Source organism: Opisthocomus hoazin, chromosome 17, assembly GCF_030867145.1.
Source record: "Opisthocomus hoazin isolate bOpiHoa1 chromosome 17, bOpiHoa1.hap1, whole genome shotgun sequence".
NCBI lineage: Eukaryota > Metazoa > Chordata > Aves > Opisthocomiformes > Opisthocomidae > Opisthocomus > Opisthocomus hoazin.
The window spans coordinates 3375672-3433670 of record NC_134430.1 but is presented as its reverse complement, the minus strand read 5'-3'; the positions used below and the strand labels follow the sequence as shown (position 1 = coordinate 3433670).

Below are 57999 nucleotides of genomic sequence, written 5' to 3'. Positions count from 1 at the left end.
TAGACCTGCACACAGCTTGGTATATCCAGCTTTTTCTGTCCTTGCCTCCTAGCTGTTTTCCTTCCCCTCCTCTTGCACTTCCCCAGAGAAGTCAGGAAAAGACCCTGAATATCTCTTGCCTCAAACGCTGCAGGTACATGGGGGAATCAGAGGGGCTGAGCAAATTATTTCAGCGAGTCAGAGGGTTAGGGTGGTTGTGAGATGTGGCCCAAGCAGCCAGAAGCAGAACACAAAACCCAGAGGGGAAGTGGGGGAGGAAAGAAAACCTGACACACGTTCACCAAAAGAATGCAAAAGAGAGCAAGAAACCAGAGGAAGGATTTGCACTGATGGATTTCCAGCCCAGGGGAGTAAAACAGAATGGTATGAGAAACCCAGATGAAACCAGAAGTGATGTGAAAGGAGAGGCGACGTCCGCAGCTGCACAGCCTGCCCTGAGAGCTGGAAGGATGGGAAGCCCCCAAGCACCCCCAGCCCACGACGCCGGCGAGAGGAGGTGAGCGGTTTGTGTTTGCTAACCCAGGGGGAGATCCTGCAGCCCAGGATCCTTTTTCTCGTGGTAAAACCCACCGTACCTCTGAGCCCACGGTGCTGACACGCACGCATGCAGACCCGGGAGACTCCGCCATGCAGGGTTTGTCACAGGGAGATTGCCGGTGTTATATGGAATAAACTGCAACACAGTGTGTAACAAAGGGTGGGAAATTTGCTTTTTAGGATGAATGCTTTCATAAGGAGAACGCGAAAGGTAAGTGTTTAAATAACAGACTGAGGGCTAACTCTTTACAGTTGGTTTTAGGAAATATGAATGTTAGGTGTCAGAGGTATTTCCAAATGTCTCGCAAGCATGAGTGTGGTACTGAGCCCTCCGGCTGAGCATTCTCCACGCGTGGTGGTTTTGGTGGAGGCAGAGGAGCTCTGTTTTGCCATGCTTTGTACCCGAACTGGCATTCGCAGTGCTGCTCTGCACCCCCACGCCGCTGTGCTCGGAATGCTGTCACCTGAGCCATCACACATGGGCAGAACTGGACTCTCAACAGGAATATTTGTACAGGGCAGTGCTTACATCAGGGAGGTAACTCCGCTCGGCATTATTTAATATGGCAGAGGGGCAAACTGGGATGAACAGCTGTTTCCCTAATAATGGCAAAACTTCTACAACTAAAACAAGAAACCATGTACAAACTAAAATATTTGTAAAGCAAAAGATACGTTGCTTTTCCAGCAAGCGAAAAGTCCAAGCATTAATGACAATTTTTACATAAATCACTTCCCGTGTTCATATTAGGTGATCACTTAAGACATTTTATTTTATTGTAAGATCAAATCTCTCAGAAATTCTGGCGATGAAATATTCAAGACCAGCGATTTCAGAGTGCTGCAGGCACATTGCACTGGCTGATTGCAACAGGAAAATTTAATTTTACATTTTCTAAGCAACCAATATGTTAACTTATTAATCACAAGGATTCCGAGATGTCTCTGTAAATGAAGAAACCATCCCAAGTGATATCAGAAACCACGCTGCTGCTGCATGCAAGGCAGTGTAATTCTGACAGCTGAAATCAATCGCAGCAATGCACTGAAATGGAAAAGGACTTTTTCATTTGTAGATTTAATTTCCACCGAAGCCAGCGGAGTTACTAGGCTGGAGTGAGTGGGCTCGCAAGCAGCTCTAACAGGGGGAAGGTTTCTCTGCTGCTTCTGGGCAGACTTTGCAGTCAGTGAGGCTGTATCAGAAATACATTGCATTCCCAAATGTCTTATCTGTATTTTGTTTCTAATAGCTGGGCTTCTTGTTCGTTCAGTGCGTTGCATGCATTTGCTGCCTCCTGGGGCTGTTGTTATTGGCGCTGTCTGGGGGTTTCTCCATTGCAAGGGATGGGGTTTCCATTGCTTTATTTTGGCAGAATGTTCCCCGCCCTGGGAGATCCTGCTGGCAGGAGACACTTTGCTGTGCTAGGAGGAGAGTTAATCCTGTGCAGAGGCCCAGGAAATCCCCGCTTGGCTCCTGCGGCTTCCAGGGAACCAGTCCCTCCGTGCCGCAGTCTCCTGGCTCTACATGAGGGCAAGAGGCCCCTTCACCCTTTCCTGCTGAGCTGAAATGTCAGCCCGTCGGGCAGGGACTCTCTGGGCTCGCTGGGCTGGTTGTGGCAGTGATGCACGGCCGTGCCCAGGGCTGCAGTTCCCAGGGAGGGGGAGATGCTGCCCCTCAGAAGGTGGGTTTCCACCCTGGAAGTGGGACTTGCCCCATGGAGGATGCTGCAGACCAGCTCTCCCCCAGGATCCAGATACGGGCTGGCTTGTTTCCCAGGAGCTGGAGCGTGCAGAAGGCAGGGGGTGTGAACAAACAAATGGTTGAATCCAGGAGCCCATCTGACAAGAGAAAAATGTCTCCCGGGCAGGAAAAAGCAGCCTTATGGCCAAAAAAAGAAGGGACAGGCAGTGCAAGGAGAGGGGGTCTTGGCATTGTCCATGTGTTCATGCTCTGGAGCCTCTACAGAAGGCATCTTGTGCTGGAGCAAAGCCCCGTGCTTTCCCTCACAGGCACGGGAGCTGGAAGGAAGATCTGGGGGAGCTCAGTCAAAACTGCAAAGAGGTTCGTCCTTGCCATTCAGCTTGAGACACAACAGATGTGGGAGGAGAAGGTCTGGGCTGGCTGACTGATTGCTACGAGCCCAGCACAGTACTCTGAACCTGAGGGCTTATCTGAATTATGTCAGCTTAATGGAGAGAGCTGTACCAGAACAGTCAGTGCAGGAGTTATTTTGCGTTATAACCAAATTCTCTCCCCAAGCAACATAACATGAGGGATAGCATTTTGCTGGCCTTCAGACTCTTGCCTAATGTTCAGTACAGTTTTCAAGCTCCTAAGTATGTTTGTTGGACATTGCACAACTGCAGATACTGAGAATTTAAGATGGTCCTGGGGATTCTGGGTCCAATTAATGTGCGTCAAGGTGATGCTGGACTCTGCTTATTAAGAGATGTCTTGGTTTGGATGCTGGAGTTTTGGCTGGGGAGTTTTGCATACTCAGAGAGGCAGTTGCTGCCCCAGTGGCCCCTGGTGAGCCCTGAGCTACATCCAAGTCCATCTGTCCGCTAAATCCATCTTCTCTGGAGAGAGAGATGTTGTCAGGTTTAATAGCAGCAGTAGCAATTACTGCTGCACACAGAGCGTTTCTGTGACGAGCTGCAGGAAACACGAGTGCTGAGATCAGAGTGCAACGTCTCCGGTCCTGTATGCTTACCCCACTCCAGAGCCTGATGTAAGAGCAGAGAGGCTTGCTGCAATGCTGAGCCACATTGCAGCCCAAAGTCCAGGCCTCCTCCAGCCTAGTACGCCAAGAAACGCAAACCAGGGTTCAACTGCTCTGGCTGTAATATGGACCGAATGCCCTGCAGTCACCCGTGTTTGAGCCCTGACAGGCGGGCAGGAGCAAAGTGCTGGGCTCAGACTCTGCTTTGCAAGCTCCTAGGCAGCATCTCAAGTGCTCGGGGGTATTTTGCACCTACTGCAAAACACAGAAATAGTGAGGAGTGTCTGGGGACGGGGGAATTGGTGGGGAAGGAAGTAGCGGAGACAGGTATAAAATACGTGTCACTGCTAAGATGTTGCGGACAGAGGTTTTGTAGTGTGTTGGTCACTGCTGGCTGTTGTTTCCTCTAAAGACAGCCGTTGCCTTTTCTGAATTTCAAAACACAGAGAAGCCACAGATGGTTGGCTACAGGTGCCTGGAGCCCGGCAGCGCTGAAGCCCGGGTAGCTGGAGCTGCCGCACGTCCCATCTGCTGCCTCTTGCATGTTTTGGGTGTTTCATCTTTCAAAAGAGAGCTGAGGGGAGGGAGAGACAGAGATTTGTTTGCTTTGGGGGAAAGGGAGCGCTATCAGCCCAGGGCTTTCCTCCAGCACTGGGGACTCACAGTCCCATCGCCGGGATACTCAAAGCCAGGCGGATGCTTTCAGGAAGGGGGGTCCTGTCCCACGGTCTCTGCAGCAGGGCGGTACGACCTGCCGGTGCGCAGCGCTCCGGGGACAGCATGTCTCTCTGCTAATCAGGCAGCTTTAGTGTATCCAACATCCGCCTCTTCATCTGCTCGACAGAGCCCGGTCCAGGATGACCTTCTTCCCCTGTTACATGAGGCAACACAAGGCAGGTGAGCCCTCAGGTAAAGTACATTTGGTTTAAAGCATGAGTATAATCACGACCAAGAATGGGAGAAGAATAACTTCTGAAGGACAAGCTCATCAGTGTAATGAAGATGAAGGGATTTAAATGCGTTAAGCTGCAGAAGTGTAGAGAAAAACATGACTTTGCTGCCACAGAGTGCACTGAGCATCTCGGCGTCCACCTAGGGAAAAATAAAGCATTGCTCTCTATCACATCTCTGCTGAAGCTAAAAATATTGATAAAATCAACCTAATCCTGGGCATGGACAGGGGTTCTTAGGTTCAAGTGGTCTAGCTCCTGCATGTCCCCATTTTTATGTCCAACCTGCACTCTAATATTGATATTGAACAATCACTTTTAATCACTCTGACCATGGGGCAGACTGACTCCTGACACAGGGATTAGGAGGGGAGAAACACAGCTTTAATGAGGCTGAACTTTATCAAACTGCAATGGGCAAGCTTAAATATAAAACCAGCCTGGTAATTTTATGTGTTGAGGAATAAATGCTTCAAAGTGCACTTTGTGTTCCCAGATGAGCTTCACCAAGTCCCTGGCAATGCAGCATCCCTCATCCTTCTCCATCCCAGCCACCTCCCGGGGCAGCTTCACCTAGACAGGCTGTTCTCCTGTCCTCCTGTCCCCGGCCACAGCACAATGTCACCATGAGCAGTACCTTCCACCACTGCTGGCCTGAGCAGTGAATCCCGGAGGACTGGTAAGAGCTGGCCCAGGATTTGTACAATTCTCAGCGTTGCTGCTTCCCTCTTGTGGTGAGGAAACACCCCGAGAGACGGACGTGGTACGGCCGTGGTACTCATGGGCTGTGATAGACGGGTCTCAGCCAAGTCACCGGTGGGTTAAAGCCTGGATGTCTGCTGGGAAAGGGTGGAAGTCGGCTACAGCATTTGGGCTGTGGACCTGAAGTAGGTCTCCCTGGGCTCTTTTTCTTTTGCATGCTTCCCTCTAAAGGGAGGGATGTGTCCAAGTGGGTTGAGTTTATTGCTAATTGTGCTCCTGTAAGTCCCCTTCCCCTTGGTCTTTTTCAGAGCATCTGAAGAAGTGCGAAGGAAGCAGAAAGGCTCTCTGCAAGATCCTAGCTCCAGTTAATCACAATGGATATTTGTGAGATGTATGAAAACGCCTCCAAATGCAGTGCGAACACCATGGAGTGCTTCATGGTCCTCAGCACGCAAGCGCAGAAGATAAGCATTGCCACACTGTGTGGCCTCTTTGGGACACTGTGCATGTTTGAGAACTCTTTGGTGCTGTACCTGATCTTCTCCTCCCCCGGGACCAGGAGAAAGCCTTCCTACCTCTTTATCAGCAGCCTGGCCTTGGCTGACATTCTGGCCAGCATCATCTTCGTCTGCAGTTTTGTGAACTTCCATGTCTTTAATGAAACCCGTTTCTCTAAAGAAATGTTCCTGCTGCAGCTGGGAGGGGTGAACACGTCCTTCTCTGCCTCCCTGAGCAGCTTGCTGCTGACAGCCCTGGACCGTTACATCTCCATCAGCCGACCATCTGAATACAAGCTCCTCATGACAAGGAAGAGAGCGTGGATAGTCCTGGGGCTGCTCTGGATGACATGTGTGACCATTGCTTCCCTGCCCCTCCTGGGCTGGAACTGCTGCACACTCAATTCAACCTGCTCTGAGCTGTTCCCGTTTGTGGACGACAACTATCTGTCGAGCTGGATCTGCTTCGTCATGGTCCTGCTGGGGTGTATCATCTATGCCTACGCACATGTGCTGTGGAGGGCTCACCAGCACGTGGCCTACATGGAGAAGAACCAAGTGCAGATGGGAAAGCAGAACACCAGGATGAGGATGGATGTCATGCTGGCCAAGACCCTTGTCATGGTGCTGACGGTCCTCGTGCTGTGCTGGTCTCCAGTCCTCATTCTCATGATCTACAGCATATTTGCCAGCCTGAGCAATCACCTGCGCAAGGTGTTTGCCTTCTGCAGCACCCTCTGCCTGCTCAATTCCATGGTGAACCCCATTATTTATGCCCTGCGGAGCAAGGAGCTGTATTCCTCCCTGAGGATGATCTTGTCTCGGTTCAGGAGGCAGCTGAAGGCCTCAGAGGACAGCCCCGAAGCAGACAGCACCCACAAGTCCTCCATCATAGAGACTGTCTGCGAGGACACGCGTGTAACGTAGGGCGGCAGCTGTGGGAAGTCGCACTTGCACTGGCAGAAAGAGTCTGGATCACTTTCCTTTTTTCTTTTCTCTTCTTATGGAGGTCCTAGGAGATGGGACATCAGATGCCTGCCATGCAGCCAGCTCCTGCTGATGTTATTCTTAGACACTGGGTCATAAAGTGCACAGATTTCCACAGGCAGACAGTCCCCAAGCTGCAGAGATACTGGTGCCACGTCAGCGTGCCAGCCCTGAGGCAGCAGGTAACGCCATGCCCCAGAACAGCAGATCCTAACATTTTATAACAATTCCTCCTGCCTGGCCTCCCACCTGTCCACCAGTAAGCTCCTAATCCATTTTTCTTACATTCAGTGGTGTCTTCCTTACACTCCATAAAATACAGCTAACCTCAAGTAAAACACTCTGCAGATCTTCAGTTTCTCTAGAAATCCCCAGGCGTCACATAACTCTCTCTAAACCCCGTAACCGGGCACGGGCAGAGTTGTACCAGCACCATCAGCAAAGTGCGACAGCACATCGCTACGTAGCAGAGGTACATCTGTTTATACCAGACTTGAATGCCGTCTCGGGGTGTTCTGTATTAGTGGCACGGTGAAAAAAGGCCTTCACGTCCTGGCAAAGGTGGCAGAGAACAACGCCGGGCTGTGACGAGCTCCTGCCGATGGTGAATGCCTCGCTGCACGGCGCAGGAGTGGGACCAGCAGCAGCAGGACATACCCCAGCCCTGGCTGGGAAACGTGCGGATGGTTTCTCTGGGCTTGCTTGCAGACAGTCCTGGCTAATCACATCTTACAGCATTTAGGGTCATTTTGATTTTATCATCTAATTCTTTATGGAAAACTGAAATGCTCTCACTGGGGCTTACGGACTCTGCCATAGTTGAGGTTTTCAGGGCGGACTGGACCCTGCAGGCAGCACATCTCTTTCAGCGGATTTAAGGAAAGCTAATTTGCGCCACGCAGGCATTTATTGGATGTTACGTGATTAAACATTAAAGCCATTTTTCAGCCTTTTCTTCCATTAACCTCTGGGGCACAAACTCCTCCAGGCGACAGGCTGAAGCCCAAGCTGGGGCAGATACTCTGAGTATGAGGAACTCTATAGATTTTTTTGTAAATTACAGAAAAGCAGCACCTTTAGCTGCAAAACCTGCAAGGAGGGCAGAGTGGGACGGGGCCCGTGGCTGGCACCCTGGGGAGAGCAGGGCTCCCAAACACCTGCGACAGGGACGAGCCCGGCACGGGGCCTGGCCACAAGGCCCTTGGACTCTGCCCTGTTTCCCCAGAGAAGGCACCCGGCCCTCACGTGCGGGTTTTGGAGCCAGACCCTGGGCCTGCTCTGGCTGCCCGGGCGGGCCAGGGGAGAGGGGTCTCACAGAGGCCGAGCTGCCATGGGGCCGGCCCCGTGGGCCCCTCAGGGGATGACCACAGAGGCTCCGACCTCAGGCGGGGGCATACGGGCGGCTGCAGCGGGGCAGGGCCGGGCTGGGAGGGAGGGAAGGAGGGAAGGGGGGAGGAAGGAGGCCCCAGCCCCGCTGCCAGGCGGAGCGCAGCCTCGAACCGGCGGCCCCTCGGTAGCCATGGCGGCGGCGGCGTGACGTCACGCGGCAGCATGGCGGCCGGCGGGCTGCTGTGGCTGGCGGCGGCGCTGGGCCCGGCGCTGGCCTCGCCGCGCTACCGCCCCGACTGGGCCAGCCTGGACGCCAGGCCGCTGCCGGCTTGGTTCGACCAGGCCAAGGTGGGGGTGTTCGTGCACTGGGGGGTGTTCTCCGTCCCGGCCTGGGGCTCCGAGTGGTTCTGGTGGCACTGGCAGGGCGAGCACCGCGCCGACTACGAGCGCTTCGTGCAGCGCCGGTACCCGCCCGGCACCACCTACGCGGACTTCGCGCCTCGCTTCACCGCTAGCGACTTCCAGCCCCGCGAGTGGGCCCAGCTCTTCCAGCGGGCTGGTGCCAGGTCAGCGTCGGGCACCGGCTGGGGCGGCGGGGGTCCCTGAGGGGATGGAGGGGTGGGGATGGGGGTCCCTGAGGGTTCGGCAGAGCCATTTCTGAGGGTCCCTGAGGAGATGGGGGTCCCTGAGGGGATGAGTGCCGTGCTCGGGGGTCCCTGAGGGCATGGGGTAGCCATTTCTGCGGGTCCCTGAGGGGATCAGTGCCATGCCTGGGGATCCCTGAAGGCACGGGGAGCCATTTCTGAGGATTCCTGAGGGGATGGGGGAGTCATTTCTGTGGGTCCCTGAGGGGATGGGGGTCCCTGAGGGGATGAGTGCCGTGCCCAGGGGTCCTTGATGCTATGGAGGAACATGTATGGGGGTCCCTGAGGGGAAGGAAGGGCCTGGAGAGGATGGGGGGGGCTGTGCCTGGGGTCCCCAGGAGGATGCAGGGGTCCTGGAGGGGCTGGAAGGGCCAAGTCTGGGGATCCCTAAGGGATTGGGGGTCCCACTGTAGATCCCTGAGGGGTCGTGCCCAGGGTGCTGAGGAGATAACAGGTCTTGCTACTTCCTAAGTCTTGATTGTTCGTTGTTTTCCAGCATTAAAATCCATTGAAAACCTCTGTTACTCTTGTAATTGCTTCTAAATTTAAAGGGTAATGAAAAAGGGCTCCTCACAGCATGGTTATTCAGTCCCTTGCTTTCTTAGGGACTGGGTTTGCCAGTGAGGCTGGGGAATATCTTGGGTAGTTCCTTTGTCATCCTGATCGAGGGCTTTTTTCCCCATCAGGTATGTGGTGCTGACCACGAAGCATCATGAAGGCTTCACCAACTGGGGGTCGCCCGTGTCCTGGAACTGGAATTCTCTGGATACGGGGCCCCACCGAGATCTTGTAGGAGAGCTGGGAGAGGCCCTCAGGGAGAGGTATGGCACTGCCAAACCCTGCGGTTCCATTCATCTGCGTGCACTGAATTCTCGTGGCTGTTCTTGTCAGAGAGCAGAAAACGAGGAGTTTAATATGAAAAAATTAGTGCTTGCAAAGTCATGAAATCTTCTGTAAAATAATAATGCCAGTAATCTAATCTGCCACTGGTTCTTAATCCCTGCTGCCAGCCTAACTCTTTCCTCTGTGTTTTCTGTCCTTCAGCCACATACGCTATGGACTGTATCACTCTCTGTTAGAGTGGTTTAATCCGCTCTATCTAGCTGACAAAGAAAGTGGCTTCCAGACCCAGAACTTCGTTTTAAAGAAGACCATGCCAGAACTTTATGATCTTGTCCTAAAGTAAGAGCTGCAACCAGTTAGGAATCAAGAGCATTTCCTGGTTTCAGTGCTATAGAGAAAGATGCAAAGTGGACGCAGAGAAGAGAGGTGACAAATGTTCATTTTTGCCAAGGCAAATCTGTTACTTATCAGTAATGATTTGCAGTAATTAGAAAAGGGGTTCACATTTGCCCTGTGGACAGCCTAACTTGTGGAATAAGGTAGAGATGCATTTTTCTTGCAGAGCGCCTTTGAAGGTGGAGCAAGCTGTTTAGTATGTAGGTAGAGTAGAAGAGCAGTTTCACTGTGAATTTACATCCTTGCCTTGCTCCCCCTTGTTGATAAAAGTACGAGGCTTGGACACATGTTGCTCAGAATTGCCGTTGTCCCAGGTCAAGAATGTGCCTCATAATTGCCTTTGAGATGCAGTCTTCTCTTTTTTTGAAGAATTGCATCCTCTCTTGAGCTGTGATCAACACGTCATTCTTTGCGGCTGCAAGAACCTTGCTTAAAGCTTTGTCTGAAGCAGAAACTGATAGCGTAAACCTCCTGGTGATGTCAGGCAATAGGAAGAGGAAGTGAAGCTAGACTCCAGATGCAAGAATCACAGTGCTTCCTTTGGGGTAGGATAGGATAAGCTATTTTGAAATAACGATCATCTTTCTGTTAGATATAAACCAGACTTGATTTGGTCGGATGGAGACTGGGAAGCTCCGGAGTCGTACTGGAATTCTACCTCTTTCCTTGCCTGGCTTTATAACGATAGTCCCGTCAAGGTACCGCTCTCAGCTGTCCCTCAGGGCCTCTAGCATTTTGTGGGTGTGGAAGATGTGGCAGCAGTGAGATGTGAATGTGATCAAATCAGAAACCCGCTTGACAGGTGCCAGATGTGCTTTGTGCTCTCACAAAAAATAAGAAGCTCACACTGTGCTGGTATGAGAAGGCTCTGGTGTCCTTCCCAGCACACGTGTGGGAGGATCGGAGGCCAGGAACCTTGTTGCCCCAACTTTTACCTGAGTGAGTAGAGAGAGGTTCTCGCAGAGAGGGCTTCAGCCTTCTCTGGAGGATCCTCTCTCTCTCCGTTGATTACCCAGGGGGGTTTAGGTATTTACCTCCTAAGTTAGATGCCTTTGCTGACTTAGGAGGGATGAATGCAAACTGAAACGTCCAAGACAAAACATTCTCCCTGCTGAGCTTTGTGTCTTCTTTCAGGACACTGTTGTTGTTAATGATCGCTGGTGTAATAACTGCTCTTGCCATCATGGAGGCTACTACAATTGTGCTGACAAATACAAGCCAGGGACCCTGCCAGCTCACAAGTGGGAGATGTGCTCCTCCATTGACAGGCTTTCCTGGGGCTATCGAAGCAACATGCACATTGCTGAGTTAATGGATGAGGAAAGTATCATTGAGGTAAGAAACTTTGAAATCAAGAGTAACCGGTGTGGGGGAGTTACTGAGAATTAGAGGTTTCCTTCATCCTCCTACTCGCAGAAAGAGCTGTCAGGTGTTTCATACAGCCAGGCTAGAGTTAAAGGAGCAATTGATGAGGACAAAGCCCACATTTCTTTGTTGTCAGAAGTGAAGATAATGCCATTTGTTACCTTGGTTTGTCTGTCACAGGAGCTAGTGCAGACTGTGAGTTTTGGAGGCAACTACCTTCTGAATGTGGGACCTACGAAAGAAGGGGTGATTGTCCCCATCTTCCAAGAAAGACTTCTGGCCCTTGGGAGGTGGCTGGACATGAATGGGGAGGCAATTTATGAGTCAAAGCCCTGGAGAGTACAGATGGAGAACAGCACAGACACGGTCTGGTAAGGACTCTGTTGCTCAGTACCTCTGTTGCTTTGTTGATCTGGGCTGGGACTTGCAGAGCTGAGGTTTCTTTTGTATTTGTTCTTAAATTTGGTCCACTCTGAAGTGTTGCCATCAGCTGCAGATGGCATTTAGGTAATATCCCACAGTTGGAGTGCTCAGATACAGCCCTATGGTATTATCTAAGGAATATCTTGCTTGAAAGAAGAGAATAAAAATCAGGACTTCATCCATCTTGGTTGATTTGGAAAAAAACAACTCTTCCATTACAAAAATTTCCATGCTGCTGCTGTCAGGACTGTGTGAGTAGTGGTCCTGGCTAGTATAAGTTGCACAAGTGTAGTTCATCTTCACACATAGTGTTTGTAAATGTAGTGATCTTTGCTTTTAAGCTGTTGTATAATGGTACTAATCACTGTCACCCAACTGTTAGATTTGTACTGACAGAAGAGCATAGTGAGTCAGGAGCCAGAAATGCTACAAAACGGAGTTGGCTTTTTTTTCCTCAAGTGGGTTCAGTCTAGAAATGCTAGATTGAGATCAGGATAAGGCAGCATATCCGCTCTGTTGACCACCAGCTAAGGCAAGGACAGATTGGCAAATGACATTTGCTTTTAGGAAGCACGCACGGACTTTGGGTTTCATCAGCCAATGCTGAAATGGTGGGTCCAAAGTGACAAATTTCGGAATGAGGGGAAAGTAGGTGACCCCTGTGCGGTGACAGCAGGTCAGTCGGTGTTGCCGTGCTGTCTGAAAAGGTCAAGCTCTTGTCTGATCCTCTCTCTTATGGGGTTCCTCACCTTGCTGAACTCTTGCTCTCTTAGGTACACTTCTAAGGGGCCAGTTGTCTACGCCATCTTCCTGACCTGGCCTCGGGGCAACGTCTTAGAGCTGTCCTCGCCCGCTCCATCCCCAGCCACACAAGTAAGGAGCTTGGGAAAAAAAAGATAATGCACTCTGAGAGCCCACCTTGGGCACGTGTGGGCTGGGAAGGTCCAGCCTGACTTTGTTTGGAAACTGGGGAGAGTGGGGAAGTTGTCATCCCATACTTCTTGTTCTGGGGTGCTGTGGCCTCCCTCCAGATCCTTGCGGCATCCCAAGTTATTCTCCAGGCTTCGGCTCACCGTTAACACAGAAGGTTGGGTAGGACTTGCCAGGACAGGCTCGCGGTCTGCCGTGGAACAGGCAGAGACGCTTCTCCCCCAGAGTCTTTTGACGCTGTTGGCACAGGGAGGTGAAGCCAGTAAGAAGCCTCACCCATGGAAGGAGTCACTGGTATTGGCATCTCAACTTCCAGTCAGGTGCACTGACCCGCTAGTTGTGAATGCAATTGTTAGTGACGCAAATGCTAGCGTGCCCTTTGCTCTAAATAAACAGAGGTAAAGCCTGCTCCGTAAAAAAAACCCAAAATCCCCAACAAACTACAGTCAAATGTATGCTCCCAGGATATCCCATACGTTACCTTCTGTGCACTGCGGAGATGTGCAGGGCTGCCCCGAATGCGTGGGCAGTGCTGCACAGAGACGGCAAACGTGTGTGGGGTGTGCTGGGGTGTTCCAGTGGAAGGTACCTGTGCGACCTACAACCGGGCGTTCCCCCTGCCCTCCTCTGCAGGTGACGATGTTGGGTTTTGCGGGGACTCTGAAGTGGCAGAAGGCCCCAGGCGAGGGACTGCTTGTGACTTTGCCGTGCCTGCTTCCGTCTCCTCTGCCTCCTCAGTCTGGCTGGGCCCTCAGGCTGGAGGGTGTGAAGTGACTGCTGCGAGGTGGAACCGGCAATCTCCCCCTGCCTTTCTTTCAAATTAAGTCATTTATTGTGGAATAAATTGTTTTTCTCTTACAAGAATCTCTCTTGTAATATCTTCTGCCTGCAAGCGGTCTGTTCATTAGTGGGCCTTGTTTGGCAGCAACGGACTGACCTCTGCTCAGCAGCGCGAGGCTGGGACGTCCTTTGCAGCATTCCGCTGGGGTGTGAGCGCCCGTGAGCCGAACATCCACGCTTGGAGCAAGAAGGTTTCTTGATGTAAAGCTGGGTTTCGCTGCTTCACTGCTGTGATCGCAGGGGATGGCGTTGGATGGGCTCGGAGTTGGTGGGAGACTGAAGAGGGTTGGTGTTAGCTGAGAGGACCCACGCTGGGGTGTGAGGCCAGGCCCCACCCGGGTGTAGAGCGTGAACAGGGGGATGCGTGTCTGCGAGGAGGAGGAGAGGCACGTGCTGGCGGTGAGGGTCTTCAGGCTGCTGGAGCAGCTCGCCGGAGGTGGAGCAGCGGGAGCTGTGTCCACGTCCACCTGCGTGTGGCCAGCGCCGGTGAGCCGGGCTGCGCACGGCAGCAGGGCCCGCACCTCCCGGGCAGGAGCAGGCCCTGCCGCTGCCCTGGCTTAATTACACGTCGAAATTAATTTTGATAACCAATGTGATACTCGTACATGTGGAATCCTGAAGGCTTGTGTGTGGTGGGCATCTTCTAGTGAAGACCAACAGCAGTGCCATCGCGGGTTCGTGCGTGTGATGTAGTTGCATGAAAAGAAGTGCTTGATAAGATGTGTTGTATTACTCTGGTATTGGCTGAAGCAATGACGATCACGTACTTTCATCACGAATAAAGATAATGGAAGCTGCTTGTTTGAAGAGTTCTGGAAGAAATCAGCTATAGGGAATCATAATCTAATACAAATCTGTTAACTAACTTCAAATCCATGAACTAACTTCAGTTTATATTGTGGTGGAGACAGCTGCGAGCAGAAGAGTTTTTGTTCTCAGGTGAATTTAACAGAGGAGCCACCAGTCTGAACCGAACCTCTGACTTCTGCTGACCTCTCCTGTGAGGACAGGCTGAGGGAGTTGGGCTTGTCCAGCCTGGAGAAGAGAAGGCTGCGGGGAGACCTGATTGCAGCATTTCAATACTTAAAGGGAGCCGATAGGAAAGACGGGGACAATCTGTTTAGCAGAGACAGCAGTGACAGGACGAGGGGTAATGGTTTTAAACTAAAACAGGGCAGGTTTAGGCTGGATATAAGGAAGAAATTCTTTACAATGAGGGTGGTGAAACACTGGAACGGGTTGCCCAGAGAGGTGGTGGAGGCCCCATGCCTGGAAACATTCCAGACCAGGTTGGACAGGGCTCTGAGCAACCTGATCTAGTTAGCGGTGTCCCTGCTCGCTGCGGGGGGGTTGGACTAGATGACCTCTAGGGGTCCCTTCCGACCCAAAACTTTCTATGATTCTGCTGATTCGGCAAAACAAGGTTTCCTGCGTTAGTGTTGAACTTCCCGAAAGGGGTTGAACAGGACGTACTTAAATGATGAAACACCGGGTGACAGCGCGTGCCTCTGCAGTGCAGACGTTGTTGTGAAGGCCCCACGCCGTTGCTTCAGTCACCGAACGACGCGCTGCGAGCGAAATTTGCCCAAACACCGAGGGTCTGGCGCAAGCGAAGCCCCGGGGGCCGGGACACGTGCCGGGCTGGCATCGCAGGCGCCGTTACTCAACCGACAAAAGAACGATCTGTGCTGACAAACCGCTTCGGAGAACTGACCCTGGCTTCCCAACCCCCCCGCGCTCCGGCGATGACGCCGGTACCGACACATGGGGGTGGGAAAAAAACCCCACACGGGAGGGGACAACGGGGCGACGGCCCCTTCCAACCCCGTCACGCCGGTAACCTCTGGAGCGGGGAAGGGGCCCACCCAAAGCAAACAGGGCCGCGTTTATTTAACGGGGCCGAACCGACGGAAAAGCCGTCGTGTGAGGGAGCGGAGGACGAGCGGTTGCCGGTGTCGGGAGGGAAAACATGCCCCGGTGCGCTACCGGGACGCTGCGGCGGGACGGGCAGGTACGAGGTGGGGGCTCCTCCGACGGGGACGGGGACGGGGACGGGGACGGGGCCTGAGGTCCCCGAGCGCTGACCCCGCTTCCACACCGGGAACGCAGCGGCGCTGCTGTCATGTGACCCTGAGGCCACACCCCCTCCCTCGGATCACGTGGGAGGGGTGAGCGCGGTCACGTGAAGCAGGGCAGGCATGGCGGCGGCGCGGCTGCTGCACCCGCGTCGGGCCTTGGCGTTGCGGCCGGTGAGCTGGGCCGGGGATGGAGGGGGGAGGACGGACACGGGACCGGGTTGACGCCGTTCTATGCCCGCAGGTGAGCGCCGCGGCCGGAGCCTTCCCGAGGCGTGTGAAGGTGGTGGAGGTGGGGCCGCGAGATGGGCTGCAGAACGAGAAGGTAGGGCCGGAGGCCTTCTCCTGCCGTTGTGCCCCACCGGCAGGGTGGTTTGTTTCTTAAATGCGGGTTTTGATGGTGAAAGATGGGGGGGGGTGTTTGTGGAGGTGGGGGGGTTTAGTAGAGGCGGGGGGGGTTTGTGGAGGCGAGGGGGGGGTTTGTGGAGGCGAGGGGGGGGTGTGGAGGCGGGGGGGGTGTGGAGGCGGGGGGGTTGTGGAGGCGGGGGGGTGTTAATAGAGTTAAGGGGCTTCAGTAGGGGTGGGGGGCTTCAGTAGGGGTGGAAAAGTTAGTAGGGGTAGGGGGGGTTTAGTAGGGGTGGGGGGGTTTAGTAGGGGTTGAAAAATTAGTAGGGGTGGGGGTTTTAGTAGGGGTGGAAAAGTTAGTAGAGGTGGGGGGGGTTGGTGGAGGTGGAGAAGTTTATCGTGGAAATAATAACTGAAGGTCTTTTTTTCTTGTTGTCTGCTTAGAACGTTGTGCCGACAGCGGTGAAAATCAATCTGATCAATATGCTGTCAGAGACGGGGCTTCAGGTCATAGAGGCCACCAGCTTTGTTTCTCCCAAATGGGTTCCTCAGGTCAGTTTTCAAACGAGGCTCACAACTGTGAGTTGTAGAAACACCGAATAATAGATACTAACCCAGAGAAAAGATTCTGCTTGCTCCAAAGTCCTTGTTACCGTGCTTTGTAACTGCACAAGAAGCAGCAAAGCCAAATGAAGGAGCTTGCGATATCCCAGACCTGCCCTTTGGACCCTGCGAAAGAGCAAACGTACGGCTCGGGTGCAAACAGCTGGTCGGGCGCGTGTTGGTGCTGGCTCTGCTGGGTGACTGAACTGTGATCCTTCGCAGCGTGCAATGCTCTTTGCTCTGCAGAGGGCCATTTCTCTTATTCCCAAGTATTTCTGTTCCCATTATAACAATAAATTTTAAAACTTATTTTATAATCTGCAGAAGTGGATGTTGTCACCTTAGAACCCTTTTCCTCCTTTACTTTGCAGATGGCTGACCATACTGAAGTCATGCAAGGGATTAATAAGTTGCCCGGTGTCAGTTATCCTGTGCTGACCCCTAATCTGAAAGGGTTTCAGGCCGCGGTAAGAGATGGCGACGTCTGGATGTTCTCGGTGCCTCGTGTGCAGGGTTGCCTGCAAAGGAACACTTCGGCTGTGGTTAGGCCTGGGAAACGCATCTTTCGTCCTGGCAGGCAGCAGCCTCGTCTTGTACTTCCTTTACAAGGGATCACTTTGCTGGGGAAATAGAAACCTGTTGTTTATAATAGAAAAAAACTTGATACTTAAAAGAAAAAAAAAAGTTGCTTTTAGTTGACAGTGATGCTTTCAGTCTTATCCGCGTGTCCCACAGCCCTCCCGAGTACCTCTGGCAGATGTAGCGTTACTGCTGCGTCTGTAACCTTACACTTCCATTTAAGACAAACCTGGATGTGTCGTCATATTTTTGCTGTAGAATGAACTGAGAAAACAACTGAGTTATTCGGGGAAGAACTGGGGAAAAAATATTTTTTGTAAAATGAGAGAACCGTAGTCATTGTCACGCTTGTCATTTCCCTTGCAAGAGAAATCAGCTCGCTTCGTGCCTTCTGTTGGCAGGTGGCAGCGGGAGCCAAAGAAGTGTCGATCTTTGGAGCAGCATCTGAGCTCTTCACTAAGAAGAACATCAACTGCTCCATAGCGGAGAGCCTGGAGAGATTCGGTGAAGTGATGACCGCGGCCAGAGCAGCCAGCATTCCTGTCCGGGGGTAAGACGTTCCTGCTGCCAACTGAGCGTCGAGCAGGTCGTGTGGAGAGGTGCAACTGCTTGAATTCATCTCTTTGGAGTCCAGCCCGTGCAGCGCCAGGGAGTGGGATTTCTTTTAAACTTCACCTTTTTTTGGGGTCTGTCTCTCTACCTGGGTGGGTCCAAGTCCGTGGGAGCTCAGCATGTTGAGAAGCATTAATTTGGACCCCCCCCAACACTAGCAGGGTTCCAGGTGCCTGTACCACTCGTGACAGTTTACACTCTTCCCGATGGATTCACCCTGCGTGTAATTGTTCTGTCTTCAGCTTTACCAAATGATCCAGGATCACACTAGCTGCCTGGCAGACATTCCACGTGGAAGCGCGTAGATCCACTAACCTAACTGTCCTGTGTACTCTTGTCTTGGCAAATTTTTCATGTCTGTGGAAGAAATAATTGTTGAATAGTTAATAGTGTAAGCTTTGTCCACTGGCTAATTATGAGCAGATGAAATTAATTCTTCCATTGTACAGAGCGTGCAAGATGCAGCACAAGCCCTGTCTAATTTGGCCGATATAATCTCACTTCAGTTCTGTAGCTAAAAGTGTGATTTTTTTTTTTTGTCACCGTAGATACGTTTCCTGTGTCCTTGGGTGTCCCTATGAAGGGAAGATTTCTGCAGCTAAAGTTGCAGAGGTGAGTTCCTCATAAATGTAACCAGAACTTCTCAGAGGTTTTTGGCTCCCTTTTGTGGATGTGCATTGGGCAGGGGGAGCTGGAGGATGTGTCCAACTGTTTAACCGAAGGCTGGGGAGGGGTACAGCTAGCTGCCACCGCAGGGAGGGGGGGCGGAGTCGGGCTGAAATGTGCGGGGGGGCTCGGGGAAGCGTGGGGGCCTGGAGAGTTTTGATCCCAGAGAAGCCTCCTGGCTGCGGTGCCACAGGGGGGCGTGCTCCGGTTCCTCTGTACAGCGCGTCTCCAGCTCTGGGGAGGGCAGTGACAAAGCCGCCTCCTCAGTAAGCGTCTTGGCTGTCGGGCAGGTCTCGAAGAAGATGTACTCGATGGGATGCTACGAGATTTCTCTGGGTGACACCATTGGCATTGGGACCCCGGGGAGCATGAAGGAGATGCTGACGGCTGTCATGAAGGAGGTGCCCGTTGGGGCTCTTGCCGTCCACTGCCATGACACCTACGGGCAAGCTCTTGCCAACATCTTGGTAGCGCTTCAGGTGAGATTCCTTGCAGTTTAGCGTCCTTCCTCGAGGATTTCCTTTGAGCTTGCTTGCGAACCGCAGATCTGAGGAGCAGGACTGTGGTTTGTCCTGCAAGAGGAGTTTACCGATGGTGGTTTTGTTTGCAGATGGGCGTGAGCGTGGTTGATGCTTCCGTCGCTGGCCTTGGAGGCTGCCCCTACGCCCAAGGGGCCTCTGGGAACGTGGCGACGGAGGATGTGGTGTACATGCTGAACGGCCTGGGGGTCCACACGGTGAGCGCCAGCCGCCTGCGCCTGCCCCAGCCGAGCCTCTCGCGCCATGGCTCTGTTCGGGCTGCAGCGAGGGTTCGGAGCTTGGCCCAGGGAGCCCGGGCGTAGTCGCTGAAGTACCCCACAGGCTCCCTCACCCCCTCCCAGCCTCCCCCAGTGATGCCAGTTGTTACTGGGCAGCTTTACGTGGCAGAACCGGTACCAAGGCGTGTCTTCTCTTTTTTTTTCCCCGTGAAGGGTGTGGATCTGCAGAAGCTGGTGGACGTGGGCACGTTTATTTGCAATGCTCTCAACAGACGAACCAATTCCAAAGTGTCCCAGGCGTCTTGCAGGCTGTGATACCGAATCGAGTTCCTCCTTGGGTCAAAAAGAAAGCAAGGATCCGGCGCTGGCCGGGATTCCCCTCCGTTCTGCTGCCTCGGATCTTCAGTGCTCCTTCCAGCCTCTGCGCAGGAGGGGAAGCGCATAACCCACCACAATCTATGAAGAAATGAAGAAGATGAGAATGCTGTACTCAACCTTGAAGACGTTCGCCATTTGCCTTGGAAAAGGGAGGACGCGGCTGGGCCGAGGGGGAGGTGGTGGACGCAGCGCTTGCCTCCCCGCAGAGGACGGAGCTGTGTTCTGCGGCACCGGCTCAGAGCAGCGTCAAGTAACGTCTACCTCAAGAGTGTGTTGCCGTAAGATAAACCACAGCTTTTCCGGTCAGAGCACTTCTCAGGGTCAGGCTTGACCCTTCGTCCCTTCTCTCTCCTCGCTCCAAACGTTGAGACCGAAATCGGAAGGCTCCCCATCGTCGTTCAGGTGTCAAGGGGCAGCCTTGGGCCTTCTGTCTTGGAGTTTAGGGGTTGTAATGACAGACTGTATCTGTTGTAAGATACTTCTAACTACTTGGAGTAATAAACACATTGTTTAATATTCTAAACTATTAGAAATTTGGTTTAACTAAACTGGTGCCTTTCTCTGCAGACAGGACCGTCCCTCCGCATTCCTTAAGCTGGAACGATTAAATAAACCGTAGCCCTGAAATGAGCCGGAATCGGTGAATAAATAGGGCGGGGCTTCAGCCCGGAACTCGGTGGAGTCCTCCCGCCAGCAGGGGGCGCTGCGGGACCGTGCCCGTGTCGCCCCTCCGGGCGGGGTCTGGTGTGGCCACGCCCTTCTCCGCGCTCGCCAATAGCCGCCGTCCCGCAGCGGTGCTCCCCGCCCTGTGGGGCGTGGCCGGCGCGTCCCGCGCATGCGCGCCCTGTGTTTTTTGTCCCTGCTGCCGCCCCGTCGCCGGAGCGGCGGTGACGCGTTTCCATGGGAGAGCGGGGCGCGTGGCACCGCGCGGGGCGGGGAGCGCGGCCGGGCCTTAAAGGGGCCGCACACGGCGCAGGGGCAGAGCGAGCGCGGCGGCGGGAGGCGACCGGAGCGACGGGTGAGCGGCCGACGGGGGCGGGAGCGAGAGGGAGCTGCTGCGGCCCGGGCCCCTGAGGTAACCCCCCTCAGCCCCTGAGGTAACCCCCGGGCCCCTGAGGTAAATCCAGGCCCTCGGCGCCCCCCCGGCCCCACAGGGCCCCCCGGTCCCGGCCCCACAGGCAGCCCTGGCCCCGGCTCCCCGGGTAGCTCCCGGGCCAGACCCGCGGGTAGCCCGGTCCCGCGGGCCGCTGCCCGGCTGAAGGCAGCGTTGGTTTGGCTCTGCGGCCCTTGCCTGCCCGGCTCAGGCCCCGGCCTGTCCTGGGGCTGGCAGCAGACACAGGGCAGCGCGGCTGAGGGGCTTCGGTTTGGTTTTTCAGCCTGAAATGCAGCTCTGAGAGTGCCTGTGGGTCCGGTGGAAACCTGCCCTGGGCTGCCCCCACATGGCTTGGGTATAAAGGGGATTCTCCCTCCTTCCCCCTGGGCGGGAGCCACTGCTCGCTTCCCGGGGATGGGAGCTTGCTTGCGGGTTCGCTGCCAGGATTCCGCTTTGTGGATGCCAGCAAATGCCCCTGTCGCCTGCAGTGACCCAGTGCCCACCTTCCTGGGAAGCAGGGGTGGGACAGGGCCAGCGCTGGGCAAGGGAGGGGAGGCTGGAGGGACTGCCGGGGCTGCTGCAGAGAAGGGATTGCAGAGCTGGAGCTAAAAAGGGGAATGGGAGGAAAAGGGCAGAGCTGATGCCCCCGTGGAGACCACCCAGGTTAATGCCATTAGGCGACTCCCTGCCCCTGTGCTTAGGGGTGAATTAGCCCGAGGGCTTTGCGCTGTGCGATATGGGTGACACCAGGATCTTGACTGGATTTGACAGGAAGAACAAGGGTTTTTTCCTGGCACGTGACAAGCGTCAGTTAAACCCTCCCTGTCCAGGAGCGGTGAACCACGTTGGCAGGGTGTGCTACAGCCCGCCCAGCCCGTTCCTGTCCGGATGTGGCCCTGGCACTGGCTGGGCCAAGCACAGGGAGTGCCTGAGGCAGTGCTGACGTGACAGTGTCCAGGTCCTGCCTGCCCCTTCCCTCCCGGAGCCCTGGCTGCCGTGCCCACCTCACACAGCGCTCTGCACTGAAGGGCCTTTCCTCCCCCAGGGAACCATGGCGGAGAAGATCCTGGTGACCGGTGGAGCTGGCTACATCGGCAGCCACTGTGTGCTGGAGCTGGTGGAGGCTGGCTACGTCCCCGTGGTCATAGACAACTTTCACAATGCCATCCGAGGTACGGCGAGCCTTCATCCCTTCCTGTGGAAGGGGCTTGGCCCTCTCGGCCGGTGCCAGGACCTCCAGCTATCCCAGTGCCCCACCCCCATCCATCTCCCCAGGGGCAGACGCGCTCCCCGAGAGCCTCCGGCGTGTGCAGCAGATCGTGCATCAGCCCATCCTCTTCCAGGAGCTGGATATCACTGACGAGGCAGCACTGCAGGAGCTCTTCAGTAAGGTGAGAGCAAGAGCTGTAGTGCCTCAGGGTGGCTTCATGGGCTCCAAGGGGCGAGAGGGGTTTGTGCTGGGGGTGGGAGCCAGGAGGGAGATGTGGACTGGGCAGGAGCTGAACAGGGAGGACAGGGGTGAGGAAATGCCATGACGAGCAAATGTTCCTCTGGACCATGGAGACCACACGGGCTGGCCGAGTGAGACTCCTGGGGAGACTTCTGGCCGGTTTCTGCCCGAAGCTTCTGTCTCCTGTTGCTGTGGCACTAACACCGAGCGCTTTCTCCCGCTGCAGCACTGTTTCTCAGCCGTGATGCACTTTGCGGGGCTGAAGGCAGTGGGGGAGTCTGTGCAGAAGCCCCTGGAGTACTACAGGGTGAACCTCACCGGGACCATCCGGCTGCTGGAGGTGAGCCGAGCTGGGAGGCAGCGTGTGGTGCTGGGGGCTGCACGGGCGCTGGGTGTGATCCTGCTCTGGGGTGGCTGTGCTGGCCGGCAGCTGGTCCCTGCGGTGCTGCCCAAGCCCTGTCCCAGGGGCGTAACGCTGCCTGCGTGGTGGGAGCTGCCGCCTGCGGAGGGCTGAGCCACGCGGCTGAGCTGGCGGACGCAGAGCTTGCTGGCTCAGCGGCGGCTGGTCCCTGCTCCCCAGACCATGAAAGCCCACGGCGTGAGGAACATCGTGTTCAGCAGCTCTGCCACCGTCTACGGAGACCCCAGGTACCTGCCCCTGGATGAGAACCACCCGGTCGGAGGCTGCACCAACCCCTACGGCAAATCCAAGTACTTCATCGAGGAGATGATTCAAGATCTCTGCAAAGCAGAGAGGGTGAGGAGCTGCCCCAAGGCGCGCGGGGCTGGGAACTGAGGTCTTTTCCCACTGGAGCATGCTGGGGTGACCAGGCAGTGCGGCACAGCGCTACACCCTCCCCAGGCAGCCACCTTTTGTGTGTGTCCAGGACTGGAATGCCGTTCTCCTGCGCTATTTCAATCCCATCGGTGCCCACGAGTCGGGCGTGATCGGAGAAGATCCTCAGGGGATCCCAAACAACCTCATGCCCTACGTGGCGCAGGTACTGCCCCGTTGCAGCCTTTGAGGACCCCTGGGCTCACGGTGCCTGTGTGGGGCACAGGCTGACGGGGCTCTCGTGGGCTTGTCCCTCTGTGCAGGTGGCCGTGGGACGCCGGGAATTCCTGAGCGTGTTTGGGAACGACTACAAGACGGACGATGGAACGGGTGCGTGGCAGAAGGGGTGGAGCAGAGACACCCTGTACCCCGGGGTGTCCGTCGCAGCCCCCCAGCCCAGCCGCGCCCTGGGCAGGAGGGATTTGTGCTCACCCTCTGTGTCCCCGCAGGTGTCCGGGATTACATCCACGTCGTGGACTTGGCCAAGGGCCATATCGCTGCTTTGAAGAAGCTCAAGGAGAACTGTGGCTGCAAGGTACCCAGAGGGCCATTGTCTGGGGTGCGGGCAGCCCTGCCGGGGCTGGGCTCTCGCAGCCGTAGGGGAGCTAAGGGGGGGCTGGCCCTTCTCCCCTTCTGAAAGAAGCTGACCCACGCCCCTTCTCCTCCTCACAGATCTACAATCTGGGCACAGGCACCGGCTACTCCGTCCTGCAGATGGTCCGGGCCATGGAGAAAGCCTCAGGGAGGGAGGTAAGGTCTGACCTGCAGCCTGCAGGGCCACAGGCACAGAGCCAGCTGCTCCCAAGGGCCCCCCTTCACCCCCCCAAGCCCTCAATGCCACTGCAGCCCTTGTGCTTGTGTCTGGCAGCCGCTGGCACCCGCTCCCTCAGCTCCTGGGGCTCGGCTGGGTCCCCTCTGCTGAGAGCCAGGAGCCCCCAGCCCCCATGGTGCTGCTCTCCCTGCAGATCAAGTACAAGATCACGGGCCGGCGGGAGGGAGACGTGGCCTCCTGCTACGCCAACCCGGCGCTGGCAGAGCGGGAGCTGGGCTGGAAAGCTGCCTTTGGCCTGGACAAGATGTGTAAGAGATTCCCCTTCCTCGGCAGGCCCTGTGCCGCTGCCAGCCCCGCTCCTGTCCCAGCCCTCACTGCTCTCTCCCTGTTGCAGGCGAGGACTTGTGGCGGTGGCAGCTGCAGAATCCCACGGGCTTCAGCAAGAACTGAGCCGTGGCCCGAGGGCTCGCCCGGCTCCCGTGGGCTGCTCAGGCCAGCCCTGCCTGCTTCCCCCACCCCGGGGCCCCAGCATGGCTGCGATCATCCTGGGTACACTTCCAGCTCCCCCTCCTGCCTCTGACATGGGGCAGGAAGCCAGGAGCATACCCAGCCTCTCCGCTCCTCCGCTCCTCATCCTCGTCCCCGCGGGTCCTTTGCATCTCACAGAGCAGAAACATAAGGAAGAACAGAGCCAGGGCCCAGCTTTGGCACCCAGGGCATGAACCCCACTTATGGGAGGGTGCAGGGGCTGGTGCCAGCCCCAGCAGGGAGCAGGCTGGGCCCTGTGGCCGCTGCGGGAGCTGCTCCTGGGCCCTGGGAAGCGGCTGCACGCAGCACTCAAACACACGAGTCCTGTTGAGCCCAAACTGCAGAGGAAACCACCCGGACCCCCGACCCGCCCAGCTCGGGGAGCAGCGGGGGGTCCCAGTCCCGGGTGGGGCTGGGGTCCCCCTTACCCTGGGCACGGAGAGGGCTGCTGCGCACCTACCTCATGGCCCCAGAAACCCCCAGACCCCCCACTCCCCCAGGGACCAGCCCAAGGCCACTGGGCTCATTTCCCCAGCCCCGATGGCTGCCAGGGGCTTTCCCCTTTCTCTTCCCGTGTGGCTTTGGGGACCAAGCCTCAGCGCCCGCGTGCTCCTGCCAAGCCCCTGCCCGTGACAGCCTTGCCGGGCTGCACGCACCCCTGCTGCCGTTAGACCGGGCTGGTGCCTGGTTTTGCTTCCACCTTGCCTGTGGCAGCCGTTTCCGTAGCGCGGTGCCAAAGGCTGCCCGGGAGCGGGCTCTGCTCGGCTGTCGGAGGCCGGGCCTATTTATTGCTGGCAGCGCTAACGGCCGCGCCAGGCAGCGATGACGCAGTCAGCCGGGGTTGCTGTCAGTTGGATTAATAACATGCTACTAAATTATGAATGGAGCTTTTGATTTGTTCTTAAATAAACTTTCTTACTTTCTAAGTGGCAGCTCTGTTCTGCTTCCCCTCAGTGGAGCTGCTGCCCCCTGACACGGCACCCTGGGGCCTCGCGCTAATCCGCTCCCCCCGAACCGCCGCTTCCCGCCCGGCCACGAATGACTCCAGCTCAGCTCTGGGAGAGGTTTACGATTTATTTAACCTTGTCTCTGACTCTGTGGAACACACACACAAAAACCCCCAAACATTTACAAGGAAGACAAAAAAAAAAAAAAAAAAAAAAGGGAGGAGAAGAAGAAAAAGAAGAAGAAAAAAAACCCCCCAAGCTGTATTGAGGAATGGAGAGAAGCCCTTCTCCCTCCCGGGTCCTCAGCACGGCCCCGGCCAGGCGCGTGCTGCTCAGGCAGGGAGTGAGCAGGAATGCTCTGCAGTGGGGCCGGTGCCCGAGGGTGGCCACGAGTCCCGGGCCCCCGCCGGCCCCCGCCGCGCACACGGTTCCAGTTCACAGTCAGATAGGTCGGTCTGTCCGTCCCCCAGCCTTCGGGTACCCTGCAGGGTCCCAGCCAGCCCCCCCTCCCGTCCCCACCCGCCGTGCGCAGGGAGGGGAGGACACAGCAGCTTCAAACCAGACAAAGTAGAAGCAGCAGCAGGACTGAACCCCAAAACCAAGGCGAAGAGCCGGGCTCCCCCTGATGCCAGCAGCAGGTTTGCTGGCTTAAGACTTCCTAAAAGGGAGGGGGGGGGCGGAGAAAAACCCCAATCCAAAACAACCCAAGAAACCAACCAAGGCTGGGTCCGCCAGATCCGACTCTCTGGAGAGCGAGTTATTGCTTTATGCGTCCCAGGCGGGGAGGGCACGGCCGGAGCGGAGCTGCCAGCACCGAGCCCCCCGCCCGCCCCCGGAGCAGCCCTCGCCCTCGCAGAGGTGCCAGCCCTGGCCCTGGGGCACCGAGCAGAAGCTCTGGGGCGAGGGGCTGGTGGGCATCGACCCACGCCGAGCCGCAGCACGCGGGAGGGAGCGACAGCCCTTCGGCTGGGGGGGGGTTCGTGATTTTTTTTGTTGTTGTTCTTTTAAAAGAAGACAGGTAGAGCTCCAGCCCGGCAGGGCCCAGCAGTGCTGTGGGCTCAGCCCATGGAGGAGAGGCGAGGAGAAGGGCAGCGCTGCTCAGCAGCAAGTGCCCTCAGCGCTGCGGGACGGGAGGGGACGGGGTGGCCAGGAGCCCACCCACGGAGGAGACATTCGGGGCCCCGGGAGCTGCTCTGCTGGCGGGGATGGTCCCAGCCCCGCGTCCCAGCCAGCCACAGCCAGGCCACTGCTCGAGAGAGGACAAACCGGCGCCCGGGAAGCCTGTGATTGTACACGGGAAGGCCACCAGAGCCCGCAGCCCTCGCCCTGGGCGGCACAGAGACCCCCACGCTGCCCCACGGGTCGGGGCGCAGCAGCACCTGGGCATTAGATGCTGGTGAGATGATGGCTGGGAGCAAACCTACTTCTTCCAGCTGCGCCAGGAGCCATCCCTGGGGGCCGAGGGCCTCTCCTCGCCTCTCCTCTCCCTCCCTGAGCCAGCCCCGATCCAAAGGGAAGGAGAAGTAGCAGCCAGAGAGACGTTAAGGACCGGGCCAGCGCCAGGTGGGCTCCGTGGCAAAGCCATTCGGACGCCGGCTGTAAACAGCAGCGCTCTGGGGGTCCGAGGGCACAGAGAGAACCTCCGGGACCTCCCACCGGGCTGAGGAGGAGATTGTAAAAGCAACAAGAGGAGGAGGAGGAAGGAGGCGATTATCTCGAGGAGGGCAGAGCTGCCACAAGCTGAGGGCTGAGGCTGCCGGAACGCGGGGCGAGCCCCTGGGGAGTGTGCGTGTGCGACAGGGCAGGGCCCGGGGCCCCGGGCAAGGAGGTGCAGGAGGGGCACGGACGCCTTTCTGCCAGCCCCGGGAGACGGGGCAGCCTTCGGCAGCACCGGCCCGGAGCAAAGCCTCTCCCCCGGGCCTTGAGGCGTTCGCAGGGGAGTCCCGGGTTCCAGAGCTCCGACTGAAAACCCGGGAGTCGCCTGAGTGGGGGCCAAGAGCGGCTGGGCTGAGGGCAGAGGGGGAGCACGGGCTGCTCTGAGCCATGGAGGGCTCCAGAGGGTGCCCCAGCCCTGCCCTGTGCCCACACCGCTCCTCCCGCCACACAGGGACACGTCCCACCCCTAATACTGTTACAAAAAGAACCAAACCCAACAAAAAAACCTCACCCACGCCATGCCAGACCCGCACACCGCAGTGCCCGAGCGGGGAGCCGAGGGCACAGCGACCCCCACAGAAACCGCTCGGAGCAAGAGGAGGAGAGAGAAGGCCACGCGAAGACTCGCCTTGGCTCCGACCTCAGCTCCGAGAGCAGCGGGGAGAGACGCGGCCCCCCCAGCCGGAGTGGACGCGGTGCGGGGAGACGGGGAGAGGCAGGGGCCGGGGGTGCGGCGGGAGGTGCGGCGGGGTGCCATGGCTTCCGTTTGCAGCGGACGGGGTCACGGGGAAAAGATCGGCGGCTGCGACCTCGGTGTCCTTCCCTGCGACAGTCCCGACTGGCTCCGCTTAGATGCGGGGCAGCAGCTTCTCGATGAACTCCTTCACCGCCATCATCTCCTGCGGAGCGTGCAGAGCTCGTCACTGCGGGGCTCCTCAAGGGCCACGAGGGCTGCACGGCCGTCCCGCAGCGAGTTGGGGAACGAACGCGTCCCCGTGCGTTGGGGACTCGGCGATATCCCGGCCCTGCCTGAGCCGCCGCGCCGGGGTCGGCCCCGAAGGCGAGACCACCCCCAGACAGCCCCGTTCCCTCTCCCCGCGCCGAGGCACTGACCTGAGGACAGGAACTGTGCATCACGCCGGGGTAGGTTTTGAACTGGACCTTGGTGGGGGTGACGACGGATTTCAGCTTCTCAGCAGTGAGGGCCCCGAAGCGGACGGGGATCATGGGGTCCAGCTCCCCGTGGCACTGCAGGATGGCGATGTCCTTGTTGACGCCGTTATTCGCCGCCTGCAGCGAGGAAGAAAGCGCTCGGGGGTGCCCAGGAGAGGGGATCCCCCGCGGAAAACGGGGCAGGGGGCTTTACCCACGTCCCCACGCACGTCAGCTGGCAGGGACGTGGCAGAGCTGCTCACACAGCGCCTGCCGCCCCGCCACCAGGACCCAGCTGCTGCCCGGCGGGCGCATCGCCCCGCAGAGCCCTGATCTCCGCTGTGGAGGTGGGATTAAGCCCCCACCACAGGCACCCCGTGCCTCCAGCAGCCCCGGGCTCACTGTGGCCAACTCCGGATGGGAAAATTACCCCCCCCCCGCCCCAACCCTGACCCTCCCCGCGGAGACGCGGGGTGGCAGCAGCGCAGCGTACCTGCGGGAAGGCCTTGTGCAGCGGGAGCCAGCAGCTGAGCGCCACGATGCCGGCCAGCTGGTGCTGGCAGGTGAGAGCCGTGTACAGCGACAAGGCACCGCCCTGCCGCCGGCGAGGAAGGTCCGTTAGCGCCGAGGAGGGGTCCGCAGCCCCGGGGCACCCACCCACCAGCCCTGGCTCACCCAGCGCCCACCCGCCTCCTCACCATGGGTGCGAGCTTTGAGGGGTGTCTTTGGAGGGGGATGAGGGGTCCCAAGCCTCAGCCTGCTCCAGCTCAGCCCCCCGCAGCCCCGCTCACCTGTGAGAAGCCCCCCAGGATGATGCGGTTGGGTGGGATCCCGTTCTTCATCTCATGCTCAATAATTGCTTTAACTGGAAGAAGGCAGAGAAACGGGTCAGTGAAAGATGGGGGGGGCTGAAGAGCTGCACCCAAGGCCTGGGGGTGCACACAGGACCCTCAGCGTGACAGGGAGAGGCTGGTGCCAGAGATCCAAGGGACTGAACACACGTGGCTTCAGCCAGGGAGAAGGTGGGCTGGGATCACAGGGGAGCAGAAAGGAAGGGAAGGCAGAAGGAAGACATCCGCTCCTGTCCCCGTGGGGCAGAGGCGCCCAGCAGCTCAGCGCTTCCCCCTCCCCTCAAGCCTCTTACTGTTTTCTGCAGCTTTCTTGATCCCAGCTTCATCCTCCGGTGCGTCCGGAGTCAATCCCATCAGATCAAACCTGGGAGAAGAAGCAGGGTCAGCCCCAAACCTCTCCCAGCACCCGGGATGCGGGAGCTGGGTCTGCTCTGGCCTTCCCCGGCTCCTACAGGACATTGGATTTTGGCTCCTCGTCCCCCCCATCCCTCTCACTCCCCAAAACACAGCGTCCCACCCACCCCTGCCGCCCACAGCACTGACCAGGAGGGCATCACCATCTTCATGTTGAGGGTCACCGGGATCCGGGGCCTGCGGAGAAAACAGTTTGGCTCTTTTAGTTCGAGGGCAAGAGCAGAAAATCCTCGGCCCTCTGCCCGCAGCGGCAGGACACCTCTCCCAAGGGACAGCAGCGGGTCGGTGCCACCAGACCCAGCCCAAGGGCTGCAAGGTGACCCCAGGGACCACCCGCAAGGCCCGAGCAGGTCCCGGCTGAGCGGGCAGCTCTGGGGCGTTGCCAAGCAGCCCTCGGGGAGGAGAGCACCTGCGTCCCTCTCCTGCGTGCTGCCGCCGAGCCAGGAGATGCTGACGGAGCGGCTGCCTCTGCTGCTGGGTCGGGACACCGGGAAGCCGAGGCCCTGCTCCCGGGAACGCCGCTGCGGCGGAGCTCTCCCAGCCCGGTGAGTGCCCCCCTGCCTGGGCTGCCATCGACGCTGGGGATGCACTGGGGAACGTTTCCTTCCCACTCTGCTGAGCCCCCCCCGCCTGACCAGGGGGACTGGGAAGGAGCTCCGGTGCTTTTGGCTTTCACTGCAGCCATCGGGGAGAGGCGGAGGACAGGACAGGGGAGAAACCAGCCCCAGAGCAGCAGCGCCTGTGCTGATCGGCTCGGTGGGGAACCGCTCTGCCTGCGACGTCAGGGCTGGGGCCCCGAGCGAAGCGGCCACGGCAGGAGGGCACGCCTCGCCGCACAGCCCCAGGCCACAGACCACCCCCTCCTCCCCGAACAGCCTCGGCAGCAGGCACCAGCGTCACAGCCCACCCGGGCCCCTTCACGAAGCAAGGACGGCACTTACGCGTGAGGGCAAATATACTTCACGTAGGGGAGGCGGATGGAGGAGAGAGCATCAGCCCAGCTGTGCCTGGGGAGAGGAGAGGAGAGGAGGGAGTTTGCAGCTTGCCTCAGCACTCTGGAGGCTGCTGGGAAAGGACAGGGACTTCCCCCACGGACAGGTTTTCTCCAAGGCTGCTGGCCCCCTGCCCCAACGTTATTTTACCAGGTCCTGCCCACCACTGCAGCCCGAATCCCCGGCACAGATCTCCTCTGCGGCAGAGCTAAGGCAGCAGACAAAGCCCCGCAGCTGGAGGCAGGGGAGCTGCTATCAGCGAGGGAGGAGAAAGAATCTCCCGGGCAGGGAGAAGCCTTTCGTCACTGCTGGATCTCACGCTGTCCCCTAAGGTGGCCTTGCACGTTTCAGACACGCACCCACGTAGACACAACCCAGCTCCCAAGGACTGGAAAAACCGCAGTGCTTATCTGCTTGCCTTAAAGATAGCAGAAAATCAAACCCGCGGGGGGCTGCCGGGATCATAAATATTCAAGCGCAGACAGCTGCTGGCCGGCGATTCCCTGCGAGGGTGGCGCGGGCACGGCCATCGGACCGGGCTCAAAGCCCCGGACAAATCTCGGAGCTGCCCCCGGCGAGAGCAGCAGCGGCGCTCGCAGCAAAGGGCCGGGCCCGGGTCTGCGTTCAGCAAACCACGCGTCAGAGCCAGGGCCAGCTCCAGGAATACTCACCCGGTGTCTCCAAGGCCATGTAAAAAAATGACCTGTTAAATGAAGCAGAAAAACAAAAGAATTAGCTGGGGTGAGAGGTGGTGGCCTGGGTTAGAGACAGGGCTGGGCTCGCAGGGACGCGGCAAGAGGCCACTTAGTCACTAACTAGCAGCGACTCAAGCAGGCAGAAATCAGCCGGTGCTGCTGACGCGTCCCTGCAGCTCCGAGCACGGCGGATGGGTGGGACAGGCACAGCATCGTCACCGTGCCACAGAGCCTGCTCTCACGGCCCGGTTCGTGGGCGCTGTCAGGCCCCTTCGCTGCCCAGCGAGTGACGGGTCGTCCCACCACGCCGCACGGCACCTGGCCGAGCAGAGGCTGAGCTTGCCGAGCACTCACAAACCCCGTCCCTGCAGGCTGTTCGTCCGAGGCTAGGGCAGCCCCTCAGCAACAGGGCGCAGAGGGAAGGCAGCCTGCCGGGCCCCAGGGAACGACAGAGGATTTTCTTTAGGGGATTTGCTTTTAAAAGCTTAAACAGCCAACTCAGATCCAACTCCCATTGACTCCGCTGCGAGGCTCTGCCCGTGCTTCCACACTGGACCAAGCAGCAGCGACAAAGAGCCCAGCCCAAAGGACAGTTACTTCTCCCCAGCAAGATGAGATCTTGCTGGCCCCGCATCCCCTCTGCTGCACCAGGATGGATGTCCGGAGAGCTGAGGGATCACGGGCTCAGCTCATGGCTCCTCCGAACCCCACGGAAGCAGCTCCTGATTTTCAAGACTGCTACAAGGAAAGAAGCAGGTGAGGAAGGAAGGGTCCAGCCCTTACCGCAGCAGTCTCTCGCTCTGCCCCTGAGACAGTCACTGCGTCAGCGAGGAGGGGGACAGACATGTTGTTACCACACATACACCGAGAGGGACTCGGACACTGGCACCTGCAGGACAGAGGGACAAAGGTGAGGCAGGAAAACAAATCCCTCTTCCCCCTGGCAACTCTTTGCTCCAAGAGGGACCAGCTATTTGGGGGAAAATTAAAGGGCACATGAAGGCTTTGATGTCTACGCCCTGGGGACAGCCCTGCTCCGTCCCCGGCCTGGCAACGCGGGAGAGCCAGGAAGGAGCAAACCCTTCCCACTCGCAGCACCAGATGCGTGCGAGCGGGGATGCGCGCGCGGGGTGTTGGAAGTGTTAAAATTAGCTCTTTCTGTTGCACCTCAAAGCCAAAATTATTTCTGAGATGGCAACGACGTGGGCAGAGGGTGGCCGGGCGGCAGGCAGCCTCGCCATCCCTTCCCGGCTGCCAGCAGAGCCGAGGAGGAGCCGGAGGAGCCTGACCCACATCTGCTCCGACGGGGAAGCAGGAAACACCGGCCCTCAGTACGCAGCAGCGCAGGCTTCACAGCACTAATACAAGGTCCAGCCCTCTTTTATGGAGCTGTTTAGGGATAAACCGGAGCGTTCAGGCGCTGGCCTGAGCCCCAGCCCCGCGCTGCCTCCCAGGGCCCCCCCACAACAGGCAGGCAGCCAAGGCCACCGCCGCCATCCCCACCGCAGCGGCCTCCTGCCAGCACCAAGGGCTGACCGTCACCTCCCGGGTCCCAGTCCGGCAGAGCTGACAGCCCCCACGACGCCGCCTTCAGACGTGACAGCCGGTGGTGGCTGTTCCCAATCCAGCACAAACCACTACAACTACCGCTCCTCACGCGACAGGCCCTAGCCCCCGCTTACCGCCCAGCACTAATGAGATCAGAGCCCGTTTACGGTGCTGCCATCATCTCCCGGGCGCAGAATCAGCCTCTCGCTGCTGCCAGGAACAGGATCAGACCCCACGGTCTGCTCCAGTCTTCACATCTCACTGCGAGCACTGTCCCCAGAGGGTCTGGGACAGCACGGGGCCACCCGAACCCCCCCAAACTCCCGGTACCCCGGCAAACAGCCTTACCCAACAGAAACAGCCGCCTCCTCTACCAGCCCGGGCCAAGACCTGCCCGACTCGTTTCGCCAACTGCTCGTCAGCTGTTTCCCCAACTCAAATAAAAACACCGGCAACAACAAGCTCCTCGGGTCTGGCGAACCCGCAGACGCGCAGCCCACGTGCTCGCGCGTACTCCAGGGTCAAAACAACGAGCGAGGAAACACAGCACCTGCCAGGGATCGCGGCGAGGAGAGCCGGGAAGGAAAGCGTCTCCCACAGCAGATGGAGATGCCGAGCTGTGCTCCCTGAGCGGACACAGAATCCCAGCCTGGCAGGGGTTGGCAGGGAACCTCTGTGGGTCCCCCAGCCCAACCCCCTGCCCAAGCAGGGTCACCCAGAGCAGGCTGCACATCACCGCGTCCAGCCGGGGCTGGAATATCTCCAGAGAAGGAGACTCCACAGCCCCTCTGGGCAGCCTGGGCCAGGGCTCCGTCACCCTCAGAGGGAAGAAGTTCTTCCTCATGTTCAGCTGGAGCTTCCTCTGCTTCCGTTTGTGCCCGTTGCCCCTTATCCTGTCGCTGGGCACCGCTGGAAAGTCTGGCCCCGTCCTCCTGACCCCCACCCTGCAGATATTTAGAGGCATTTCTAAGGTCCCCTCTCAGCTTTCTCTTCTCCAGGCTGAACAAGCCCAGCTCCCTCAGCCTCTCCTCGCAGCAGAGATGCTCCAGTCCCCTCATCATCCTCGTAGCCCCGCACAGGGAACGGAGCCGCTTCCAGGGCCGGGGCTGCCCCGAGCACCCCAGGGGAAAACCCCGAGGCGCGGCAGGGGGGGTTCTGCCCCGCTCGAGGGGGGCCTGGCGCGGAGGCAGCCCCGAGGCCCAGCCGTCAGCCCCCCGGAGCGGGTAGGAGACCCCCAGCCCAGCCCCCGGGGCTACGGCGATCCCCGGGAGGGCAGCGAGGCCCGGACCGGCCGGAAGGACCCGGAGCCGGGCGGGAAGGGCAGCGGGAGCCCGGGGAATCCCGCCGAGGGGAGCGGGGAGCCGGCCCGGCCCCCCCCGCCCGCGGGCCGCGCGTCCTCCGGGGGAGCGGGGGCTCTGCGGGGTTTCCCCGCGGCCGGGAGGGCCCCGTTACCGGCGGCGTATCGCATCCCCCCCCCGCCGCCGCCGCCCCGAGCACGAGGCCGCGGGGAACCGGGTCCCACGCGGGTCCCGCCCTCGGCCACTGGACGGAACCAGAACCGCACCGGGGGGGCGAAGGAGGATGGGGGGGGGGGGGGGGGGGGTTGCCTCGGAGCCCCGGATCTCCGGCCTCGCTGACGGAGCCCCCGGCGCCCGGCCCGCGGCTGCAGAACCCGGGGACCCACCGTCCCGCCCCCGCGTTGCAGGCCCCGGCGGCGCCGCGGGGTTGGCTCCCCCCCCCGCCCGCCCCGGTGGTACGGCCCGCCCGCACCTCTCCCGCGGCCCGGCGCGCGCTCTCCTCCCGGCTCCCCCGACGCGCTCCCACCGGAACTTCCGCCCGCCGGGTGGCGGGAGGGGCCGCGCGCCGGAAGTGACGCGCGGCGCGGCCCTCAGGAGCCCGGCGGCCATCTTGACGGGGGCTGGCCCGGCCCGGGGCGGGGCGGAGCGGCCGCGGCTGCCGGCGGAGAAACTGGAGCCGACCCCAGGCCCCCGTCGTTACCGCACCCGCTCTCCGCTGCCGTCGCAGCGCCTGAGAGCGGCGGCCCGCAGCCCTCCCCGCCAGCCCGGGGACCCCCCTGAGGGAGCGATCGGGGTGACCAGGCCACAGCTCTGCACCTCGCTGCGTGCTTTATTGGCGGTCCCAGCCCCGAGCGCGCCGCTGCCCGAAGACCCGAGCCTCGGTGAGGAGAGCGGAGCCGCTGCCGGACCCGGCCCGCCCTGCCCTCAGCACACACACTCGGCCCGTTGCTTTCCCAGCCAAAAAACCCCAAACAAAGCCGGTCCAGTGCTCTCCGGTGCTGCCGGACGCCGTTTCTGTCGAAGTCCGTCCGTCGCGTCTGTCCGCTCGTGCCCGCGGGAGAGTCCCCAACGGCGCTGTTAGGAGATGAAGTGAGTCTGCGGGGTGATCTGTTCCAGCTTGTGATCGGCTGGGTTGGCCGATGCTTCGTAATTGCAGATGGTGACTTCGTGGCGATGAGCCTGAATGAAGATCAAATGCGTTAATCCAGAGGAGAGCGGAATTCAGGTCCCGCCTAAAACACCGGCAAGAGCCGAGCAGGTTCCCATTTTACAGATTTTTCATCGCAGGCCCCCCCACGCTGCTCCCACTTCTTCCTCACCACTTGAGCTCAACTTAAGCTGCGAATTTAAAGCCCTTTTTACACTCTGAGCAGTCGCGCCCACTCTGCTCTCACTGACCTCCGTCCACTCTCCCTTCAGGCCTATGTAAAAAATCTTCGTTGTCTCTGCTCCAAAGTTCTTCGGGAAGTGGATGGAGAGGTGGTGAACGTTGGAGAAACGGGCAATTCTGAAAGAAAACACACTCTGAAACCGGGGCTGTGGGTACAGGCCGCCACTCCGCTGCGCTGCTGCCTCCCCTCAGTGCCGCAGCCCCGCACCGTGCGTAGCTCCCACCCGAACCCGAGTCGGACGTGGGAGCCAGCGACTGAGGGTGCCGGAGGACCAGCCTCCCTCGCGCTTGTGAGCGGGCAGCAACAAGCTGTCACCAGGGCCAGGAGCAGGGAACGCGACACCGGGATGATTCTGCACCCCGAAAAGTCCCAGGGCACGGGCACCCTCCTAGCTCTGGGGAGGAGGTGTTTGGAGCAGAGCTCTCGCCTGACAAGGGCAGGACAGAGCCAGGGAGGCAAACGCTCCTGTGGGGAGCTTTGAGATGCAAGGGAGGGACCTGCCCTGCACTGACGCTTCCCTAAAACTCGGCGGCACACGATCGGGCCGGACGAAGCGCAGCGCCCGCGCCCGGGAGGAGCAGCGCCCGCGCCCCCAGGCCCACATCCTACTTGGTGGGGTACTCCAGCTCGCCCAGCGGGTCCCGGTTCAGGCTGAACGTCTGCTCCGGCTCCCTGGCTGTGTCATCAAAGGACATGTGAGGAATGTTCCTGAACCTGGGAAGAGAGGGAGGAAACCCAGGAAGTTATTAACACGCAGGTCAGCTAATTGGTTTCCTCCTCATCCACCGGCGAAAACACACTCTGAAACCGGGGCTGTGGGTACAGGCCGCCACTCCGCTGCGCTGCTGCCTCCCCTCAGCGCCGCGGCCCCGCACCGCACCGGCACTACCCAGATTCTGCTCAGCAATAAGAAACCAGATTGGTTTTGCCTTCTAAGGGAGAAAATACCAACACCACCCCAAAGCATCGTCACGTTCCAGAGTAACAAACCCCTGAAGAAATAACGAGCCGGGACAAAGCTGGGGACATGCAGATCTCGGCACGCTTGGGTACGTGAACAAACCCAGAGCCCAGGACGCTGGAGACAGGAAGACAGGAGCTCGATAAAGGTGCATTTCTTTCCCCACAAGCAAAAACTGCAGAATATTCAATAGTTTTTCAGTGTAAAAAGCAAAAAGGCAGCACTAAGCAGGCTTGCTCTCCCTCGAGGAGCTCCAGCGGGGCCCTGGCCCAGCACGGCCTCCCCGCTCGTGTCCCTGCCCCAAGGCCTCAGAGCTCCCCCCAGTGCGCGGCCCCTCCGCCCCCCCGACCCCCTCTGCCTGCCGAGCCCAGCACGGGTGGGTTCCCCTGGCACGGCCAGCCCCGAGCCCAGCGCTCCCTGACACCAGCGCCCGCGCTCATCCCCGTGTCCTCGGGACCCCCAGGGGCTGTAGAGCCGGCCGCCCCCTCCCACGGCCCGCCCACACCGGGGGTCGGGCCCCCTCGGCTCGGCCGGACCCGGTACTCACAGCCGCATCTCGGCCGGGTGCGTGCCGTCGTCCTCCCCCACCAACATGACCGCCTTCAGCTTCACGCTGCCGGTGAACCTACCGAGAAACCCCGACCCCGCGGCGTCACCCCCGCTGTCCTCCCCCCGGTGCGGGGCGGAGCGACACCCGGCAGCCGGCCCGGGGCCAGCGGGCCGCGGACTCACGGGACGTTGAAGAGCAGCTCCGCGTCGGCGTCGCTTTCCACCAGCTGGGGGGGGGCAGAGAGCGGCGGGTCAGGGCGGCGCCGGCCCCGGGGACGCGGGGGACGCGGGGGCCGCACCAGGCCGCGGAGCGCCGAGCACCCCTGAAGGGCTCGGGGGAAGGGCGAAGACCCGCCCCCTCCCGACGCGGCCCCGCCCCTTCCCGCCGCCCGGCTCCCATCAGGCGGCGCCGCCGCTCCCGGCCCCGCCCCCGCCCCCGCCCCGCCCCACCTGCGCGCGGTCGCCGCGCTCCTCCCACGGGCGGAAGACGAGCGCGCCGCTGCCCTCGCGCCGCTCGTTGAGGCACTGCACGCGCTGCCGGTCGATGCGCAGGTAGAGCCCCCAGCACGCGCCGCACGCCCCGCCGGCCGCCGCCGCCTCCCCGCAGCAGCAGCAGCGCCCGACCCCGTGCGCCATGGCTGCGCCCCGCCCGGCCGCGCCTGCGCGCTGCCGCCGACACGCCCACCGCACGGCGGCCCCTCCCACACAGCCCCAGCGCCCCGCCTGCTGCACGGCGCCCCGCACACTGATGCTTTCAATGTTTCAAAACAGTTCCTAAGCCAGGAGGCAGGCAGAGTTCCCCTCTTTCTCTCTAAAAAAAAAAAATTCCAGTCTGACTTGGTGCACAGTGACATTCCTCCCCACAGCCCTCCCAGTTTTACTCCCAGTAGCCAGCAGAAGACAACAGCAGCAGAGAACAAGTCCACGATGGCTCTTGGGATCCCTGCACGGCGACGTCAGAATCTGGACAAGATCTGCAGCAACAGCAGGGACAAGGGTGAGAGCCAAGGGCTTATTAACGCACACGGGTAGAGAGCAAAGCCCCGGGACTCGATGCGTTTGCCCACGGATCGAGGAGCAGACGGGCCACCGGCCCGACCTGTCCCACAGAGTCCGGGTGGGGCTTTGGGCCCAGCGGGCACCAGACCACGAGGAAAGACTCCCGGGACACCCAGTGCCCACTCAGACAGACGGACCCCTGCCAGCTGGAGTCAGACAGGCCCTTGTATGGACTTGGCAGGGCGGAGACTGCTGGGAGTGACATAAATAACACCAGCGGGATAGAGGGGCAGAATATGAACTAAAACCATTTTAATAAATTATTAAGACGTTTACGGAAGGAGGAGAAGAGAGGGGGCTTGACACTCAGCAACGGAGCAGAAGAAAAGACAAAATGCTGTGCTGTCGTCTTGTGCAGATCAAAGCTTCTTCCCGCAGCTGCAGCCTCCAAAGAGCTCAAAGAAAAGGGCTGGCCGGGTACCTTCACCCCTTCCGTGCCACTCCCCCACGAGAGGCCGAGTCCCAGATCTGCTCTGCACCCTTATGGGCGGGAGAACCTGTTTTTGAAATCTTTGATAGACTTTGCCATCAAGGGTGCAATTTCTGCAACAGAGAAAGAGAACAAACCAAATGAAACCAAGAACTCCCCAGACGTTAAAGCAGCAGTCACAGACTGGGAGAGCAGGGAGCAAGCCAAAGCTGCAGCCCCGGCAAAGCAGACGCAAGGCAGGCGTCCGCGTGCGCTCTCTGATCACGGCCGGTCGGACTTTCAGGTCACAGAGCGAGGAGAGCCCGCTCTGCTTTCTGCACTGCAACAACACAGAGCTCTGCCCAAACTCTCCCTGCTGCCTCCCCACAGGAGCTGCGCTGCCATCGCATTCTGGCAAACACTTGGACAGACGGAGCAAGACAGCGGGAGGGGAAAGGCAGGAGAGGAGAGGGGAGAGGCCAGCAACATCACCCCTCCTGCCCGGGCTGGGTTTCTCTTGCAGCAGAAGCAGCAGATTCACGTGTCTGTGAAGGAGGAGCTCTAGCAGACCTCAGGGATGCTCTGCAGTTTGTACTTACTCTTCACTGGTGGTTTCCTGGGGCCACAGGAGGAGAAGGTGCCCCATGAAACTGGCACAGGACGGGCACTGCTGGTGCTGGGCCCATCACAGCACTGCTCCTCACTCACATGAGCCTGGCTTTTGCTCGGTGCGTACAGGACTGGTTTTATCCTGAAACAGAGATGGGACGGGCAGCTCAGCAAAGGAGTTGCTGAGCTCTGGTGCGATTCTCGAGACACCAGCCCCGTTTGTTAACAGCAGCGTGGCTCGTACCACAGGGAACCAGCAGCCAGCAGGAGCTCCACGCTTCCCAGCAAGACAGAGGCCATGCCAGGTGGGAGTTTCACTGCAAAGGGACCTCCCAGGCACACAGCGTCCTTTCTTGCCAGGACGCAGAGCTTCGGGGGAAAGCTGGCAGGAGCCCACGCCAGAAGAGGCCCTGAGCACCAAGAGCTACTGAGAAACACTCACTTGGTCTTCTCTGGCAGCAGAGGTCCTCCCGTTCCAAACTTCTCCTGTCTCCTGCGCACATCCCGAGGGGGCTTTGGTGCTGAGTTCACAAAGGCCATTTTGGCCACTCTGCCTGTTAGGAGGCCAGAGGGAAACACTGCTTAGATCCAGCTTATGATAACGGAGGCTCCTCAGCGCTGGGCTTCTCGCAGCCAGCGCCAACCACCTCTCCCCGGGGCACCCATTCCAACGCTCGGGCAACAGCCTCCTCCCTGAGGTATGAACCTCTCGCGGTCACAGCATGGGCTCTGTGTAGTCTGCATCAGCAACACTATGGACGAAATCTAGAGCCTGCTAAGGCATGAAGCAAAGGCCACCACGAAGAAGAGAGGTGAGCCACTCTGAAATGGGACTAGATTTCAGCCAGCCACTGCAAAAGACCTTCCCCACACAAAGACGTTCCCTAGGCTGCATTCCCAGGCCCCTCTCTGATCCTGCAGCCCTTCTTTACCTTTGGGTTTGTTGGCCAAGCTGATGTTCCGTACCAACATGAGCAGCCGCTGCTCTCGTGCCTCGTGGAGTCGCAGGTACATCTCCCGCCAGGACTCAGACTCTGCTGGCTTCTCGAACTTGAAGTCGCGCAGACAGTGCTTGTGCCAGAGTTGGTCTGTATCCCCAAGGAGGGCCTGAAACAAACCCCCACGGAAGCTGGGATCCCTCCTGACACCTTCACTCCCCTCTCCCTCAGCACCAGCCAGGGCCACTGCCACTGGGACAGCACAGAGGGCAAGAAAGCTCAGGGGCCAGCTCGCAGCAAGAGACGGGCAGACGGCAAAGCCAGGAACTCGGGACTGGCAAAAACCACCTCTTGCTGTAAAGAGCCTTGTTCTTCACCACTCTGCTATTGCAGATGAGGACAGAACGTCAGTCCAGTGTCACCCTCCCTTGCCCAGGCCCAGGCACTCACATGATTGCATTCCTCAATGCGATACAGCTGCTCCGGGGTGCATTTCTCCAACACTGGCTCCAGCACAGAGAAGGGGACACCACCCACTCCACAGATCGCTAGAGAGAAGCAAGGTGCACAGAGTATTTATCCTGCTCCTTCCTCGCCAAGGAAAGGGCTGGACACCCTGAAATGCAGTGGGAAAAACCAGCAGTGCTGCACGCCACTGCGCAAGACGAGGGCAAGGAGAAAGGAACTGCAGGTGCAAGAGCTCGAGGGGTCATCAGGCACCAATATCTGCAAGTTAAGCAGGGCCTGAGCTTTCCGTGAGATCCCTCCCCTATTAGGGAGCTTGTCCTTTGACAAGGGCTGACAGTTCACCTGCTCCAAGCCAGACACTGCTGGGAAACAGAGAAACAAGTCACCAAGACGTCCCTGTATCTGCGTGACAGCGTGACTTGCAGACAGAGGAGGAGAGGCACTTACAGTCAATGTTGTGACTGCGGTCTCTGACCCATTGCTCATATGGAGACATCGTCTCTGGGAGGCAGGCAGGTTTACGGCCAGAATACACTTTTGTTCTTGATTCACGCGGCGGCCTGTAAAACCTGCTTCGCTGTCTCCAGCTGGCGAAGACGCTGCTGTAAAGAGAGCTCCCTGGAGTCAGAAGCGAACAGGGAAAAGAAGAGCCCACCCTGGGAGTGACACAGGAGACACATCCGAGTCCCCCAGAGGCAACCTAAAGGCCCAAGTCTTCTCCAGGAGACCTGCAACCCGCCTCAGGAAGGGCAAGTCCAAAGCCCAAGCCTCAAGCAGGGTCAGCAAGGAATCCTCCTCCCTTCTGCTGCAGCTCGGGGGAAAGCAGCTACCTTGTTCTGAAACCCAGGCTCCGAGCACCAGAGGCAGAACAGACCAACAGAAAGGCCTGAACCCAGCCAGCACCCGCTCCCACTCCATCCCACAGTGGCTGCAGCCCGATTCACACCGATTTTCCTGCCCAACGTACCTTTCCTTTTTGTCTGGGAGCAGGCGATGCACTGGACTGGAGGAAGAGGGCGGTAATTGGCCTGGATCGGGGGCAGTGGGATGTCCGGTAACGATGGTACCACATCTAAAAGTATCTGGAAGCAGAGGTACGTGCAAGTGAGCCAGCGACAGAGCAGAGTGCTGCATCCTGCCAGCGTGCAGCCAGCACGCAGCTGCGTTTGTTTTGGTTTTGTGAATAAGCCACTCGCTGCTGCTCAGCTTGCGGCAGAGCGAGCCTCGCGGGGAGGCTGCACTTCTGCCACAGGACTGTGGCTCTGTCTCCCCGTTTTTAATGAGCAGGGCTTTGCCCTTTGCGTTTCTTTTCTCCCCTCCCTCGCCACCCACTGCTCCAGCAGCTCCACTCGAACAGCACACAGCAACGCCTGCGGCACAGGGCACGGGCAACGCACGCTGTCTCCCAGCAGGAACCAGGAGTCACGGAGCTGGACACCAGCGAGACACCGCAAGCCCACCCAGAGGCACAACACAGCCCAGCACCTCCAAGGGCAGAACCAGGAAGCCCAGAGGGCAGAGGACCGAGAGCAGCCGATCCCACCTGCTTGGTTCGCTTTCAGAGCCCTCCAACCCTTACCCGCTTTGGTTTAGGAGACTCTGGGAGTTTCTCCTCTGCTTTGTTCTTGCTCGTTCGCTTGTGGCTTGCGCTTTTTTGACTTGAGCCTGAGCTGTTGGCACTGGCTTTGGATCTGTCCTGTTCGCTGTGCCCTTGGTCTTTGTCCCCAGCTGACACGGAGGGTTTGCCCACTTTGCTTGTCTTTTCCTTCTTCTGGGGCTGGTTGTAGGTGAGGTACGACTCGAAGGACATTGTAGGTGGTTCAAATTCTTCCTCCGCTTCCTCCTCCCCAAAAGCTGAGCAAAAGCCCATCCATTCTCTGTCCAGGTCACAGGCCTTGCGCTTCCCCTCTGCAGATTTTAAGCTCCCAGACATTCCCTTTTCTTCAGTCCTGTTTGCCAAGTCACTCTCAGCTATCCGATGAGCACTTCCCAGTTCCCTGCTGGTTCAGTTATCGCTAGGAACCGCTCCAACTCTCGTATCCCAGTCAAGTGTTCAGCTTTTGGGAGAGCTGAGGACAACCAGCTGTCCTCCACGGCTTCACACTTGCTCTGACATGCTCCTTCCCCGTGCCTGGAATCTCTAGAACCTCATCACAATTGTGCCAGTGACAACGGGCTGTACCCGGTGGCTGAGGCAACAAACCCCACTCCAGGGAAAGCAGCATTGCTGGGGCAAACAGTTATCCCGGGCCTTGCCAGACACGACGGAAGGGCGAGAGACTTCACAGCTCTTACCACGAGAATGTCAACTGTGACGGGCAGCTCAGACAGCCTCTTCAGCCTCTTCAGCCTCAATCACCCGACAGCACCGCTGCCCCTCTCGTTATTTCGCGCAGCTCAGCACGTGCTCATGCTCAAATCAGCGCTGCCGGGCTAAGCTATTCCCGTCACCCCCACTTCCACCGCGTGAGGTTCAAACAGGTTTCGAGGGAAATTCAAAGGCAGTGAGTTCTCTGAACCTGTCTGAAGAGTGCAGTTCCTTTCAGAGAGAAAATACTCCTCGACACAGAGATAAGGGTTCATCCAGCGTAAGCAGAACCACAGGACGGCTTCTGTTCAGCAGAAGCCACTGCCCCATCTCCGTTACATTTAGGACTTCATTGCCATGACCAAAGGTTTAGGTTTTCCTGTTTGCTTTAGCAGAGTGAGACACTGGTACCAGCAGTAACTGTGTGTTTCAGGGCTCTGGAGCTGGGATGCTGCGGGGCTGCAATGGTTTCGGCTGTGCTGTGACCACAGCTAACCGGGGCTGCAGGCCCTCTGTCCCTGCAGCTCTGGGCTCACGGCAGCGCAGAGTCTTCCCGCGGATGCACGGGATCTGGGGCAGGTACCGAGCTGAGCTGGTGGGGCACAGGGAAAGCCAGCTGAGCTACAGATCCCAACATCCTTCCCGTTTTCAGAGCGGCTGTTACTGTGGCAGCGCTGCTGCTCGACGAGCTCCCTGGCAATCGCAGCCGCCCAAGCAGGAGCAGCAGAGGCAGAGACACAGCCCATCTCTGGTGCCTCGGCAAGGCCTGCCAGAGCTCACGCGTCAGGATCCCGCCGGCACGGCCAAGGTCCTGCTGCCGTCAGGGACACAGGGCTGTGGACAAGTGGGCGCCAAGGCCCCGTGTGGAAGGGGACAGGAAGGGACGGGAAGAGGGATGGATCTTGTACGAGACAGAAAAAGACGAAGACGTGCCAGTATTAAAACTCTTGTGTCTCTGTGAGCGGATTAACTGCCTAGAGAGGTTGTCTCGCAGCTTACGAAATCCCACCGTGAGAGCAAGAACCAAGGGAAAGTCGTCAGGCAGTCCTTAAAGCCTCCCAAGCACTTCAGGGCTGAATTCCAAGAAGAAAAGCGCTGTTCTCAACAGGGCTCAGCTCAGGGCTTTGTCTAGCGGGGGGAAACGTGGTTGGAGACCTGGGGACCCACACATTTGATCCAGAGCACGCCTCATGGGGACCTGCCTGATTCTACACCTGCTGCAGTCTGAGGATGGAAAACTCCACACATGTTTACAAAAAAATAAAGAGCTGGCTTTGAGAGGCCACCACACACATACCTTCGCCCCAGTGTCATTTCACCAAGCTTTTACGCCAGCACGTTCACCGGAAATGTGAACACAGTTTGAGCTCAGCACAACTCCCAGCCAAGCTGTAAATCTCAAAGTGACGCTGTCAGGAAAGAAGGCATTTTTGTCACCTGCCCCATCAGCAAAGCACTTCTCTGACAAGCGAAGTGAGCAGAACCGGCGCTTCTCAACGCTGTCCAAGTGGCACGTGGCCTGGCAATAGCTGAGGAGGGATGTGTTTGGGAGCTGTGTGCGTACAGCACAGCAACACCTCGCTTCGCTTGCAGCCGCTGTGGAGCACAGAGATTCTCCGTGCACGGCCTGCGGAGCCCATGTCTGCAGTCTGGCACGTGCTCGCAGCACCACGGAGCCCCGGAGCCCTGGAACCGACCCCTCGGCAGTCCCTCAGCTCCATTCGGGCCCCACCGCTGAAACCCCGCTCTGCTCTCGCCTGAGAGCGGAACAAAAGAAACGGGACCCCTGCACTGCTTCAGAGAATTATTAAGGTTGGAAAAGAGCTCTGAGATCATCAGGTGCAACCGTCAGCCCAACACCACCACGCCTGCTAAAGCATGTCCTGAAGTGCGACACCTACACATTTTTTGAACCCCTCCAGGGATGGGGACTCCACCACTGCCCTGGGCAGCCTGGTCCAGTGCCTGACCACTCTTTCAGGAAAGAAATTGTTCCCAATGTCCAGTCTAAACCTCCCCTGAGGCAACCTGAGGCCATTGGGTCTTGTCCTATCGCTGGTTACTTGGGAGAAGAGACCAAACCCCCTCACTACACCCTCCTTCCAGGTAGGTTCTCCCCAGCCTCGCTGCCCTTCTCTGGACACGCTGCAGCCCCTCAGTGTCCTTCTTGGAGCGAGGGGCCCAAAGCCGAGCACAGCACTCGAGGTGCGGCCTGACCAGTGCCCAGCACAGGGGCCCGATCCCCTCCCTGCTCCCGCTGACCACACCATTCCTGACCCAAGCCAGGGTGCCCTTGGCCTCCTTGCCCACCCGGGCACACTGCTGGTCCGCGTCTGGCCGGCTGTCGCCCAGCAGCACCCCCAGCTCCTGCTCCTCCCTGCAGCTCTCCAGCCGCTGCTCCCCAGGCCCGCGGCGCTGCGGGGGGCTGCTGTGACCCCAGGGCCGGACCCGGCACTCGGCCTCGGCCCCTCGACCCAGCCTGTCCCGATCCCTCTGCGCCTCCCCCACCGGTGAACCGCGGGAGCCCGGCCTACCCCACGGAGCGGGCTGGGCCCCAGCCGGACCCCGGCGAAGGCCGCGCTGCACCGGCCCCGGCCGGCGCTGGGGAACGGGCAGAGCTGGTGGGCAGCAGCGGCCCGGAGAGCAGCCGGGAGCAGCCGGGTCGTGCTGCCAGCGGAGTCAGCCTCCAGCGCCCCGGGACGGAGAGGAAGAGGCGGACACGCTCTAGGGGTCGGCTTTTATTGAGAGGCCAGTCTCCTCTTTCATATACCTTCAGCAATTACAATATTCATCTTCGTTACCACAAAAGAAAGGAACAGAGATAGTCGTATGTAGACAGTTGGGGGCCGAAATACAAACGCAAGTCAGAGCCGCTCCCCCCCGTGGGGCGGCCCAGGGGCAAGAGGCAGCTCGGCTCCCTTCGTCCCCGGGCAGCGGGGCACAGCGCAATGGCACAACTGCAACAGCCCGGGCACCGCGAGCAAGCGCCTTCACCCCGGACGTGGCTTCGGCTGTGGCTCAGGGCACGAACCCTCCTGCCTGGTGCCCACCTTCTCCGTCTGCGCCGTTCTAGTGCCCGAGCCAAAGGATGGGGAGGGGAGGGAGAGGGTTGGCATCGCTCAGCACAGAGCGCAGCCACTTCTGACACCGCCGTCGCGTCCCGTCCCCTCCATAACCTCCCCCCTGCAGCCCAGCTACGCCCCAATGCCGACACAGTTACACACCTCGAGCAAAGAGGCTGCTCGGCGAGGGAAGGTGCATCGCCCCACGGCAGCGATGCTTTGGGCAATACCGCAGCGGAGCTGTACTCCCAATTCAGCGGCACTTTCGCAGTGCCCGAGATTGAGCAAAGGATCAGGGTCAGGCCTGAGAGAAAGCTCCACGGGGGCCTGAACACAAGGCCAGGCTGCCCTTCCCCCCTCCCTGCCCCGACCCCAAGTACAGAGGAGAAATGAATGGTAGCACAACGGGCAGCAGAAGATAATATATTGTTATCTAATTAAAAATACAACAAAATTAAATACAGCAGAAACGCAAGAGTAAGGAGCCGTTATTTTACAGCACAACACACATTGAAATGCTGCACGGAAACATTAAAGCATCTGGGACTGTAACAAACTTACAGCACGTGACAGTCTGAGAACGTTTTTCCAAGACCTTCAAAATAAGAAAGGAACGGACCAAATCAACCAGAGACGGGTGTTGCGAAGGGTGAGAACGAAAGCAAGCAAAAGGGAGAAAGAAAGGAAAGAAGCAAACCAACAGAAACCCGAAGCACACCAGGATTTTTCTAGAGCCCTCCGGGGAAGGCTCTTCACAGCCAGGTCTCCCCCGGTCGGAGCGCACAGCCAGCTCCACCGCTTTGGGATTTGGAGCTTCTCCAAAGCTGCTGCCAACAACAGCGACCACTACCAGCACCTTTTCCACCTAGACAGCAAAGCCCTAGGGCAGCAAATATGGCTTGGAACAGGAGAATCTCTCCCCTCGGCGATCCGGCCGGACCTCTGAGCGCTGACGGAGAGGCCGTCTCCCTCGCCCCACGACTGGCTCGAAGCAGCCCCAGCCTCCGCTTGCCCCGCTTGGGGAAAGGTTGCTCTCGAGGCAGACATCGCCCACCGGCAGAAACGATCACCGCGATAAGGCTTCAAAGGTAACAGCCAGTGCCCGGCTGTGTGCAGCTCCCCGCTGGCTGCTGCGGCCTCAGCGAGTCCCCCGACATCCCACACCCCGCGCAGCACGGGCTCCCAACCCCCCGAGGAGCTGCGCTCGGGGACACCTCCTCACAGCCCCACCAAGCCCAGGGCCGGGGTCCGCTGGGTCACAGCGCACACCCTGTCCTTCCAGAGCTCCACTTCCTCAAGCGCCACGGACAACCAAGCTTTCTGAACTCCTGCTACGTACCACGCACACATTAAAAACAAACCACGTTCCGTTACTCGCTTCTCTCCAAGCACAGTCAAATGCTTTCAAGTTCAAAGACTAAAATCCTTGCTTTTTCCAAAGAGGGGACAGAGGGAAACAGACAGGGAAAAGACAGGATTTAAGCACCAGCTTTAACTGGAATGAAATCCTTCCCAATTCCACACAGAAAACAACATGAAATGACTCCTTCTTTCCACCAAAAGAGGCAAACTGATGCCTTCATTGATATTGAAAAACTCTTCTAAAATTCAGAGGCAGACAAAGTGTGTCCTCTCTCTCTCCCACAAAGAAAAAAAATAAACCAGTTAAAATCTGACTTGGTGCACAGTGACATTCCTCCCCGCAGCCCTCCCAGTTTTACTCCCAGTAGCCAGCAGAAGACAACAGCAGCAGAGAACAAGTCCGCGATGGCTCTTGGCATCCCCGCACGACGACGTCAGCATCTGGACAAGATCTGCAGCAACAGCAGGGACAAGGGCGAGAGCCAAGGGCTTATTAACGCACACGGGTAGAGAGCAAAGCCCCGGGACTCGATGCGCTTGCCCACGGATCGAGGAGCAGACGGGCCACCGGCCCGACCTGTCCCACAGAGTCCGGGTGGGGCTTTGGGCCCAGCGGGCACCAGACCACGAGGAAAGACTCCCGGGACACCCAGTGCCCACTCAGACAGACGGACCCCTGCCAGCTGGAGTCAGACAGGCCCTTGTATGGACTTGGCAGGGCGGAGACTGCTGGGAGTGACATAAATAACACCAGCAGGATAGAGGGGCAGAATATGAATTAAAACCATTTTATAATTTATTAAGAGGTTAAATAGTAAATAGTCTCTGGATCTTCCACTCTCAGCAGGTGCCAAGACTTCACATTTTCTTGTGTCCGGGGATTCTGTACACCCTTCTTTTGACGGTTGACAGAGCTAGAAACAGGATGTTTAGGGCAGGGGGAAGAGAGAGGGGGCCTGACACTCAGCAAGGGACCAGAATAAAAGACAAAATACTGTGCTGTCGTCTTGTGCAGATCAAAGCTTCTCCCCGCAGCTGCAGCCTCCAAACAGCTCAAAGAAAAGGGCTGGCCGGGTACCTTCACCCCTTCCGTGCCACTCCCCACGAGAGGCCGAGTCCCAGATCTGCTCTGCACCCTTATCTCCGGGAGAACCTGTTTTTGAAATCTTTGACAGACTTTGCCATCATGGGTGCAATTTCTGCAACAGAGAAAGAGAACAAACCAAATGAAACCAAGAACTCCCCAGACGTTAAAGCAGCAGTCACAGACTGGGAGAGCAGGGAGCAAGCCAAAGCTGCAGCCCCGGCAAAGCAGACACAAGGCAGGCGTCCGCGTGCGCTCTCTGATCACGGCCGGTCGGACTTTCAGGTCACAGAGCGAGGAGAGCCCGCTCTGCTTTCTGCACTGCAAGAACACAGAGCTCTGCCCAAACTCTCCCTGCTGCCTCCCCACAGGAGCTGCGCTGCCATCGCATTCTTGCAAACACTTGGACAGACGGAGCAAGACAGCGGGAGGGGAAAGGCAGGAGAGGAGAGGGGAGAGGCCAGCAACATCACCCCTCCTGCCCGGGCTGGGTTTCTCTTGCAGCAGAAGCAGCAGATTCACGTGTCTGTGAAGGAGGAGCCCTAGCAGACCTCAGGGATGCTCTGCGGTTTGTACTTACTCTTCACCGGTGGTTTCCTGGGGTCATAGGAGGAGAAGGTGCTCCGTGAAGCTGGCACAGGATGGGCACTGCTGGTGCTGGGCCCATCACAGCACTGCTCCTCACTCACACGAGCCTGGCTTTTGCTCGGTGCGTACAGGACTGGTTTTATCCTGAAACAGAGATGGGACGGGCAGCTCAGCAAAGGAGTCGCTGAGCTCTGGTGCGATTCTCGAGACACCAGCCCCGTTTGTTAACAGCAGCGTGGCTCGTACCACAGGGAACCAGCAGCCAGCAGGAGCTCCACGCTTCCCAGCAAGACAGAGGCCATGCCAGGTGGGAGTTTCACTGCAAAGGGACCTCCCAGGCACACAGCGTCCTTTCTTGCCAGGACGCAGAGCTTCGGGGGAAAGCTGGCAGGAGCCCACGCCAGAAGAGGCCCTGAGCACCAAGAGCTACTGAGAAACACTCACTTGGTCTTCTCTGGCAGCAGAGGTCCTCCCGTTCCAAACTTCTCCTGTCTCCTGCGCACATCCCGAGGGGGCTTTGGTGCTGAGTTCACAAAGGCCATTTTGGCCACTCTGCCTGTTAGGAGGCCAGAGGGAAACACTGCTTAGATCCAGCTTATGATAACGGAGGCTCCTCAGCGCTGGGCTTCTCGCAGCCAGCGCCAACCACCTCTCCCCGGGGCACCCATTCCAACGCTCGGGCAACAGCCTCCTCCCTGAGGTATGAACCTCTCGCGGTCACAGCATGGGCTCTGTGTAGTCTGCATCAGCAACACTATGGACGAAATCTAGAGCCTGCTAAGGCATGAAGCAAAGGCCACCACGAAGAAGAGAGGTGAGCCACTCTGAAATGGGACTAGATTTCAGCCAGTCACTCCAAAAGACCTTCCCCACACAAAGACGTTCTCTAGGCTGCATTCCCAGGCCCCTCTCTGATCCTGCAGCCCTACTTTACCTTTGGGTTTGTTGGCCGAGCTGATGTTCCGTGCCAACATGAGCAGCCGCTGCTCTCGTGCCTCGTGGAGTCGCAGGTACATCTCCCGCCAGGACTCAGACTCTGCTGGCTTCTCGAACTTGAAGTCTCGCAGACAGTGCTTGTGCCAGAGTTGGTCTGTATCCCCAAGGAGGGCCTGAAACAAACCCCCACGGAAGCTGGGATCCCTCCTGACACCTTCACTCCCCTCTCCCTCAGCACCAGCCAGGGCCAGTGCCACTGGGACAGCACAGAGGGCAAGACAGCTCAGGGGCCAGCTCGCAGCAAGAGACGGGCAGACGGCAAAGCCAGGAACTCGGGACTGGCAAAAACCACCTCTTGCTGTAAAGAGCCTTGTTCTTCACCACTCTGCTATTGCAGATGAGGACAGAACGTCAGTCCAGTGTCACCCTCCCTTGCCCAGGCCCAGGCACTCACATGATTGCATTCCTCAATGCGATACAGCTGCTCCGGGGTGCATTTCTCCAACACTGGCTCCAGCACAGAGAAGGGGACACCACCCACTCCACAGATCGCTAGAGAGAAGCAAGGTGCACAGAGTATTTATCCTGCTCCTTCCTCGCCAAGGAAAGGGCTGGACACCCTGAAATGCAGTGGGAAAAACCAGCAGTGCTGCACGCCACTGCGCAAGACGAGGGCAAGGAGAAAGGAACTGCGGGTGCAAGAGCTCGAGGGGTCATCAGGCACCAATATCTGCAAGTTAAGCAGGGCCTGAGCTTTCCGTGAGATCCTTCCCCTATTAGTGAGCTTGTCCTTTGACAAGGGCTGACAGTTCACCTGCTCCAAGCCAGATGCTGATGGGAAACAGAGAAACAAGTCACCAAGACGTCCCTGTATCTGTGTGACAGTGTGACTTGCAGACAGAGGAGGAGAGGCACTTACAGTCAATGTTGTGACTGCGGTCTCTGACCCATTGCTCATACGGAGACATCGTCTCTGGGAGGCAGGCAGGTTTACGGCCAGAATACACTTTTGTTCTTGAAGTCACGCGGCAGCCTGTAAAACCTGCTTCGCTGTCTCCAGCTGGCGAAGACGCTGCTGTAAAGAGAAAGCCCTGGCGTCAAAGCGAACAGGGAAAAGAAGAGCCCACCCTGGGAGTGACACAGGATACACATTCGAGTCCCCCAGAGCCAACCTAGAGGCCCAAGTCTTCTCCAGGAGACCTGCAACCCGCCTCAGGAAGGGCAAGTCCAAAGCCCAAGCCTCAAGCAGGGTCAGCAAGGAATCCTCCTCCCTTCTGCTGCAGCTCGGGGGAAAGCAGCTACCTTGTTCTGAAACCCAGGCTCCGAGCACCAGAGGCAGAACAGACCCAACAGAAAGGCCTGAACCCAGCCAGCACCCGCTCCCACTCCCTCCCACAGTGGCTGCAGCCCGATTCACACCGATTTTCCTGCCCAACGTACCTTTCCTTTTTGTCTGGGAGCAGGCGATGCACTGGACTGAAGGAAGAGGGCGGTAATTGGCCTGGATTGGGGGCAGTGGGATGTCCGGTAACGATGGTACCACATCTAAAAGTATCTGGAAGCAGAGGACGTACGTGCAAGTGAGCCAGCGACAGAGCAGAGTGCTGCATCCTGCCAGCGTGCAGCCAGCACGCAGCTGCGTTTGGTTTGGTTTTGTGAATAAGCCACTCGCTGCTGCTCAGCTTGCGGCAGAGCGAGCCTCGCGGGGAGGCTGCACTTCTGCCACAGGACTGTGGCTCTGTCTCCCCATTTTTAATGAGCAGGGCTTTGCCCTTTGCGTTTCTTTTCTCCCCTCCCTCGCCACCCACTGCTCCAGCAGCTCCACTCGAACAGCACACAGCAACGCCTGCGGCACAGGGCACGGGCAACGCACGCTGTCTCCCAGCAGGAACCAGGAGTCACGGAGCTGGACACCAGCGAGACACCGCAAGCCCACCCAGAGGCACAACACAGCCCAGCACCTCCAAGGGCAGAACCAGGAAGCCCAGAGGGCAGAGGACCGAGAGCAGCCGATCCCACCTGCTTGGTTCGCTTTCAGAGCCCTCCAACCCTTACCCGCTTTGGTTTAGGAGACTCTGGGAGTTTCTCCTCTGCTTTGTTCTTGGTTGCTCGCTTGTGGCTTGGTGTTTTTTGACTTGAGCCTGAGCTGTTGGCACTGGCTTTGGATCCACGGTCTTTGCCGTGCCCTTTGGGTTTCACCCCAGCTGACATGGAGGGTTTGACCGCTTTGCTTTTCTTTTTCTTTTTCTGGGGCTGGTCGTAGGTGAGGTACGACTCGAAGGACATTGTAGGTGGTTCAAATTCTTCCTCCACTTCCTCCTCCCCAAAAGCTGAGCAAAAGCCCATCCATTCTCTGTCCAGGTCACAGGCCTTGCGCTTCCCCTCTGCAGATTTTAAGCTCCCAGACATTCCCTTTTCTTCAGTCCTATTTGCCAAGTCACTCTCAGCTATCCGATGAGCACTTCCCAGTTCCCTGCTGGTTCAGTTATCGCTAGGAACTGCTCCAACTCTTGTATCCCAGTCAAGTGTTCAGCTTTTGGGAGAGCTGAGGACAACCAGCTGTCCTCCACGGCTTCACACTTGCTCTGACACGCTCCTTCCGTGCCTGGAATCTCTAGAACCTCATCACAATCGTGCCCGTGACAACGGGCTGTACCCGGTGGCTGAGGCAACAAACCCCACTCCAGGGAAAGCAGCATTGCTGGGGCAAACAGTTATCCCGGGCCTTGCCAGACACGACGGAAGGGCGAGAGACTTCACAGCTCTTACCACGAGAATGTCAGCTGTGACGGGCAGCTCAGACAGCCTCTTCAGCCTCTTCAGCCTCACTCACCCGACAGCACCGCTGCCCCTCTCGTTATTTCGCGCCGCTCAGCACGTGCTCATGCTCAAATCAGCGCTGCCGGGCTAAGCTATTCCCGTCACCCCCACTTCCACCGCGTGAGGTTCAAACAGGTTTCGAGGGAAATTCAAAGGCAGTGAGTTCTCTGAACCTGTCTGAAGAGTGCAGTTCCTTTCAGAGAGAAAATACTCCTCGACACAGAGATAAGGGTTCATCCAGCATAAGCAGAACCACAGGACAGCTTCTGTTCAGCAGAAGCCACTGCCCCATCTCCGTTACATTTAGGACTTCATTGCCATGACCAAAGGTTTAGGTTTTCCTGTTTGCTTTAGCAGAGTGAGACACTGGTACCAGCAGTAACTGTGTGTTTCAGGGCTCTGGAGCTGGGATGCTGAGGGGCTGCAATGGTTTCGGCTGTGCTGTGACCACAGCTAACCGGGGCTGCAGGCCCTCTGTCCCTGCAGCTCTGGGCTCACGGCAGCGCAGAGTCTTCCCGCGGATGCACGGGATCTGGGGCAGGTACCGAGCTGAGCTGGTGGGGCACAGGGAAAGCCAGCTGAGCTACAGATCCCAACATCCTTCCCGTTTTCAGAGCGGCTGTTACTGTGGCAGCACTGCTGCTCGACGAGCTCCCTGGGAATCGCAGCCGCCCAAGCAGGAGCAGCAGAGGCAGAGACACAGCCCATCTCTGGTGCCTCAGCAAGGCCTGCCAGAGCTCACGCGTCGGGATCCCGCCGGCACGGCCGAGGTCCTGCTGCCGTCAGGGACACAGGGCTGTGGACAAGTGGGCGCCAAGGCCCCGTGTGGAAGGGGACGGGAAGGGACGGGAAGAGGGATGGATCTTGTACGAGACAGAAAAAGACGAAGACGTGCCAGTATTAAAACTCTTGTGTCTCTGTGAGCGGATTAACTGCCTAGAGAGGTTGTCTCGCAGCTTACAAAATCCCACCGTGAGAGCAAGAACCAAGGGAAAGTCGTCAGGCAGTCCTTAAAGCCTCCCAAGCACTTCAGGGCTGAATTCCAAGAAGAAAAGCGCTGTTCTCAACAGGGCTCAGCTCAGGGCTTTGTCTAGCGGGGGGAAACGTGGTTGGAGACCTGGGGACCCACACATTTGATCCAGAGCACGCCTCATGGGGACCTGCCTGATTCCACACCTGCTGCAGTCTGAGGATGGAAAACTCCACACATGTTTACAAAAAAATAAAGAGCTGGCTTTGAGAGGCCACCACACACATACCTTCGCCCCAGTGTCATTTCACCAAGCTTTTACGCCAGCACGTTCACCGGAAATGTGAACACAGTTTGAGCTCAGCACAACTCCCAGCCAAGCTGTAAATCTCAAAGTGACGCTGTCAGGAAAGAAGGCATTTTTGTCACCTGCCCCATCAGCAAAGCACTTCTCTGACAAGCGAAGTGAGCAGAACCGGCGCTTCTCAACGCTGTCCAAGTGGCACGTGGCCTGGCAATAGCTGAGGAGGGATGTGTTTGGGAGCTGTGTGCGTACAGCACAGCAACACCTCGCTTCGCTTGCAGCCGCTGTGGAGCACAGAGATTCTCCGTGCACGGCCTGCGGAGCCCATGTCTGCAGTCTGGCACGTGCTCGCAGCACCACGGAGCCCCAGAGCCCTGGAACCGACCCCTCGGCAGTCCCTCAGCTCCATTCGGGCCCCACCGCTGAAACCCCGCTCTGCTCTCGCCTGAGAGCGGAACAAAAGAAACGGGACCCCTGCACTGCTTCAGAGAATTATTAAGGTTGGAAAAGAGTTCCGAGATCATCAGGTGCAACCGTCAGCCCAACACCACCACGCCTGCTAAAGCATGTCCTGAAGTGCCACACCTACACATTTTTTGAACCCCTCCAGGGATGGGGACTCCACCACTGCCCTGGGCAGCCTGGTCCAGTGCCTGACCACTCTTTCAGGAAAGAAATTGTTCCCAATGTCCATTCTAAACCTCCCCTGAGGCAACCTGAGGCCATTGGGTCTCGTCCTATCGCTGGTTACCTGGGAGAAGAGACCAACCCCCCCTCACTACACCCTCCTTCCAGGTAGGTTCTCCCCAGCCTCACTGCCCTTCTCTGGACACGCTGCAGCCCCTCAGTGTCCTTCTTGGAGTGAGAGGCCCAAAGCCGAGCACAGCACTCGAGGTGCGGCCTGACCAGTGCCCAGCACAGGGGCCGGATCCCCTCCCTGCTCCCGCTGACCACACCATTCCTGATCCAAGCCAGGGTGCCGTTGGCCTCCTTGCCCACCCGGGCACACTGCTGGCCCGCGTCCGGCCGGCTGTCGCCCAGCAGCACCCCCAGCTCCTGCTCCTCCCTGCAGCTCTCCAGCCGCTGCTCCCCAGGCCCGCGGCGCTGCGGGGGGCTGCTGTGACCCCAGGGCCGGACCCGGCACTCGGCCTCGGCCCCTCGACCCAGCCTGTCCCGATCCCTCTGCGCCTCCCCCACCGGTGAACCGCGGGAGCCCGGCCTACCCCACGGAGCGGGCTGGGCCCCGGCCGGACCCCGGCAAAGGCCATGCTGCACCAGCCCCGGCCGGCGCTGGGGAACGGGCAGAGCTGGTGGGCAGCAGCGGCCCGGAGAGCAGCCGGGAGCAGCCGGGTCGTGCTGCCAGCGGAGTCAGCCTCCAGCGCCCCGGGACGGAGAGGAAGAGGCGGACACGCTCTAGGGGTCGGCTTTTATTGAGAGGCCAGTCTCCTCTTTTCATATACCTTCAGCAATTACAATATTCATCTTCGTTACCACAAAAGAAAGGAACAGAGATAGTCGTATGTAGACAGTTGGGGGCCGAAATACAAACGCAAGTCAGAGCCGCTCCCCCCCGTGGGGCGGCCCAGGGGCAAGAGGCAGCTCGGCTCCCCTGGTCCCCGGGCAGCGGGGCACAGCGGAATCACAGAATCACAGAATGGTCGGGGTTGGAAGGGACCGCTGTGGGTCATCTAGTCCAACCCTCCTGCTGAAGCAGGGTCACCTACAGCAGGCTGTAGAGGACCTTGTCCAGGCGGGGCTTGAATGTCTCCAGAGAAGGAGACTCCACAACCTTCCTGGGCAGCCTGTGCCAGTGCTCCGTCACCCTCAGAGGGAAGAAATTGTTCCTCATGTTCAGATGGAACTTCCTCTGCTTCAGTTTATGCCCATTGCCCCTTGTCCTGTCACTGGGCACTTCTGAAAAGAGCTTGGCCCCATCCTCCTGACACCCACCCTTCAGATATTTGTAAGTATATATTAGGTCCCCTCGCAGCCTTCTCTTCTCCAGGCTGAACAAGCCCAGCTCCCTCAGCCTCTCCTCGTAGGAGAGATGCTCCAGTCCCCTCACCATCCTTGTAGCCCTCCGCTGGACTCTCTCCAGTAGCTCTTTGTCTTTCTTGAACTGGGGAGCCCAAAACTGGACAGAGTACTCCAGATGAGGCCTCACTAGGGCAATGTAGAGGGGAGGCAGAACCTCCCTCGACCTACTGGCCACACTCTTCTTGATGTGCTCCAGGATGCCATTGGCTTTCTTGGCAGCCAGGGCACACTGCAGGCTCATGGTTAACCTGTCGTCCACCAGGACACCCAGGTCCCTCTCCGCAGAGCTGCTCTCCAGCAGGTCCAACCCAAGCCTGTACTGGTGCATGGGGTTATTCCCCCCCAGGTGCAGGACCCTGCGTTTGCCTTTGTTGAACCTCATCAGGTTCCTCTCTGCCCAACTTTCCAGCCTGTCCAGGTCATGCTGAATGGCAGCACAGCCTTCCGGTGTGTCTACCACACCTCCCAGTTTGGTGTCATCAGCAAACTTGCTGATGGTACATTCTAACTCTTCATCCAGGTCATTGATGAAGAAGTTAAACAAGGCTGGGTCCAGTACTGACCCCTGAGGGACACCACTAGTTACCAGCCTCCAACTAGACTCAGCGCCGCTGATGACAACGCTCTGAGTTCTGCCATTCAGCCAGTTCTCAATCCACTTCACCGACCACGAATGGCACAACTGCAACAGCCTGGGCACCGCGAGCAAGCGCCTTCACCCCGGACGTGGCTTCGGCTGTGGCTCAGGGCATGAACCCTCCTGCCTGGTGCCCACCTCCTCCGTCTGCGCCGTTCTAGTGCCCGAGCCAAAGGATGGGGAGGGGAGGGAGAGGGTTGGCATCGCTCAGCACAGAGCGCAGCCACTTCTGACACCGCCGTCGCGTCCCGTCCCCTCCGTAACCTCCCCCCTGCAGCCCAGCTACGCCCCAACGCCGACACAGTTACACACCTCGAGCAAAGAGGCTGCTCGGCGAGGGAAGGTGCATCGCCCCGCGGCAGCGATGCTTTGGGCAATACCGCAGCGGAGCTGTACTCCCAATTCAGCGGCACTTTCGCAGTGCCCGAGATTGAGCAAAGGATCAGGGTCAGGCCTGAGAGAAAGCTCCACGGGGGCCTGAACACAAGGCCAGGCTGCCCTTCCCCCCCCTCTGCCCCGACCCCAAGTACAGAGGAGAAATGAATGGTAGCACAACGGGCAGCAGAAGATAATATATTGTTATCTAATTAAAAATACAACAAAATTAAATACAGCAGAAACGCAAGAGTAAGGAGCCGTTATTTTACAGCACAACACACATTGAAATGCTGCACGGAAACATTAAAGCATCTGGGACTGTAACAAACTTACAGCACGTGACAGTCTGAGAACGTTTTTCCAAGACCTTCAAAATAAGAAAGGAACGGACCAAATCAACCAGAGACGGGTGTTGCGAAGGGTGAGAACGAAAGCAAGCAAAAGGGAGAAAGAAAGGAAAGAAGCAAACCAACAGAAACCCGAAGCACACCGGGATTTTTCTAGAGCCCTCCGGGGAAGGCTCTTCACAGCCAGGTCTCCCCCGGTCGGAGCGCACAGCCAGCTCCACCGCTTTGGGATTTGGAGCTTCTCCAAAGCTGCTGCCAACAACAGCGACCACTACCAGCACCTTTTCCACCTAGACAGCAAAGCCCTAGGGCAGCAAATATGGCTTGGAACAGGAGAATCTCTCCCCTCGGCGATCCGGCCGGACCTCTGAGCGCTGACGGAGAGGCCGTCTCCCTCGCCCCACGACTGGCTCGAAGCAGCCCCAGCCTCCGCTTGCCCCGCTTGGGGAAAGGTTGCTCTCGAGGCAGACATCGCCCACCGGCAGAAACGATCACCGCGATAAGGCTTCAAAGGTAACAGCCAGTGCCCGGCTGTGTGCAGCTCCCCGCTGGCTGCCGCGGCCTCAGCGAGTCCCCCGACATCCCACACCCCGCGCAGCACGGGCTCCCGACCCCCCGAGGAGCTGCGCTCGGGGACACCTCCTCACAGCCCCACCAAGCCCAGGGCCGGGGTCCACTGGGTCACAGCGCACACCCTGTCCTTCCAGAGCTCCACTTCCTCAAGCGCCACGGACAACCAAGCTTTCTGAACTCCTGCTACGTACCACGCACACGTTAAAAACAAACCACGTTCCGTTACTCGCTTCCCTCCAAGCCCAGTCAAATGCTTTCAAGTTCAAAGACTAAAATCCTTGCTTTTTCCAAAGAGGGGACAGAGGGAAACAGACAGGGAAAAGACAGGATTTAAGCACCAGCTTTAACTGGAATGAAATCCTTCCCAATTCCACACAGAAAACAACATGAAATGACTCCTTCTTTCCACCAAAAGAGGCAAACTGATGCCTTCATTGATATTGAAAAACTCTTCTAAAATTCAAAGGCAGACAAAGTGTGTCCTCTCTCTCTCCCACAAAGAAAAAAAATAAACCAGTTAAAATCTGACTTGGTGCACAGTGACATTCCTCCCCACAGCCCTCCCAGTTTTACTCCCAGTAGCCAGCAGAAGACAACAGCAGCAGAGAACAAGTCCGTGACGACTCTTGGCATCCCCGCACGACGACGTCAGCATCTGGACAAGATCTGCAGCAACAGCAGGGACAAGGGCGAGAGCCAAGGGCTTATTAACGCACACGGGTAGAGAGCAAAGCCCCGGGACTCGATGCGTTTGCCCACGGATCGAGGAGCAGACGGGCCACCGGCCCGACCTGTCC

At 58.4% G+C, this 57999-nt stretch overlaps 8 protein-coding genes across 10 annotated transcripts; 4 read left to right on the top strand and 4 right to left on the bottom strand.

Annotated features, from left to right (window-relative positions):
- The first annotated feature begins 336 nt into the window (after positions 1-336).
- CNR2 (cannabinoid receptor 2) lies at positions 337-7261 on the top strand. The gene is made up of 2 exons (XM_009931078.2): positions 337-496; positions 5221-7261. Exon 2 carries the CDS (start codon positions 5287-5289, stop codon positions 6334-6336), a length of 1050 nt encoding a protein of 349 aa, XP_009929380.2. The 5' UTR covers positions 337-496; positions 5221-5286; the 3' UTR covers positions 6337-7261.
- Positions 7262-7947: 686 nt separating this feature from the next.
- On the top strand, positions 7948-13931 carry FUCA1 (alpha-L-fucosidase 1). Its single transcript, XM_075438119.1, has 8 exons — positions 7948-8291; positions 9056-9190; positions 9414-9551; positions 10201-10306; positions 10743-10943; positions 11154-11344; positions 12170-12269; positions 12960-13931. The coding sequence occupies exons 1-8, from the start codon at positions 7948-7950 to the stop codon at positions 13098-13100; spliced, it is 1356 nt and encodes a 451-aa protein (XP_075294234.1). The 3' UTR covers positions 13101-13931.
- Positions 13932-14967: 1036 nt separating this feature from the next.
- Positions 14968-19808, top strand: HMGCL (3-hydroxy-3-methylglutaryl-CoA lyase). 2 transcript variants are annotated; one of them, XM_075438066.1, is made up of 9 exons: positions 14968-15177; positions 15486-15566; positions 16031-16138; positions 16561-16656; positions 17170-17318; positions 17929-17992; positions 18337-18525; positions 18657-18782; positions 19017-19808. In XM_075438066.1, the coding sequence occupies exons 1-9, from the start codon at positions 15136-15138 to the stop codon at positions 19116-19118; spliced, it is 957 nt and encodes a 318-aa protein (XP_075294181.1). In that variant the 5' UTR covers positions 14968-15135; the 3' UTR covers positions 19119-19808. The 2 variants fall into 2 exon arrangements, with proteins under 2 accessions (XP_075294181.1, XP_075294180.1); XM_075438065.1 differs by lacking the exon at positions 14968-15177 and adding an exon at positions 15221-15415.
- A 246-nt stretch (positions 19809-20054) lies between these two features.
- On the top strand, positions 20055-23875 carry GALE (UDP-galactose-4-epimerase). Of its 2 annotated transcripts, none has more exons than XM_075438142.1 (11): positions 20055-20256; positions 21320-21446; positions 21550-21665; positions 21951-22064; positions 22305-22481; positions 22612-22725; positions 22823-22889; positions 23009-23094; positions 23232-23309; positions 23525-23639; positions 23726-23875. In XM_075438142.1, exons 2-11 carry the CDS (start codon positions 21326-21328, stop codon positions 23779-23781), a joined length of 1044 nt encoding a protein of 347 aa, XP_075294257.1. In that variant the 5' UTR covers positions 20055-20256; positions 21320-21325; the 3' UTR covers positions 23782-23875. The 2 variants fall into 2 exon arrangements, with proteins under 2 accessions (XP_075294257.1, XP_075294256.1); XM_075438141.1 differs by having other exon boundaries at positions 20121-20199.
- Positions 23876-24919: 1044 nt separating this feature from the next.
- On the bottom strand, positions 24920-33988 carry LYPLA2 (lysophospholipase 2). The gene is made up of 10 exons (XM_075437957.1): positions 33885-33988; positions 31350-31455; positions 30543-30574; positions 29821-29886; positions 29009-29056; positions 28759-28829; positions 28406-28479; positions 28108-28209; positions 27576-27752; positions 24920-27361 (listed from the first exon to the last, which is right to left on the bottom strand). Exons 2-10 carry the CDS (start codon positions 31425-31427, stop codon positions 27311-27313), a joined length of 699 nt encoding a protein of 232 aa, XP_075294072.1. The 5' UTR covers positions 31428-31455; positions 33885-33988; the 3' UTR covers positions 24920-27310.
- Positions 33989-34221: 233 nt separating this feature from the next.
- Positions 34222-36955, bottom strand: PITHD1 (PITH domain containing 1). The gene is made up of 6 exons (XM_075437958.1): positions 36764-36955; positions 36497-36540; positions 36312-36389; positions 35413-35517; positions 34811-34919; positions 34222-34591 (listed from the first exon to the last, which is right to left on the bottom strand). Exons 1-6 carry the CDS (start codon positions 36947-36949, stop codon positions 34490-34492), a joined length of 624 nt encoding a protein of 207 aa, XP_075294073.1. The 5' UTR covers positions 36950-36955; the 3' UTR covers positions 34222-34489.
- Positions 36956-37853: 898 nt separating this feature from the next.
- LOC142363419 (elongin-A-like) lies at positions 37854-42021 on the bottom strand. The gene is given in 10 exon segments (XM_075437909.1): positions 37854-37915; positions 38381-38532; positions 38833-38944; positions 39323-39497; positions 39779-39876; positions 40244-40342; positions 40345-40398; positions 40764-40878; positions 41376-41767; positions 41979-42021. Coding segments are annotated over 10 exon segments (1302 nt in total).
- A 5281-nt stretch (positions 42022-47302) lies between these two features.
- On the bottom strand, positions 47303-51835 carry LOC142363418 (elongin-A-like). Its single transcript, XM_075437908.1, has 9 exons — positions 51793-51835; positions 51192-51583; positions 50577-50691; positions 50056-50211; positions 49591-49688; positions 49135-49309; positions 48645-48756; positions 48193-48344; positions 47303-47727 (listed from the first exon to the last, which is right to left on the bottom strand). The coding sequence occupies exons 1-9, from the start codon at positions 51833-51835 to the stop codon at positions 47666-47668; spliced, it is 1305 nt and encodes a 434-aa protein (XP_075294023.1). The 3' UTR covers positions 47303-47665.
- Between the last annotated feature and the right edge of the window lie 6164 nt (positions 51836-57999).

Coding starts and splice junctions, on each gene's coding strand:
- CNR2 (XM_009931078.2), top strand. CDS start 5,287: ATGGATATTTGTGAGATGTATGAAAACGCCTCCAAATGCAGTGCGAAC.
- LOC142363418 (XM_075437908.1), bottom strand. CDS start 51,835: ATGCTGCTTTCCCTGGAGTGGGGTTTGTTGCCTCAGCCACCGG. Junction 48,345..48,644: donor CTGCTGCCAGAGAAGACCAA/GTGAGTGTTTCT, acceptor TCTCTGTTTCAG/GATAAAACCAGTCCTGTACG. Junction 47,728..48,192: donor CAGGAAACCACCGGTGAAGA/GTAAGTACAAAC, acceptor TCTCTGTTGCAG/AAATTGCACCCATGATGGCA.
- PITHD1 (XM_075437958.1), bottom strand. CDS start 36,949: ATGGCGCACGGGGTCGGGCGCTGCTGCTGCTGCGGGGAGGCGGCGGCG. Junction 36,541..36,763: donor AGCGCGGCGACCGCGCGCAG/GTGGGGCGGGGC, acceptor GCCCCCCCCCAG/CTGGTGGAAAGCGACGCCGA. Junction 35,518..36,311: donor CACCCGGCCGAGATGCGGCT/GTGAGTACCGGG, acceptor CTCTCTTCCCAG/GTTCAGGAACATTCCTCACA.
- LYPLA2 (XM_075437957.1), bottom strand. CDS start 31,427: ATGTGTGGTAACAACATGTCTGTCCCCCTCCTCGCTGACGCAGTGACT. Junction 30,575..31,349: donor CAGAGCGAGAGACTGCTGCG/GTAAGGGCTGGA, acceptor TTCATTTAACAG/GTCATTTTTTTACATGGCCT. Junction 27,362..27,575: donor TGCACAGTTCCTGTCCTCAG/GTCAGTGCCTCG, acceptor CACGCTCCGCAG/GAGATGATGGCGGTGAAGGA.
- HMGCL (XM_075438065.1), top strand. CDS start 15,365: ATGGCGGCGGCGCGGCTGCTGCACCCGCGTCGGGCCTTGGCGTTGCGG. Junction 16,657..17,169: donor TGAAAGGGTTTCAGGCCGCG/GTAAGAGATGGC, acceptor TTCTGTTGGCAG/GTGGCAGCGGGAGCCAAAGA. Junction 18,783..19,016: donor ACGGCCTGGGGGTCCACACG/GTGAGCGCCAGC, acceptor TTCCCCGTGAAG/GGTGTGGATCTGCAGAAGCT.
- GALE (XM_075438142.1), top strand. CDS start 21,326: ATGGCGGAGAAGATCCTGGTGACCGGTGGAGCTGGCTACATCGGCAGC. Junction 22,726..22,822: donor TCATGCCCTACGTGGCGCAG/GTACTGCCCCGT, acceptor CCCTCTGTGCAG/GTGGCCGTGGGACGCCGGGA. Junction 23,095..23,231: donor AGGAGAACTGTGGCTGCAAG/GTACCCAGAGGG, acceptor TCCTCCTCACAG/ATCTACAATCTGGGCACAGG.
- FUCA1 (XM_075438119.1), top strand. CDS start 7,948: ATGGCGGCCGGCGGGCTGCTGTGGCTGGCGGCGGCGCTGGGCCCGGCG. Junction 9,552..10,200: donor CTTTATGATCTTGTCCTAAA/GTAAGAGCTGCA, acceptor TCTTTCTGTTAG/ATATAAACCAGACTTGATTT. Junction 11,345..12,169: donor AACAGCACAGACACGGTCTG/GTAAGGACTCTG, acceptor TTGCTCTCTTAG/GTACACTTCTAAGGGGCCAG.